The sequence below is a fragment of the Aplidium turbinatum genome, chromosome 5 (genome assembly GCF_918807975.1).
Source record: "Aplidium turbinatum chromosome 5, kaAplTurb1.1, whole genome shotgun sequence".
Lineage (NCBI taxonomy): Eukaryota > Metazoa > Chordata > Ascidiacea > Aplousobranchia > Polyclinidae > Aplidium > Aplidium turbinatum.
In genome coordinates this window covers 35,704,572-35,776,660 of record NC_137476.1, presented here as the reverse complement: position 1 = coordinate 35,776,660, position 72,089 = coordinate 35,704,572, and the positions used below count along the sequence as shown (strand labels likewise).

The window sequence follows — 72,089 nt, the reverse complement described above, 5'->3', positions numbered from 1 at the left end:
ATCTATAAATAAAGGTCCGCTGTCCTTTATATGTGATGCTCAGTAATGTGTAGCAAAGAGTAAATGTGGCACCTATGACTTGAGCGAGATCAATGGTTATAATTACAATATGTGTGTGTGTATTTGTTTGTTTTTGTAATGTTAGGTTCAGTCGTGTTCTCATTGCTTTAAGAATTGGCGCTCCAATTGTTTCTGGAATGAGGAGGCGACTGATTCTTAACTAATTCATCTAGTACTTGTTTTAAAGTGTCAGGTTTGGTGGCCGTCCTTAACTATATTTATCGATGCATATACCGCAATATTAGATCCTTTCATGCACGTCTTAAACCATTAAGGTTTTGCCACCTTTTCCTTTTGTTGGTTTTGTTACTGTATTTCTTTTTTACAATATCATTTCTTTTGCATTCTGTCAAAGAAAAATAATTTGAATTGAACTGAATTATACTTGCCATCCAGTGGGCATTTATACTTGTGATAGAATTGAGATTTTGTCTTTGTCCTTCTGTATTGTGATACATGCAGGGTTGCTAGCTGGCTTCAGCTGGCAAAAGATAATTTTTGTAGGAAAGAATAAAAAATGTTAACTTCCAAGCATTTTTAGTTCTGGAGCAGTGGGTGCATACATGCAGGGTGCTCCAAAAAAGATGTAGCTACGGTTATACTACATGTATACTGCAATATACTGTGTGTGTGCAAAGATTATGTACTTTGTAATGAGATCGTTTTTAACTGCAAAAAGTCGTTTGCTATGTATTTTCCAACTAATCACTTAAAGTTAAATTTAAATCCAATTTCACGGCTCAACGGAAGTCAAATCCAATTTGTAGATAGCGTCAGATACTTGGGTGTATTTCTTGACACGGCAATGTGTGATGACAAGGATATAAACCGACAAGTACGATCATTATACTGTTTTACCAATAAATTAAAATTTTACAAGAGCTCCAGTGAAGTTAAAAATGTTCTCTTCCGTTCATATTGTACCCCAATGTATGCATGTCACCATGGGAAAATTATCACCAACGTGAATTAATCGCTTGCGTGTTGCATTCAATAATGCATTTAGAATTATTCACCATTTGCCCAAACATTATAGCGTAGGCTACGTGAACATCAAGTCTTGTGTAACATTGTATGTCATATAACATTTGATGCATTACAACGGAAAAGGGCCTTTTTTTTGTTGGGTAATGTGAATCATCGTCAAACTCTATTGTTGATTCCCTGATAAGGTATGACTGCTATCGTAACTCAAACTACCTCCTTCATTATAATACCACTATGTAGGCTATGCCGTTACCTAGCCTTGATGGCTGCTATGGCACAGCAGTGATATCAACATTCTAAAGTTTAAATTTCTTTTTATAGTTGGGTGTTTGAACAGATTAAGTATGATATTTCATTTTGAATATTGATTTTTGTTTCGCATGTTTAATTTGTGTGATATGGATCGCATGATCTGAAATGGACGATTGATTAATAAATTTATTGCTTACTTCAGCGTCATTCCTGTGAATGTACTTCTGTTTGTCTTTTGTTTCTGTGTATTTTTTTTGTGTGGATCGTATGTGGACAATCGTGTCCGATGCCGGCGATCGACAATAAATATTTGCAGACAACAAACTGAGCGAACTATTGAGAAAACGACGAAGTGCATAGAACATAGTTTGATTTGTATTTAGCACTGATTTTGAATATAAAAATTTGAAATATTAGTATTTTTCAAGCTCTACAGCAGCATTTTTGACTGTTATTCCACTCCCAAATTTCTTTTGAAAATGCTCTCAAAATGCACCAAATTAAATGTAATTGTAAAAAATTTTCTGGGGGAGGCCCCCCAGACCCCCCGCCGTGGGTGTCGCCTTCGGCGACACGCCCGCAAGGTTCGCCTGATATCGCCCTCCAACAATTCTTGGATATGCTGCCTTGCAGCCCCCCCAATTCAGGAGGCCACCAGCCGCCACTGCCATAGAGAGAATAAAAGAGATGGTGTGTGTAGGCCTACTGTAGTTGAGACTAACCATCAATTCTACAACTTCAGGAAAGGAACCGTAGAAGCTGAATTTAGAAAAATCCAAACGCTGAAAGACAATTTTGTGAGGTTGATAATTTCGGTCCGGTATGCTACCCAAGGGACCTTAAAACACCTAAAAAATCCCATGAAAATCGTTTTGGAAACCTGGGTTTCCACAAACAGCAGGAACAGCTATGCTCGGGAACAAATCCGGATTTGCTGCTTTAATAAAAAACGAAGCTTCTCGCGTGGTTGTTACTCATCGCTTCTTGCACAGGTACGCTTTAGCAGCAAAAACTTTCTCTAAGAAATTCTGACGAATTGCGTGAAAGTTGTTAACTTCATCAAAAGCAGAGCTGTAAACTACCACACTTTTAAAGCGCTCTGTCAAGAAGTAGGGTCAGATTACGAAGTACTTTTGTATCACTCTGAGGTACGTGTTGGTTATCTAGAGGAGAAGAGGTGTCAACTCTTTTGAAAGCAAAAGGAAGTCCCCTCTCAAAATTGTTTGAGAGTAAAAGTTTTCTATACGGCATCATGGCCTTCTTAGCCGATATTTTCGGTCATATTAACAATGTTAATTGTGGCATTAAGGACCAGGTGTGACAATAATTGATGCAGCTGAAAAACTGATAGCGTTTTTAGCCAAGTTGCCGGTTTGAAAACGCAGATTGGAAGCAGGTAATTACGCTAACTTTCCAATGTTAGAAGATCTTATCTTGATGGATGAAACTCAAAGAGAATGTAGTATTTTGATCTCTATGAGAGAAAAATTTTGCGCACACTTGGAAACCCTGCAAATCTCATTTCAACGTTATTTTAATTTAAAACACCTGCCGCACGAAGTTGAAACATAGACTCGAAATCCTATTCTTTTTGACTTGAGCAACATTAGCGATGACGATCTCAGTAAAGATGACCTAATTGATTTGAGATCAAAAGAGTTATTACGCATTGAATTTCATTCAAAAACTGTGGAAGAATTTTGGTGCTCACAACTGCAAACCTACGGTACCCATTCTTGGCAAAGCATGCGATTATTGTTTTGTTACCATACATAACCACTTACCTTTGCGAGGCAGGATTCTCAGCTCTTGTTACAATAAAAACTAAACATCAAAATCGCCTAGACGTTGAAGATGACATGCGTGTTGCATTGTCAAAAACTCAAGCACAGTTCAGTCGTTTAGTTCAGGAAAGGCAACAACAGCCCTCTCATTGAATTTGCTTACGTTGAAAAAAGTTTCCGCATGGCACTTTAGGTCACCTTAATATTCAAATAGGGGAAGGTCGGGACCTGCGAGCCACTTTTTTCTTTTAGATGCATATCTTCTAGGTTTCTCAATATTTTTCTCTAAAAATTGGTTTTGCAATGCCTTGTATTGCTACCTACTCTACAGCAAAAGCACAAGTTATTATTTCCACGAATGTTTAATTTACGCTCAAAAACATAAACACGCGATAAGCCACAATTGCGATAAGCCAAAAAATGTAGTATTTTAGCAAAGAAATCACTTCGCCATATCAAAAATACAATTCTAAAACATAGTTGTATTATTTATGTGTGAAATCAATCTTCAAGCCAGCTTCCAAGCTTTAAATTTTGAAATAAACGATGGAGAATTTTCAAATGATTCCTTGGGATGAGTTGTCAGAATTTTCATGTGAAATAGCATAATTAATAGTTGCAAACGAAACAAAAGTAAGAATTGTGATATTTCCTAATGGAAAGGTGTGAAAACAAAAAAATGATGTCATATGACACTTTAATATCTACTATCACAGGCACTTGTCATGGCTTGTAGGTCCCAACACATGGTGACTCAAGGCTCCCTACCTGATCGTTCAAAAATGAAACAATAGCTGAAAAAAAACTAACATTGCTATCTAAAAAACTTTCAGCTTAATCTCATCATAAATACATCACCTACCACTATAAAAAAGTTCATGAACATTTCTTGCATAACAAATGAGTTATTTTAAAACACATTCAGCCAAAAAAAATTACTTTTTTAACCCAAAACCTATAAATCCTCTTTGCACCTTCATTTTTAGTACAATTTTGACCAAAGGATTGTGGGAAAGTTATACAAGCATAAAAAATATAATGACGTCAAAAAATGCAAAAAGAGCACTTTATATTAAAAAAAACGGGGGTGGATTATGGCTCCCACCATGATCATGGGTCCCGGCCTTCCCCTACTGCTGACATTTCTTGAACAATTCATTCATTTTCTTATTTGAGCAACTGTTTAACCTGATATTTGCCGCAGGAGTCATAGCGGCAATACAATATGACACAGTACAGTAGTTGAGTAGCATAATTATTACAATAGTCAATAGTATAAGTTATTTTGGCAGCCGATTGTAGCATCGAATAGACAGCGATAGACACAGCGATAGACAGCGATAGACAGCTACAATCGGCTGCCAAAATAACTTAAACGTTTAATTGGAGGTCTCAATGGCTGGCGTGGAAGCTACACCGTTCTGGTTAGCGAAGCGTCACTGCAGCTCGCTGTGCTAGTGAGTAATCAGCCTTGTGCTGATAGCCGGGAAGAACGCCTTTCTTCACAGTCAATAGTATGTTGAGTTTCAGGCAAAATTTAGGTAGGGGTCCGCAGAATTAATAACACTGGTCTACAAAAAAAGAATTTTTTTTTGCTCCATGAACTTTGAAGACTGATTTAGAGTAATTTTGGGGTGCTAAATCCGAATCTGACCTCAGATTTATCCTATCACGTCAGGTTTGTGAAATATGATAACAACAAATTGTTACTTTCGTCAAAAGTGGAAGATTTGGCGTTGCGTTTACCACCAACATATGCAGTGCTGTAACGAAAGGTTAGTGTTAGACAGGCCAAAACAGCCTAAATATGGTTACTGAACAAGCATTGCCATAGGCCTGCTTAAATCTTTGTGGTTTCATGCAAAACATTGACGGGGGAGGGGGTCAATTACACTCATAGCCTCCCTTTTAGCTTGTTATTACTGCCTTGTTAATAATGTTGCTTAGAAAACAAATTGGTATCAAAATTATAATTGGTAGGTGTATTTCAGCTACTTATGCACCACATGGCCTGGATTTCTGGATCTTGCACAATGTGTATGTGCAATAAACGCAATGTCAAATCTTCCACTTTTGACAAAAGTAACAATATGCTGTTATTATATCTCACAAACCTGACGTGATAGCATAAATCTGAGGTCAGATTCGGATTCAGCACCCCAAAATTACTCTAACTCAGTTTTCAAAGTTTATAGAGCAAAAATTGTGTAGACCAGTGTAATTTGTCTAAAGGGGTCCGTGACAACAAAAAGGTTGGGAACCACTGTCTTAGAGGATCAAAGCATGCGAAATAAATTCCCAAATCAAATACAATATTTTCAACATATCTTGATTGTCCATGCTATGAGACAATTTATATTTATCAAACTACTTTGAATGAAATTAACAATATTATTCATGCTATGCCAGCAAAAACTAGCAGTGGCATCGATAAAATACCATCCATAGTTGTAAAGTCAACCCCAAACAATATACTGCATGCTTTAACTCATATATTTAACTTATCTTTAACGAGTGGAAAATTCATAAATTCATTTAAGTTGGGAAAGGTGATACCTATCTTTAAAAAGGGTAGCTGCAAAGATTCAAACAACTACAGACCAGTCAGCCTACTACCTGTTTTTTCAAAGATATAAGAAAGAATCATGTACAACAGATATATATTTTTTTATTTAGACATAAATTTTTCTATAACAATCAATTTGGTTTCAGAAAAAATCATTCCACAAGCCATGCTGCTTCAATGCTAATAGAAAGTATCACCAGTATACTCAATGACAACCATCTTGCATTAGGAATCTTTCTTGATTTATCTAAAGCATTTGACACCATTAACCATAAAATATTGCTAGCTAAATTATATCATTTCGGCATAAGATGCGTGGCCTATGATTGGTTCATGAGTTACCTGGGTAATAGAAAACAAAGAGTGGTTTTCAATGGCACACTATCTTCTAATGTTAACAACATATCTTTGGGTGTCCCACAAGGGTCTATCTTAGGCCCTCTTCTATTCCTGATTTATGTAAATGACTTTCCTAACTGCCTTCAACACGGAACTGCAATTATGTTTGCAGATGACACCACCATTATATATAAAAATAAAACCGTTTCTGCTGTATATGATATGGCAAATCAAGAGCTTGTATGCATAGATCAATGGCTATCAACAAATCGATTGTCTCTAAATGTCACCAAAACCAAACATATATTATTTTCAAGTCAAGGAAGCAAGACACTATCATGCAACCCACCCTTAAATATTCGAAAAAACAACATAGAACAAGTTGTCTCAATAAAGTTTCTGGGAATAATTGTAAACGAGCATTTGTCATGGAAATCTCATATGGAAATTTTGCTTCAAAAAATAAGATCAACACTCTGCGTGACAAAAAAAAGTAAGCCTTTCCTAAACAAACAAGCACTTCTCTCCACTTACCATTTTCTAGTTGAGAGTCAGATATTATATTGTATCTCAACATGGTGTCATGGAAACAAAACTACATTGCAAAAGCTACAACGTAGCCTACATGCAATAACTTTCTTCGTACTGTATTTGACATTGACCGCAGAGAAAGCATAAAAGGTGTAATGGAACTCAACAATTTAAAATCAATTAACCACATGAAAACTACAGGGATTGCAACTTTCATGTTTAAATATTCAAAAAAGTTACTTTCCACAACATTCAATGATATAACTATGTGTAAACAATCAAGTAGCCTAACAACAAGAAGTAATTCTCCTTATATTCCGATATATTGCAGAATTAACACTTGCAAACAATCAATACGGTACATGGGGCCAACAGTTTGGAACAAGCTTCCCCCTACTATAAGAAATGAATGCAAAACTGTAAAAGGCTTTAAATCAAAAATGAACAAGCTAAATCTTCCTTGAAATAATCCTATCTAAGTATTACATGCACCAAACTTACTAATATATTTTTTTTTTACCCAGAAATGATAGGCCAATGTGTGTAGATTTATTAGCAAAATAGTAAGATTATAAGTAGGCTACTCCTACTGGCCTTCTGGTTCTTGTGTTTTTTGTCCACAGAAGTTCTACAGAGTCTGCAGAAGTTTTCCATCCTCTTCGACCAATCGCCATCTTTCGGTGAAGCGGTGGCCATGTGCTCCAACCAGTTGTTTTATATCAATATCTTGGACTGGATCGTCATGCTATTGTCTGATTGTTTATCTATTTTTCTAACATGCCGAATTGGATTTTTTTTCACTTTTGTTATGGTTTAACCCTTTCTGGTATTCGTGTCAAAGACACGCGAAAAGCACGAGACGGGACCATTTGGCCACGCCCTGATTAATGGGTTATAACTCAGCTGCTAAATATCGCACATTTGAGAAAATTGGCATGCACATAGTCAAATGCTTTTATTTTATATTGTAATTATTTGTTTTCGAAATAAATGCTTAGTTTGTGTATTCTGAAGACATATGTTGCAAAAAAGCTCTAAAAACGCGAATTTTGCTGGCATTTAGTCATTTTATGTCCGATTTTCTTCGTTCGAATTTTAATTTTGATGATTTTGTGACCATTCAAAAAAATACTTTGAAGCAAATTATTTTTTCCTACAATAAATACAGTATTTTTCATATTCATACTACATCAAGCGATTTTGAGTTTATTGTGATGAATTGCACTGATAGGTTCTCCACATGTGGTCATGGCTGCTTAGCATCGCAGTATCTCTCATGACAAATCAAGATGAATGAAAGCATAAAATAGTTGTCGCGTCCCAGCCAGCAAATCATTTTTTTACATTGATTCAACCTTCGCAGATTGATTTTCTGGTTGAAAGAACTCTAGGTGATCACATTCTTTCCCAGCCAGCAAAATTGGTCCTTTTTACATTTATTTAACGTCTGCAGACGTCGAATCATTGTTGAAAGTGGTTGATTTACTGGCTGGGCTAGAAGTATAGGTAACACGATTTCCAGTCAGCTGTTTTTTCAGGCGTTTCATTTCATAACATAGAGTGTAGCTTTCATTTCAACCTGCCAAAATGTTTTAGAATCAGAAAAAAAGCTTCTTTTTGATACTTTTCAATGTAGCTAAACGTTGAAACGATATAAAAGCCAACTTTTCTGCCTGGGCTGCTGCTTTTAGCTAAATTTCTCAGACAGCAAAACCCGTCATTTTTCAGACGTTGAATCAATGTAAAAATGACTGGTTTTTCTGTCTGGGTTGTTTAACTTGAGTCTGGCAATGTCGAGACAATGTAAGAATAGTTAATTTTACTTTTACATAATTAAAAATGAAATGTACCACAATTCTGGTTCAACACACAAATGATCGTGGAGTTATGAAAAATTCAGTTTACAAGCATTTAGAGAAACACAATGCTCGCTGTTCTGTTGTGAGTAGTCAGGTACTGCTTACGCCGGGAAGATCGCTCCTTTTCAACTGTAGCCTACATGTCATGAATGGCATGACATACATAGTTTCAATATGTGCTTTGTGCAAAAAGGCATATTGCATTTGGAGCGACGGTCAGAAACTTTGCCGAGATTATTTCTTTTTTTGGAATAACCCGTTCCTCTGATGTCGTCTACACATAATGGTACAACGCTTTGTGGATAACTGTGGTTGATGATTCGGTTGTGATTAGCCCTGTTTTTCTTTTCAGAAGTAGCAAAACGTAAATACTAAACTAAAGTAACGGATTATTCCTAGTAGCCAAAGTTTGTTTTTCATGTTTTGAACACGTCGAATCTTCGTAAAAACTGGTCAACTTCACTTGCGAGATTGTGCAATGACGCAACAAAACTGCCTGGGATTTAGATAAAACGATAAATTACACTATGAGTTCCATTGCGTTTAGTTCTAAGTTTAAATGTGTGATTGATGACTTGACTCGCGGTTGACTGCGGCCACTGTGTACACAATAGCAGAAGCGATGAGTCATTTCGAGGCCGATTGCCAAAATATAGGAATTTAGACAAAATTTCTGAACAACCTGTGACAAAATGCTTATTGTGAACCACATAATGTTCCAAAAATAACCAAATTAGGTTTAAACGATGCTCAAATGATAAAAAGTAAAAGTCAAGAAATATCAGCGCTTTAGGAGAATTCCTTCTATATAAAATTTCAAAACTAGTGAAGGGCGGGACCATCAGGTCCCGGCTGATAACAGGTCGAGTTAACGTGTAAAACATACGGCAACCTAAGTTTATCATATTACGGTGACATGCCACTACTACATCCCAGCTAGCGATGCCTGTCGTTTTTGCATTGATTCAACGTTTGCTAACGTTGGATCGGTGTGGAGGTGACGAGTTTAGCTGACTGGTGTCTAAAATTATCGCTTTATCAACGCAACTTTTATCAAAGCACGCTTGATATCTTCAAGACATAACTTCCCTGGGTATAATTGAATTTTCGCAAGATGATGATCTTGTTTTTGCTAGTTTGTTTTATTTGTTTTTGTCATTGTTTTCATGTCGTCAAGTTATAGCCTATCTATTTTGTGAGTCGTGCAAGGCCTATGGTGCGTTGCTCTTGAAATGGCTTTGCCCGTGGTAGGATTTCTTTGTGGGGTTTTCTTTGCCTGCCTTGTTCTTCTTTGCTATGAGCTAAACGCATCAAGACGTGTTCCCCTTACGATCATCAGCACTCTTGATAACGCACCATGGCCGATCTTCGTAGCAACTGTCCATACCATGGCCTAAATATATGTTGTTTATTTGTTTTTGTTTTGTAACATTTTCTTTTTTTTATTTTCCCTTTATATCTTAAATTTTTCTGAAGGTGTTGCGACCGTGCCAAATTTTTTTCAACTCAATAACTTACTTCGGTCTCAAGCACGTTTTAACGTTTGCGTTTTGTCGCTTCTACCCTTTACTCGACCTTTGCTATGTTGACATGTATTGTTTTGATATGATGGTCAGAAATAAAAACAACTGAACTGAACTATTTGTGGTTGGTCAACCAAGCAAATCTAGTTGTCAGAAAACCGAGTTGTGTTGAAAGTGAACTGTGCAGAATTTCACGTTGCGTAATACCACGTGATAACAAGGCATTGTTAGGCTGCGAAACTGAATAAAGTGGAAACCACGCGTGCCTTAGTTGGCAGTGGCATACCGTACGTAGGCTGCTGCAAGCTTTCGCAAACATATTGTGGCTACTTGTTCAGGCTGAAGACAGTCGCTGTAGCTTTAGCACAACTGGGAATATAGGCTACTCATTGAATTACATGTCGTTTTTAGCGCTAGTTGCAACGTTCATCTGATGAAATTGCAAGTAAAAAAGCAACAACAAACAGCATGGTTTATTGCTTCACCAACGTTTCGCCCACCATGACAATGCGCATCCTCATGACAATGTTATCATCCGTATACAATACAGAATGTGAAAATGCGCAACAAATCTTGGGCAATAAAAATTCAACAACAATTTCAAAACCGGTGGTAATAGCTGATAATAGCCGATAACTCAATTGGTTAGCGCGTCACTTCTGGAACGAAGAAGCTTCAAGATCAAGCGGCGCTGGTTCGACTCTCGGAGTGTGCGCTTGAGCAACGCACGTTAAGGACTGCTCTCCATTCAGCGGCATCTAATGGATGGAATAGTTCCCCGGCAACAAGACTTCAACAATCGGAAACTTCACTAGCTGTCAATCTCGGTGACCGGGCCTGCGTCAGTGATTCAAAGCCTCTACAAGTATGCGAAACTGCCAGGATTAAGCTCTGCAAGAAGCTTTCCCAGTCCGAGGATAAAGATTCAGTCAATCAATCAATCAATATCACAGTACACAAAATATATGGGTGGAGTGGACAGAGCCGATCACTACTGTAGAAGTTATGCGTTTTTGAGGAAATCAGCTAAGTGGTGGCGTAAGGTGTTTTTTTGGTTACTTGAAGTGGGTATTGTCAATGGCTTTTTATTGCACAACATCAACAGGGAACAGCAAGGTTTGAATGCTGCAAGACACAAGACTTTCCGTAAAAACCTTGTTACACAGCTGGTAGGAAATGTCCGAAACAAAAATTCAAGAAGACACGGAAAGCATTGTGACGAGCAGGAAGCTGAACAGCTTTCTGGGCGGCATTTTATTGCAAAGATTTCCAATGGAAGACCAAAGGATTGTGCACTGTGCAGTGATAGAAAGACGAAACGAATTCAGACCGTCTACCACTGCGAAACATGTTCGAGACAACCTAGGTTACATCCAGAAAAATGCTTCAAAAAATATCACACAGAAAAAAATACAAATGACTCTCTTTGAAACTAATAAATTGTATTTGAATAAGAAACCGAAGAAGCCGTTTTTATTGTGGTAAAAACTTGATCAACAAATTACACAAGTTTCCGAACCTGGCTCATATCATTTGCTTACAATTATTATGTACTTTTGTCCTTCAAATATGCAATAATCGAGTTTTTGCTAGTTATTTCGAAAACGACTAACAAACGCACATAGGGAAATTTGTAGACGACCGCAAAGGGTTTTAAGCGCGTCACTTCGTGAACAAAGAATCTTCAAGATCAAACGGCGCTGGCTCTATTCTAGTCTCTACGGGTGTGCGCTTGAGCAACGCATTCTAAAGGACTGCTCTCCATTCAGCGGCACCTATGAGTGGAATCATTCCCCAGCAACAACAATCGGAAACTTCACTCTGTCAATCTCGGTATCCGGCCCTGCGTCAAAAAGCCTCTACAACTATGCGAAACTACCAGGAATAACCTATCAAGGCTTTGTCAGATCTAAGATAAAGATTCAAAAACCAAAACTAAAAACCAATCAAACCAATCCTCATACGATACGGTAGCTCATACTGCAGCAAATTTGTCTTTTTTACATTGATTCAAAGTCTGCAGATGTTGAATCAATGTAAAAAAAAAACACGTATTTGCTGGCTGGGACAGGTGGGCTTCGGTCGTAAAGGGTATCTTAAAAAAAACTTTCTGACAACACTTAAACTTACAAATAAGTGTTCACGTTGTGTGAACAATTTCCAATGTTGTAGTTACCGTATGTTAGGCTACTTTACACTGTTTTTGTTTATCAGCGCTATCCTGTTGTGCTTCCAACGCCTCGTCCATACACAAAGCAAGGAAATTTTCCATATTTGTCGTTTACAATAGATTTGTAATTGTTTGACGCCAACTCTAATCTTTTACAACTGTTAGAACAGTGGGTGGATCTATAAGTTTTTCTTCTCCACCATTCCATTATCTTGAGCTTTCCACCACCAATACCCTCTAACCAAAGTAGACCAGCAAATGTGTTCAGATGGCATTTCCTCCATCAGGGTAGTAATCCCGCCTGAGCACTCATCATCCCGATGTCCAATTTCATGAGACATAGGTTATCCCGCTGATTGCTCGATGGCAAAGACAACTCTACAAATAGAAATCCTACCATGGGCAAAGCCATTTCAAAATGCATCAAGAAATTGCAAGACAGCCTATGCTGGCCTATAGACTACAATACAAAATGAAGCGATAGATAGATATTGCAGCCTACATGGTTGTTCCCGACAATTTTCACCAAATCAAACGTCATATAAAACCGTTATGGTCTACTTAACCTAGCTGGCATCTTACGTTATGGAAATTGCTAGAAAATGTCCGAATATTGCACCATCGGTCGTAAGACCTGATGAAATATTGCATTAGCCGCTTGAACACCTGTTTGAATGACTTCATAATTGTCTTTTATTATTGCGTCACAGTTACTGTCTACGTGCATTTGAGATATCGCAAATTATTCTAGTCATTCGTAAAATTGTTTGTTGGAAGTCAGTCGCAAGTTTAACTGTTTGCTTGGTGCTTGCTAGCTGGACAAATTTTCCGTCTTTTAACCAAGTAATCTGTTCTGTAGTGACAGTTTTAGAGGCGTACGGTGTTGCGTCCCATTTTCGATAGCCGCGGGCTAATTTTACAGGAATACACTTTTGAATAGACGTTTCAAAACAGTGTTTATTTTTCGGTCATTACATGCAGACGAACGGATTTGGGAATCTTATGTTACAATTTTCCCACGAAGAGATTATGGTTTACCGCTGTGACCATAAAAAATAAAAGACGTGGCTCTGTCTAGTGTTTGGTACTGAAGCAAAGAAATAATAAAAGAAGATCTTGTTGGTTGGTAGTCTACAGAAGCAAAAGAAAATTAAAGACATTTCTTCTCAGTTGGTACTGAAGAACTTCAACTTAAAAATTAAAGGCGTTTCTTTGTTGGTTCTGAAGAAAAAAACAACATTGACATTCATTTGAAGAAAAAAGATTAAAGACAATCGATCTGTGCTTGAAGATTCAAGTGAACGAATCCAAGCAAGTTTTGTGGAACTTTTGAACTTCATTCATATACCCTTACCTCTACGGTATCGTGCATTTAAATTCTTTTTGTATTTTACGATCTTTGCAGTTAAGTTTCTTATAACTTAATTTTGTGTGTTTGTGTAACTTAATTTTTTAATTGTTAAATTTAGCCCCAACATTTAATATGTCTACATTCGGTGGCGACAAGGACTCGACCGCTGTCGACTCGACTGAGTTTAAGCCTGATGATGTTCTTTGCGGTCGGGCAGGCCATTCTGGGGAGGGACCCAGTAACGATGAGGCTAAGTCAGTTCGAGACGCCCGGCATCTTAGAAGGGATATTTTGACTCAAATTGGGGAACTTTCTGTAGCCCTAGGTTCTTTGAGTGATAAGCAGGAACTGTTAATTTTTAGATCTAAGTTCTTTACTTTGGAAGAGGATTTACGGCATTTTCATGCTCTTTTGACTAAAATTTTTAACTCTGCAATCTTGGCAGAACTTCATGATAGGGTAGACCCCGAATTTAACTCGTTAAAAAATAACTTTGAACAAAAAGTAAGTGAGTTCTCAGATATGTTGGATGCTGACATACATCCTGAGGATAACGCCTCAAATGTAAGCACTAGGATGTCTGAGAGTTCGTCTCGGATAGTGGCACAAATTAACCTACAGCTAAGACGAGAGGAGCTCCAGATACAAGCTGAGGCCGAAGCAAGAGCTGCTGAGGCCATGGCGAGAGCTGAGGCCATAAGAGCTGAGGCTGCCGCGAGAGCTGAGGCCGAAGCGAGAGCTGCTGAGGCCGTACGAGCTGAGTCCGCCGCGAGAGCTGAGGCCGAAGCGAGAGCTGCTGAGGCCGCCGCGAGAGCCGAAGCTAGAGCTGCTGAGTTTGCACTCAAAGACGCTCAGTTGAGGGCTGAACAACGTAAAGAGGTAGTTTTAGCTGAATATCGTTCAGAGTTGGGCTCCCGGTGTAGTTCTAAGAAGGGTTCTTCTAGCCATTCCAGAAATGAACATCAATCGCAGTTTAATTTACATAACCTTTTCCAGACGCCTGTTCAATCTGTAAGTGGACCAGTGCAATCCACACGTTTTCCAGCTGTTTCAGGAGGTCTCGGGGCCGCGGCTAAGGTTCTTCCGAATGCTGTAGAGCCAAGGCCTGTGAATTATAGCCGAACTCTTCCCCCAGAGCGTACAGGTCACGGGGCCGCTATCAGAAGTAATGTTTTGCCCCCTTCACAGTTTTCTGCACCGCTAGTTTTTGATCGCCCAGCTACACGTAATTTGGGTGGTTGTGAGAGGCGTATCGCGTCTTCTGATTTTAACGTTTGTGAGGATCGTGATCGGGCTGTGCATGTGACTGAGCCCACTCAGCCCCTTAAGGGATATAGCTTGTCTTCTCCCGTTAAATCGAGTTCTCAACAACAGGATTGCTTTTTTGAATACCAAAATAGTAGGACGTTTTTCGATAAGGCGGCCTTGATTGGTTACGATGGTAATAATATGCCATTTATCTTCTTTAAAAATCGTGTTACGGCCTTAATGGCAGCTTCACCGTTTAAAGGAACTCGTTTGACTTTGTTACAAGCAGCTTGTGTTAGAACAGCTGCGCAAACGATTGCTAATTTGGTTTCCGACACTCCTGGCTTGTCAGAAGAAGACAGGATAGAAATGTCGTTAGCTCGCTTGTCCCAGCGTTTTGGGGTTCGTGGAGGTCTTTTCGCAGAACCGGAAATTAGAAAGTATCGCTATGGCAGCAAATTGACTTCGATCTTTTCCAGTGATTTGAAAGAGTTTAAAGATGAATTGTCGCAGTGTCTGCTTTACGCGCAAGCTTATGGTCAGCGTGACAAATTGGAAGGACGTTTTGTTTTGGATTTGGCTAAGCGACTCCCGTTTGACCCTAAGCAGCTGTTCACGAAATTATGGCCAAGTTATCTGTCTCCGTATTGTGACATGGATTGTCGCGCAATCGTGACGTCATCATTGCGATGCACTGTCACGCTTGAGCGACAATCTCTCGTCATTCTTTTTCTAATTTTCTAACTTGTGTTTTCCAAACGTGCTTCGTCTTCCTTTTACGATGTGTGAATCTAACGGACGGACGTAATTAAGAGTGTGAAGTGACTATTCCACATCACAATTGAACCAGTCTCTTTTGACAATATACCATCTTAACTCAACACATGTAGAAGTAGTGGAACTTGAGTAAAAGGTTAGAAAGAAGACAGGTTGGGTAACAGTTAATGCATAGCTGTTACCAGAAAGAAAGAACATCTTCAATTGTGTTAAACGGGATGTCACTTCAATCGTGAGTCTGTAGTTACCGTACCCATCTTCAATTGTGTGGTTCTGGTCACTTCAATCGTGAAGCTACAAGAATTGTTTTTTGCTGGTGCTGTAAAACGCATATTGCTGGCCAACCGAAGCGGCCAAAGAACAGCAATCGAAAAAGCGAAACCAGATCTCCAGCTAGAGAAGTCACTAATTCTACTGTGGGGCAGTATAAGCACGGTTACTTTATACTGCCTGAAGCGGCTGGGGAACGGTCACCAGACCAACAATCCGTCGACGATCGAACTGTCCGATGAGAGCAAGAAACTGTGTTATTCCACCGACCACAAGACGAAGCGCGCGACGCCATTTTGAAACTGGATCACGTGGACAAAGAGTGCGACGCTTCTTGTAAGGGCAGTGGTGCGAGGACTATTTCCTGCCTCTGGTCAGTGTGTTACTTATTTGATTGTGTATGTTATCGAGCTTTTATAGCAAATTTGTGTAGCCTACTGCAATTTAGTAGTAAAAGTTAATTTGTTGATTACCGTACATATTCCATTTAATAAGTTACTGAAATAACTATGAGTGCCGCTTCCCTTGAGGACTGTCTGTGGGTCTCGGGCGGGCTGGGGAGTGTACAGGAGCCGGTCCGCCGCTCTTTGGTGGGGCGAGGTGGATCTGTCGCGGAGAGTGGGGCCACCGTAGCGCGGCTTCCGGTGAGTGGACCAGTAGTACAATCACAACTGCCCTCAGAGGTCGGTAGAGAGGAGGTTCACCAGGAAGTGTTAGGGCTACAGAATGACAGGGAAGCCCGTCAACGAAGGCGTCAGCTACTTAGTGACATCAGTGCGGCCACGAGACAGCTTGGGGAACTAAGAAGCAGAGACGAAGTGATAGAATTTGAATCACAGCATGTCAAGGCTCTAGATTGGAGGGTTAGAGACTTTTGTGCCATTACGCAGAAAAAGGACTCCGAACCTCGAGTCGCCCCCGAGTTTGAAATGTTGGTGAGGAGATGTAAAGAACGATGGGAGGAGCTAACAGACTCGCCCCCAGTAAATTCAGCTTCCCTGCCAAACATAACCATTGGAGTCCCTCCCTCATCTGCAGGGAAAAGCAGAAGGTCTGCGCATATTCTAGCTCAGATTGATCTAGAAACTCAATTAGAACAGATTCAAATTGAGAACCGCTTAGATGAGGCGCGAGAGACAAGGAAATTGAAGGAGGCCCGAGAACAGGAAGCCCGAGAAGAGCGTAAGCTGGCCAGAGAGCTTAAGGAGGCCCGGGAACAGGAAGCCCGAGAAGAGCGTAAGCTGGCCAGAGAGCTTAGGGAGTTACAAGTACGTGCTAGCTTGCAGAAGCAGATGGCCATGTCGGAATGCTATACAGAGAAGACACATAGCTTGAGGAGTTATCGCACGCGGGATTCCAAGACGAGCGCCCAGGTGAAAGATGGTCCCCATCTCAAGGAAAGCGAGAAACCAAAAAAAGCCCCTCACTCAGTGTTGTCTAAATTCTGTGCCCATATGGAGGCTGCTAACAAAGCAGACGAGTTAATGGCCCCTAGCTTAAATGTACCTGTCTATGAGAGACCTATTAGACCTCCGCCAGGATTTACTGATACTACTAGGTATATCCCTAAGGGTAGTGCAGTCCATGATGGGTATCATGGCTTACCCCTGCATGAAAGTGACGTGATGGCAAGGAGAGAACAGAAACCGCCCCTAGCCTACGACGGAGCGTGCGAAAAGGCGTCAAGGAAGGACTATCTTGACATGGCCTCGCTCATAAAATATGACGGGTTTTCTATGCCCTTTATCGTTTTTAAAAACGAGATAAATGCTTTGTTAGAAAAATGCCCATATGAGGATATGAGACTGAGCTTGATTAGAGCAGCATGTATTAAAACTGCTGCTCAAGACATAAGCTTGGTGATCAGTAGCACCCCAGGTTACAACGAAGCAATGCGTGCTAATATGGCATTGGAGCGTTTGTCTTTAAGATTTTCTGTTCGCGGCGGTTTTAATTCTGAGGCTTGTGTTAAAAGTATCCGATTTGGGCCGCGTGTGTCGGGGGCTGACATTACTGGTTGGCGCAAGTTTCGGGCAGAATTACTAGATTGCCAAATATATGCGGCAGCATACAAGCGGTTGGACTACCTTGAAGGGAAATTTGTCTGTGATCTAGCTAAACGTTTGCCCGTTTATGCGCGTCAACGCTTCATTGATTTCTTAGGTGATAAATTTGGTTGTACGGCGGACCCTTCCTTTGATAGTTTGTTGCAGTTTGTTATTGCGGAAGAAAATGCGAAATCAACCGACTTTGGCGTTTGGTTAATGAGTGAGGACCATAAGTCGAGCAATAACCATTCTTTTGGTAAGTCGGAGAGTAAAAGGGACGCGGGTGCATTTCAAGTGAAACATACGGCGGCCAAGGTTGACGGCTATGGTAATATAAATTCCGCAACGTCAAAAACGAGTGTCTCGTTGTGTGAGTGTTGCCTTTCGTTTGGTGTGAATGTGGATCATGGTTTGGAGGTATGTCATCGTTTGCAGGGTATGACTGTGGCAAAGCGTGAAGAGTTTTTCTACAAACATTGGCTCTGTTATAATTGTGGAGGAAAGCATCGGGCTAGAGATTGTCGCTGTGCCATGAACTGTGATCAGTGTCAGGATGCTAACTATAAAACACCGAAGCATTTCGCTATGTTGCATGAATGGGTCGTTAATGATAGGCCAGCAAACAAACCAGTTCCAAAGAAGGTACGCGAGTCCGCTGTGGACAAAGTTGACAAGTCTGCGGTTAATAAAACTCGAGTTCAAGGTAGAGAAAAATCAGTCTCTTTGAGAAATGTGAAAGTGACACCATGTAAAGTTTTAAACCGAACAGTTGCTGTGAAGGTCATAAACCCGGCAACTGGCTTAGAAAAGTTGGTGTACTGTCAGCTTGATTATGGATCCCAGATAACGCTGGTATCAAAATCTTTGTGTGCAGAGTTGGGGTTACAGCCCTATGAAAACATTTCCTTTACCATGAAAACCTTGAACGGTGACGCGAAAGTTGATACTGGTTTGGTCAAATTTGTTGTAAAATCGTTGTCGACTGGTGAGAGTTTTAACATAGATAATGTTGTTTGTTCGACGCCATGGAGCGATGACATTGAAACCTTGCCCCATAAGCAAGAATTGAGTAGTTACAGACATTTTGATGACATTAGTGTGTTTGAATTAGAAAATCGTCAGACTGTGGACATTTTGATAGGCGATGATTGTCCATTCTTGTTAACTGTGCTTGAAGAGCGAGTTGGTAAAACGTTGTATGAGCCGCACGCGATCAATACACCGTTGGGATGGCTAGCCGGTGGAGGGCGGTCTCCTCTCTGTTCGGACAGTCGTGTCACAGTCAGGAAAGTGCAGGTTCGCGATGATCTTGAGAACGTGAACTGGTTAAAACGTAAAAATTTGACGCGCGACTGCATTGCGGATGAATTAAGGCAGGAGTTAAAAGAGGCCACGCTGGCAGATTCGCGGCGTAGCATGTCACTCGCTGATAAGTTTTGGGGTCACTGGACAGATTTCTACCTACCTAAGTTGCGGGGTCGAAGAAAATGGAGAGACATCTGTCGCAATTTAGAACCCGGAGACTTGGTCCTCGTATGGGATATGAACGACCGACCCAAACGAGGGGACTACCGAGTCGGCAGAGTGATTGAAATTTTACCGCAACATCGAAAGGGTAAAGAGTTTGTGAGAAGGGTGAGGGTGGCTGTGGTAACATGGGACACTAACACAAAGAAGTCGCACGTTGAAACCGTGCTTCGTGATATTTCTTGCGTTGCTCCGGTAGAGGGCGCGCGGGCACGCACTGCTGTGCTCGCTCCAGTTGGTTCGGGCCCCCCAGATGGACGTTAAGGGACGTCACTCATAGAAAATGTGTTCACTTTTTTTATTAATGTTTAATTGTTTATGACTTGTGTGATGTATGATGCTTATGTTGGCTGTTTACAAATTAAATAGATACAGTCTGGCTGGAACCGTATGTATTTATCAAGTACATATTGTCACTTTGGGTTACGCCAATATCGCTTACAGCAAATTTGCTTGTGATACCTGTGACTAAGCTGAGCATCTTATTCATTCTTTCACATTTAATTTAGTATTTTCATATGACAACTTTGTTTTGTATAACTTTAGGTGTATGGTGTGTTAGTACTGTAATGTCGTGTGAGCATGGTCCGTTTTAAATACCTTCAGACAGCAGTATGGGACTACAGGTTCATCTACATGACTATGTATGTTATTTATACGACAATATTATGCGGTATTGCTATTATGTTTAATGCGTGTTAGGTATGGCCAATGATGAGTAATTTCGTTTAGGCAAAAATAATCTTCTGGAAGATGGATATTGTAATATTCATCTTGGAGGCTGCTATGTTCACGAAATTATGGCCAAGTTATCTGTCTCCGTATTGTGACATGGATTGTCGCGCAATCGTGACGTCATCATTGCGATGCACTGTCACGCTTGAGCGACAATCTCTCGTCATTCTTTTTCTAATTTTCTAACTTGTGTTTTCCAAACGTGCTTCGTCTTCCTTTTACGATGTGTGAATCTAACGGACGGACGTAATTAAGAGTGTGAAGTGACTATTCCACATCACAATTGAACCAGTCTCTTTTGACAATATACCATCTTAACTCAACACATGTAGAAGTAGTGGAACTTGAGTAAAAGGTTAGAAAGAAGACAGGTTGGGTAACAGTTAATGCATAGCTGTTACCAGAAAGAAAGAACAGCAGCGTTAACTTGACTTTTTAGGTGATCAGTATGGTGGTACTGATGAGCCTAGTTTTCAGAGTTTGTTTGAATTTGTAGTACGGGAGGAAACTCGCAAGTCGACTGATTTTAGCATTATGCTAATGGGCGATTCTGGTGAGTCGCAGCATTTTAAAAAGTTAGGCAAAGGAAAATTGCCTTCATGTCCGGTTAGGCAGACGTCGGTAAAACCCCATGATAATGTGATTTCAGGGAGTTCGCAGTACTCGACTGCTGTTGGCGCACCGCGCGGTGGTGTGGCCAGACGTAGTGACATACCGGCATGTTTTTATTGTTCGTCACGTGGTCAAGTTAAATATCATTTTTTGTCTAATTGTAAAGAATTTTTGCGCTTGACACCTAAAGGTCGGAGAGATGTCATTGTGAAAGCTGGCAAATGCTTGAATTGTTTGCGCCAGCATATGGTTAGGGATTGCGTTCATGCAAACAACTGTCGTAAGTGTGTCCCTAACAACGATAGGAAACACTATTTTCTTCTGCATGATTTTTATGTGACGTCACGTGATTCTCTGGATTCGATCGGCAAAGATGATGCTGGTGCCAGAGTTCCTGTGCGTAATGTTAAGATTGGAAATGTTAAAGCAGCTTTTAACCGCATTACTGCTGCTCGTGTTTTGAATCCAATGACTGGCAAATCGAAGTTGGTGTATTGTCAGCATGATCCTGGTTCGCAGTTGACGTTTGTTTCGAGTGATTTGGTGTGCGACCTTGGTCTTAAACCATACGATAAAGCGTCGTTTAAAATGGATACCCTGGCTGGTCAGAAACCTGTCTGTGCTGACCTTGTCAAACTCAACATCCAGTCGTTAGAGACAGATGAACTGTTTTGTGATATGACTTCGGTGGTTAACCCAGCTTGGGTTGATGATGTTAAAACTTTACCGCACAAGCAGGATTTAAGTGGTTTCCGTCATTTTCATGACGTGATTATGTTTCATTTGAATGATTGTAGTACTGTAGATGTACTGATTGGAAACGACAACGCTTATTTGATGTGTGCTAAAAAGGAGCGTGTTGGTGAAAATTGTAGTGAACCGCATGCTTTGCTCACTCCTCTCGGTTGGTTGGCTTGTGGTGGTAAGTCACCCTTAGATGAAAGCGTTGCTAATGTGTGCAGAGTGCAGACGTCTTCAGAGTCGGATGTCATCTCTGGCTTTCAGCGTAAAATTGAGTCTCGTGATATGGAAATAGCAGACCTGAATAAAGTCATTCAGGATTTGACTTTGCAAAATGAAACCTGTGAATTGTCTCGCAATGACATTTTGGCTAGAGAACTTGTTGAACCGAATATTGAGTTGAAAGATGGTCGATTTGAGATACCTGTACCGTTGAAGGAAGATATTGATTTACCTAACAATTTTGTGTTGGCGTCAGATAGAGCTGCTGCTTTAAGGAAGAAGGCTTTAAAACAACCTGAACTTTGTGATTTCCTTACTGACACCATGAAGGATCTTAAATCTAATGGCTATATTGAGCGTGCTGGTGAAGCAGAAAATGTAAAGGGATTTGAATGGTATTTACCATACTTTGTGACGTCACAATAAAAAAAGCGTATTGTTTACGATGGCAAGTCTGAATTTCGAGGAACTTGTGTTGATGATGTAATGTTTTCGTGTCCTGACTTCTTAAACTCTCTGGCAGATCTCTTGGCTAGATTTCGGCTTGAAAGGTTTGGTTTCATGGCCGATGTGATTAAATACTTTTTTCACATTTTGGACTCTTCAGTACGTAAGCCCAATTTTATTGAACTGCTTACGTACACAGGCAGTGGCGTTCGGATCGTGAACGAACGCCCTTTGGTACCTTTGAGTGACGACCCTAGGGATTTTACTGTCATCACCCCTGCCTCACTTTTGACCCCATACTTAGACCCATACTGTGCTGTTGGGCAACCACATGATCGTGACCAACTAAGAAGGGATTATCGGTTCAATTTGTCACTTTCTCAGCAGTTTTGGAGTAAATGGATTGATTTTTACTTGCTAGGGCTTCAGGGCCGGAAAAAATGGCTAAAAATGGCCGAGAATTTGGAGCCTGGTCAACTTGTAGTGGTAGGTTCTCTCCAAGACATTGGTAAACGTGGGAAGTATCAACTTGGGAGGGTGCATGAGGTAGTTCCACAAATTAGGAAAGGGAAGCCTGTGGTTCGTAGAGCTAAAGTTGCCGTCTGCAACTATGATGAGAGTACGGGGAAAGTGAAAGTAGACTACGTGTTGAGGGATATTTCGTGCCTCGCCCCCGTAAAGAACACCTAAGTGTTAGGGTTTGAGCCTGGTTTTGTCTGCGGTGGCCGACACTTGTCTGAGCCCAGAACAGTCGGTTATTATCGCAACCATTGTATATAGCGTCATTTTAGCATGTACCTATGGTACCAATTTCATGTATCGTCGTGTTTATTCTTATTGTTGTTCATTCTTTGCATGCCCTTTGTATTTGCGTATTAACTTAAACGTGAGTGATTCAAACAATTTGTGTATCGTGTGTTTTTATTCATTGGCTCACAATTGTCATCAATTCTTTTTTAGTTATGCCATGTCAGACTGTCATAACTAGGGGCAGCTATGTTCCCGACAATTTTCACCAAATCAAACGTCATATAAAACCGTTATGGCCTACTTAACCTAGCTGGCATCTTACGTCATGGAAATTGCTAGAAAATGTCCAAATATTGCACCATCGGTCGTAAGACCTGATGAAATATTGCATTAGCCGCTTGAACACCTGTTTGAATGACTTCATAATTGTCTTTCATTATTGCGTCACAGTTACTGTCTACTTGCATTTGAGATATCGTAAATTATTCTAGTCATTCGTAAAATTGTTTGTTGGAAGTCAGTCGCAAGTTTAACTGTTTGCTTAGTGCTTGCTAGCTGGACAAATTTTCCGTCTTTTAACCAAGTAATCTGTTCTGTAGTGACAGTTTTAGAGGCGTACGGTGTTGCGTCCCATTTTCGATAGCCGCGGGCTAATTTTACAGGAATACACTTTTGAATAGACGTTTCAAAAGAGTGTTTATTTTTCGGTCATTACATGCAGACGAACGGATTTGGGAATCTTATGTTACAATTTTCCCACGAAGAGATTATGGTTTACCGCTGTGACCAATGGTAAAAATGGATGTTATAGCATCATTTTAATCAACGTTTTAAAATAGGAAATCCCAAGCTTTGTATTTTTGTTTTTCCAAATTACCCTTTCAACAGCCTTATTGATATGTTAGGCATATGGTGGATAGGCCTAAATAGCCCACCACTACCAGATGCTTTCATACAATTTCGAAAAAAGAGTTTGCTTTTTATTCCCAAGGCAAACAAGTAAAAAAAACAGTAACAGGTTGGGCATAGTTTTATAAATGATCGAAAGTTTTTATTTCAAAGCCTGCAAGACACTCACCAGAAATCTCATTTGACTTATTTTCTTACAGTAGGCTAGTAGGCCTATTCAGCTAACTGGTAGCAGGGATATCTAGAGAAGGGGATATGAAGGCTCGCAGCCATTGCCTTATTCTCGTGACACTACCAGGGCGGTAGTTTGTAACACGTTAAACATGTGGTTCTTTTTAAAATCGCAGAAAGTTTTGTAGTGCAGCTGGTACAATGAGCTACAGAAGACAGTTAGCAAATGTTACGTAGAGCATATTCAAAGAATACTTGTCTACAAAGACAGTTGAAAAGTTGCCAGTAAGCTGTTTTTTTAACAAAGCCAATTTGCAGTAGGCTAGATGTAAAGCAAGTAGTGAGTAGTTGAATTAACAAGCAACCATGAGCATGCAGTGAGTATCCAAGCCTGATGCTAATAGCGCAATGCAAGTTGTCATAACAAGATTTATTGAACTACTATCGGTACCAATTGTTATTTCACGATAAACACAGATTATTTACGATAAACAAAAGCCCTTCTATTGTCAGACGTAATAAAAGCCTTCGTATCCCCTTCTTTAGATATCCCTGACTGGTAGCCTAGTGGTAGGCTAAGCTAACCGAATAAATAGCAAGAAATGCGCTAATTGCATAGGATAGAAATAATTTAAGCAACATCAGTTCAGTTTGTTTTTATTTCTAACCATCACAAAAAACAATGTATGACAAACATAGCAGAGGTCTAGAAAAAAGTAGAAGCGACATCAGAGGGAAGTGAGCACATAAGCACATTTTTTTCTGTAACCGCTTAAACATGCTAATTCCCACTTCCCAGCAAGCTTTTGATCTCAATTGCAACAAGTGGCCTATAGCCTACACCGCTAACCAATCAGACGCTCCGCTGTTCGTGACGTCATCAATGTTGCGTTTCCAGAAAGAACAAAGAAAATCGCAAACATTGAGTAGGCTGTATTGGTTGCTTTCGAATCTTCATCCTCGGACTGACCAAGCCTTGATAGGTTATTCCTGGTAGTTTTGCATAGCCTACCGGTAGCCTAGCGGCTCTAGCCTACTTGTAGAATGCAGAGGCTCTTGACGCAGGGCCAGTTAGCCTACCTACATTGACAGAGTGAAGTTTCCGATTGTTGAAGTGTTGTTGCCGGGGAATTATTGCACCATTAGGTGCCACTGGATGGAGAGCAGTCCTTATAATGCGTTGCTCAAGTCGAGCGCACACCCCGAAAGTCGAACCAGCGCAGCGTGATCTTGAGCCGTGCACGTAACCACTGAGCTATATTAAATCAACGTTTTTCCTTCGCTTGAGAGGCCTAGTAGGTTATGGCGGTAGTAGTCGTTTCGATGACTTGAGTTCGATTATTACCCCTGCCATTACTTTTTTTTCCAACTCTCTGGCTGAGTAGGCTACTAGAAGGATTACAATTGGACGGTATAGGCTACGGTAGCTATTTAAGCATATTCTGATTGGTTAGCGATGTCGTTGCTCCAATTGGGATCTTACTGGGGATTAACATGTTAGAGTGGCTTTCAGATAAATTCAAGTTTAGGTGTATAGCCTACAATTACGTGAAAATAAGATTGAATAAAGTTTAAATGTTGATCAGGATTAGGCCTTTTTTTGCTGATAAGGAAAGTCATCATAACATTATTTGTTTAAACGTGGATTATGATAATTAATCATAAACGTTTTCTGATATTTTTTTCTGTGAAAGTCAGCAGAGAAATTAATCATCGGATAATGCAATAAATTATTGTAGGCTAGGTAGCAGAGTGGCTGCTCCAAAGCACATATTTGTGTCTCGGCAAAACACTGGCATGCCAATATAATAGGAATAGCTGAATCGATGACTATATGTTCCGTTTGTCTGTTGAGTTGCACCTGCAATCGCATTCGCAGTGTCTTGGGCTTTTTCGCAATAAACACAAAATAAAACATGATTGCTATTATTATTATAATCCCTTCCACTTTTGGTATTCATTCTAAATTTTCGAAACGGAAACGTAACTTTTAATTTGAATATTTCGCGATTCTGAATTCTGAATTATGTTTTGCACTTTCTCAGATCAAGTACCGTACCGTACTGTAGTTTAATTCGGATTGTTAATTACTGAATACTCAGCTTAGTTTTTCAAAACGAAAATACGCTAAAACACTTTTCATTGAAATTTGCAGCCTTGAGTGGTTTTTATGTGTGCTGTAGATATTATACATACTCAAAGCACGGTACCCTTACAATATAGGAACGGTACCGTACGGTATCAAGCCAGTAGCAGATTTTAATTTTGGTTAAGATGGCCTTGAGTTTCTTAGTCAAGCCATATCAGACAGTAAAAATAGTAGACTACAAACTGTGTTTTTCTTCAAGTCTGAAGGTAAGTAAGGTTAATAGTATGGTTATAGCTTCAGTGCTTATTTTAATGATTTAAATACTGTAATATCCATCAACATACCGTAATAGGTGCCGTACTTGCCACAAGATAAAATCCCAATATTTTTTACCCAGAACTAGTAATAACTCTGAGCAAAAAATGCTACAGTACTTGGGACCTCAAGCATGGGGTAAGGTTCCTTCAGAAATTAAATGTTTGTCTCCCTTTTGATTCAAAAAGCAATATCAAACGTACTTGGTCGGTTGTTACTCTTGCTAAATGCAACTCCATTGTGCAGTTTTTGGTGGATTTGATCTGACATGTCTGACAGATTTTCGGATCTAATTTGTGTTTTTTTTTTGATTTCTGTGTTTTTGTTATGTTTATGTACAATTTTCTCATGTTTTGGCTTGTATATATACAATACATATATGTACTAACCACCACATTGTGATGTCCGCGGGAAGTACCATCTAGATCGGTCATATTTGTCCGCCGAGAATTAACACGGGAACTAGCGATACAAATTGTCATTGCATAGTACTAACAATTGTTGCGAGAATATAATTTCCTGCGCATTCTAGCGCGCATCTAGAAAATGTGAATACTGTATCTCTCACCCAGACAACAAAATTTATCATTCTTATATTAATTCAATGTAGACGCGCAGACGTTGAATCAATGTAAAAAGGATAAATTTTGGTGACTGGGTAGCTTCCATTCAAGCAGGAAAAACTTTCGATTTATACGTTGCTTCAACGATTGATGACATTGAATCATCGTAACAAAGGTGAATTCTTTGCTAACAATCGATGGGAGTACCGGTACTTCCACACTAAGCAGCGCAACTTTGTTCAAGTTTTACGTCACAATGCCTGGCTTTGATCTCCGAGTAATATTGATAAGGCAAGGTTGGATACAAAATTAGATTATACAAGTTCGGTAGGCAATTACAGCAAAATTTGTTAAGTTTTAGTATTACAATAAGAAAAGACCCAGGGAAAATTCACTTTCGCTCACATGACACGCAAAAATAAACTTATAAAAAAGCCTGTGAAACGTTGCACAGCAGAAAACAGTAGCGTTAGTGTAGAAGTTTTTCTGACTCGTGCCCAGAGCATTGTGACGCAAGAAGCCACACGACCTTGTTCAGTAGAAGTTAATCAGTTATGCGGCGTTTCGAGCAGGTACACGGCGCTTTGACTCTTCAAGCGCACGTCTTTCAGAGTGACTTCGCTGAAATTTTAAAATGCATTCTAAACCGTAGCTATAGTTCTCAAATGGCAAAGAATTTTCAAGATAAAGTGATTAGGCATGACGATCGACGCAAAAACTGGTGTGTTCGCCGTGAGACTTAATTTGTCCGCCAAGATAGCTGCTCAGACCGGACACGTTTGTCCGCCGTCAACAAAAACGAATTTCGAGGCCTGATACAATGGCAATAACAGTAGGCAGTGGCTATTTGACCGGCTCCGGTCTTTGAATCTGAAACACTATTTGACCGGTCATGACGTCACTACATAAGCGCTTTTTTTTTCTCTTTCAAAGCAACAGACGAAAAGCGCCGATATAAGTTCTAACTTCAACACGTTTTCTTCAACTCAGTCCGTGGCGTGTGCGATACGTCTCCGGCTGCCAATTTAGAGGGGATGAGTTCGATACCATCCGGAAGCATTCTTTTTTTTTCATTTTTTTTAATCTAAATTTTGACCCGAAGCGCAATTTTGTGGTCAATTTTTAATTTGAGTAGCCTACAGCCCATTTTTTATGTCTTCAAATGTGAGTAATACTGTTAGAGTTTTTTTAATTTGCTGGAATTTGAGAATTTCTCTTGGTAATTTTCCGATCGTCATAAGTGAACGTGTGTTGCCGTACGACCCTACATTTTTCACTCAAGTTAGTTATATACAATATTTCTTTAAAAAATGGTTTTACCATTATCATTTCTTTTAAAAGAAGTATTGTATATAACTAACTTGAGAACTATACTTGAGAACTATTAACTAACTTGGACTGTAGGCTACTTAAATTAAAAATTGACCACATAAATGCGCTTCGGGTCAATCAAAATTTAGATAAAAAAAAAATGAAAAAAAGAATGCTTCCGGATGGTATCGAACTCATCCCCTCTAGATTGGCAGCTGGAAACGTATCGCACGCGCCACAGACTGCGTTGAAGAATACGTGTTGAAGTTAGAACTTATATCTGCGCTTCACGTCTGTTGCTTTGAAAGAGAAAAAGAAAAAAGCGCTTATGCAGTGACGTCATGACCGGTCAAATAGTGTTTCAGATTCAAAGACCGGAGCCGGTCAAATAGCCACTGCCACAACAGTAACAGCAGTTTATCTAGGCAAGACATTCAATCTACGTTGAGTCTTCAATCTACTTGGGGCTCTTCTTCAATTTCTAAATCCGATGATGGGTCATAATCGAAATCTGATGACGAGACGATCACGGGGTCATAATCGGAATCCAGTGTGTGCTTGTCTGGCCTTGTAAACACATAGCCAGTATCAGGCCTTCTTGACCTCACAGATGAATCGTTTGCCAGCCATAGATGTATGGCAGGTTTGGGGTCAAAATCTTTTATTTCTGTTGACTGTAGCTGGATGGTCAGAAGATCTGTTACGTGGTCAGCCCGGAGCCTTGACCTCAGCTTCGTCTTGACAATTTTGTACGTGTTGTTGCAATTACCCTTTTTCTTACGATTTAACACCGTCACGTGATGTTGCGATTGCTTTTTTCTTACAATTTAACATGTGATGTTGCGATTGCCTTTTTCTTATGGTTTAACACGCATGGATCACATGTTTTGTTGTTTGAAGAGCAGCGCAAACAAGAATCACGCACTCCAAACGATCAAACGACATAATACGATGATATTTTCGCACTGGACAGTCGGACCAGTGCGAAACGATTTGTACTGGTCCGCGGGGAACTCGCACTAGACATTGGCCAGAGGACCAGTGCTAAGATCGAACCCTGCTATATCATAAATTGTTGAGAATTACCATAGTCCATGTAGGATACTAATCTGCAACTATTTTTTTACGGAACTATGAAAATCATATTTGAGGCATTCCATTATAATTCAACAAATTTTAAGAAATTTGTAACCACTAGGTTTCAAAAAGTGTTGCTTTTGATATATTTTGTTGTTTACAAAATTTGATATTCAGCAAAAAAAAAATTTGAAAATTGGACAAGCAGTTTTCGTGATATTGCGTTTTGAAATTTTGTGGCTGTCACTAGGTGACGCTGTTGATGTTCCCAATGTTTTTGATTTTAGGGTTATGTTTGAGGTAGAAAGTCGGTTGAAGTGTCTAATGTCTATTCCACCATTTTTCATGATGCAGAATTCAAAAATGGTGTAAATTTTTTTGTCTACGTCTTTTAGGCGCAGACAGTTAGGCGCCGGTCAAATAGGCGTGCACACTGTGGCATCAAGATGTTTAGGTGCGGAGCACTGTGACGCCGTTCATTTAGGTGCTATTCCTAGTAGTAAAGTCTGCAGATTATATCAGCTCAGCTTTGGCAAAACCTAGTCGAAGTTTTGACGGAAAACTAAATTAGGCTACTCTTCACTCAAGCCTACCACCCGCTTGCATATAGGCTAAGGTATATATATTTTTTACTGATGTTTAGTGTAGTTATTACTTGACTTAACTAAAAGTCAACTCAGTCATGTTCGAAAACTTGAATAATTTATTGATAAAGTTTTTGCCGACGCAGACCTGGACTAACTACAAATAAATGCCGAACACTAAACTAACATTAAAAAAACAATATATTTTCTGTTCAATATAACATTTTGTGTGAAAAGAATTGCCTGTTTAAGCAGTTTCACTCACGGAAGCCATGACATATTTTTCTTTTCAATACAACATTTTGTGTGAAAAACATTGCCGGATAAAGCAGCTTCACTCACTGAAGCCATGACTAACAACAAATAAATGCACAGTACACGCATTAACAAAACAATATATTTTTCTCTTCAATATAACATTTAGTGTGAAAAGCATTGCCCTACCTGCCAAGCTGATACAATCTGCATACTTTACTAGGAATAGCACCTAAATGAATGGGCGCCACAGTGCTTCGCACCTCAATATCCTGACGCCACAGTGTGCGCGCCTGTTTGACCAGCGCCTAACTGTCTGCGCCTAAAAGATTTGCTCCCTCAATTTTAGTCTGCAAGAATCAGCTAAGGAGTTATGGGGCATTTAAAAAAAATGGGGGACTAAATGCCAACCCTCAAATTGTCATGTGGGTAACAAGATATCCCAAAAATTTTTTTTGTTCTTGAAAGTTACTTGCATATACTTCATGATAATGTAATCTTTTCTTATGAGACTTTTGTCCTTTTTGCACAATGCAACCTTTCATCAAAGACATGCATGAGAAGTTAGATGATCTATTAATGCGATATTTGAATGATGTTTGCTTATGATGTCACAATAATAAATTACAGATTTCCCCAAAAAACATTTTTTTTCATTGTGACATCATCATGATTCCAACCTACATTCAGATTAATGCAATGTTTGAATGATGCTTGCTTATGATGTCTTGTCACAATAACAAATTACAGATTTTCCCAAAAATATTTTTTTTTATTATGACATCATTATGATTCCAACCTACTCATGTTTTATAAAAGTAGTGGCAGTTTAAGGTTGTTCAATTGTTTAAGAAGTTTAGATAGCTTCTCAAACAAATGCCCTTCTGACAATTCTCTGACAATCATACCTGGTTATTTTAACACAGGACATTATTTTGGCGTTGCAACTTGCAAGTCTTCAATCAAAATTGGGTTTTATAATGCTTGACTCAGTAGGTTATTATCGTACTGTACTTAATAGGTATCATACAGTCATGGTATCGCAGATATACACCACGACTAACTTTTTTAATTAAATAAAAAATACAAAAGTCTCATAAAAAAAAGATTAACTTATATTATCATGAAGTATAGGCAAGAAACTTTCAAGAACAAAAAAAAATTTGGGATATCTTGTTACGCACATGGAAATTTGAGAGTTGGCATTTGGTCCCCCAATTTTTTAAAAATGCTTCACAACTCCTTAGCTAATGCTTGCAGACTAAAATTAATCGGAATGGCCTGTTTCGGTGAGTCCGATTAGGTGAGTTCAATCCCTTAACGGGGGATTTTTTCAATTTTTTTTTTAAATTATCGGGTACCGTAGCCTAATTATCATTACCGTTTTAGGGTTAGGGGTTAGAGGATAGAAACTCACCGAATAGTAGCAGACCCAAAATTAATACCATTTTTGAATTCTGCATCATGAAAAATGGTGGAATAGACACTTCAACCGGCTTTCTATCTCAAATATAATCCTAAAATCAAAAAACATTGGGAACATCAACAGCGCCACCTAGTGACAGCTACAAAATTTCAAAACACGATATCTCAAAAACCGCTTGTCTGATTTTCAAAATTTTTTTTTTTGCCGAGATGCATTTTTCACATACTATAACATATGCTTTAGTCATCAAAATTGAAGACTTAGTGGTTATTTGGATTTGTTGAATTATAATGGAATGCCTCATTTATTAACTTAAAACAGCTATATATTATACTCTTTTTTATTGGCGGACAAATGCGGCCGGACAGAAGAGCGAGACCCGGGAGACAAAATGTCAGTTTTTGTAGGTTAATTGCTGTCATGGTCGCCTTCAGTTTCGAGGCCTGCAGCGCCGCTTGATCTTGAGTTGGGTACGTAACCAGTAACCACTGAGCTAACGGTCAGCTATCTTTGGGTAGATGGTCAGCTATCTTTGAAATTCGTTGTTCATGCGCACACCGTGAGAGTCGACCTAGCTTTGCTTGATCTTATGGTTTCTTTGTGTATATATATATATAATCTATGTACATATTTGTGACCATTTGTTTCAAAAACCTTTGAAAATCGTATTACTTGTTAACTTGAACAGTTACTCTTAGTTACCGTACTCGACTACATATTGCCAAAACTTGTAACAGATATTCCAGACAAGGTCGTGCCAATGATAAACAGACGAAATAAAATTACCAAAGGACGATCCAAGTCGCCACTTTTGCTGCAAGATATTTGTTCCACCTTTCAAAATTAGCATATTTTACTGCGGCAAAATCATCGGCGTTGTGAAATTACGGATTGTGAAATAGCGTCAACAATTGCCGAGTTGAAAATTTTGAACACGTTTATTTGCCGTAATTAAAACTGCATTTTCAATTTTGATCATTTCTTATCGATTCAAAAACTTTATGCGCTTGTTAAGCAATATGCAAAGTTCACGAGAAAAAAATAAATGCTTTTTGGAAAATAATATTCACTTCACAACTCAGCATTTATTTCTTTGCAACACCTTAATATTAAGCTCCAAGAAGGATAGCTTCTAATTCTATATTGCGACTCGATCGGCAATTGAAACTCAATCTCTTGAGTCAAGTCAATTTATTTTGTTTCAATAGCTCCACAATCCACATACAGTATACATACGGTATATAAACAAAAAAGCAAAGTAAATGAAAAGTAAAAACAATGCATTGTTAAGTTGCAGCTGTTGGTTACATTATGGGGCAATCAAGATGGTAGCAAAGACCATAAGCGGTCATCTAGTCAGCCACCAACCCCAATAAGAACAAATTTAACTAGCGATGTACCGATATCTGTTATATCGGCCATTTTTAGAATATTGGCAGGCCTCGAAATTCGTTTTTGTTGACGGCGGACAAACGTGTCCGGTCTGAGCAGCTATCTCGGCGGACAAATCAAGTCTCACGGCGGACAGACCAGTTTTAGCGTCGATCGTCATGCTTAATCACTGTATCTTGATAATTCTTCACCATTTGAGAACTATTAGAAGGCTTTTTAAAATTTCAGCAAAGTCACTCTGGAAAGGCTTTTATCAGATCAACGACGTGCGCTTGAAGAGTCAAAGCGCCGTGTAGCTGCTATACGCCGCATAACTGATTAACTTCCACCGAACGAGGTCGTGTGGCTTCTTGCGTCACAATGCTCTAGGCACGAGTCGGAAAACTTTTACACTAACGCTACTATTTTCTGCTGTGCAAAGTGTCGCTAGGCTATTTTCTTTAGATTTATTTTTCGTGTTGTATTTTTGCGTGTTTTCCCTGGGCCTTTTCTTTTTCAACTGTAATACCAAAACTTAACAAATTTTATAACCAACCTTGGCTTATGATATTACTCGGAGATCATTGCCAGACACTGTGACGTAAGACTTGAACTACGTTGCGCGTGATTAGTGTAAAAGTATCGGTACTCCCATCGATTCTTGGCGAAGAATTCACCTTTGTTACGCTGTTTCAATGTCATCAATCGTTAAAGCAACGTAAAAATCGAAAGTTTTCCTGCTTGAATGGAAGCTAAGGGATGCAGTATTTACATTTTCTAGATGCGCGGGAAATTATATTCTCGCAACAACTGTTCGTGCTATGCAGTGACGATCTGTATCGCTAGTTCCTGTGTTATTTCTCGGCGGACAAATATGACCGATTTAGAGGGTACTTCCCGCGGACATCACATGCTGTGACGGCGGACATGTCCGCGGTGTCCGCCGTGAATTTCGAGGCCTGTATTGGTATTGGCTAAATTTGGGCGATATTGTGGCCGATACTAAAAATGTAAAATGAAACGCATTTACTGCAAATTTTTAGCAGTCAACAAAAATATTGTTTTTTTTTGAAGTAGTAGCTAATGTACAAACTTACAATGCTGTAAAAAATGACAACCTGTTTAAATTTTTGATAGGACACTTCCATGGCATTGTTTCCAAAAATTTAGACACCATCATAAAATTTAGTTGTGATGAAGAACTGAGCATGTAAAAATCAAAAATTTTGTAATAGTGTAGTTTAATGTTTAATAGTTGTGAAGTTCCAACCATGATGACAGCATAATTATTTGTGTACCGATTGTGACGCCTTCTGTGGAATCCGTTGATTTAGGATGATTGTGGTTGCATAATCTAGTCCAGCGTTGCCTGTGGAGCTGGAATTACAAAAGGAGCGTAGCTAGATACTTTCATTGTACGTTTTAAACGTCATTAGACATAGACAAGTAGACGTTGACAAGATTTCAAGACATTGCAGTTATTATGGGAGAATGGTGAAAAGATAACTTGACAGCAATGTTTTGGTAAAAAGCGCAGGGCTAGGCAAGGAAACTATATAATGCCATTATTGCAAGCAATGTGTTACTGACTGTACTACATTTTAACGCGAATTTAGAAATTGGCGTTGCCATTTAGAAATGTAAAATATTTTTTAACACTAACTCTATCCTCTAGCCTAAACTCTAATCTAAACCTATTGTATCCAATCATAACTAACTGTAATGCCGATTAACTTTGTCTCAACAATTTAAGTTGACTATTTCTTTCATTTCTATTTTGTTTGTGAAATGTTTTAACTGCCTTGCTGTGAGTGTGAAGTAACCTAAGTTGTGCTGACATGCAATCAGTATCTCATCCTCACTTGTTTGCATTTTCTTGATTTACTGTGGCTTAGGTTTTTCGTACTTAATTGTATTTCGATTCTGGCTGATTATTTGAATTTTATGGCACGTTTTCATCCGATTGAAAATCTCTGAAAATTTTATTAAACATCTTATCAGAAATTTTATCATTATCATCCTATCATTTTCCAATTCAGAGTTGTGGAGAGGCTGCTCTATACTATGAATGGCCGCTATAGTTTTCCAGCTTTGGGTTACATTAACGATATATAGCCCCTATTAGTGTTAAAATATAGTTCTGTAGCTATTTGTAACTAGATATTCTACTGTTCTAGTAGAAGTACTGGTTGTTCCCAATCTGTTGTTGCATTGATTTGATTTTTAAAGACAAGTGCAGCTTGCTCTGAACAACTTGTTAATCCAAAACATTTACTATGACATTATAATGCCTATGCTGTGTGATCATGTATTACACTTCAAGTTTATTAATTGAAAAGATTGTGAGCAATAGCACAGCAATGAAACATTCATGCCAATTGCAACAAAACAAAAGTTTGCAACAAAACATATTTATCATACCTTTGCTCATGAAGCAGGTAACCTTTCTTGACAGTTTAGCATCAGCTGGGGGAAAAATCTTTTTGCAGATTTGAGATATAGGGCATTAGAATGGAGTACCCCAAAACTTTTGTTCAACAAAGTAAAGTGTTTTCCTTTGCTTTTTTGAAAATGTTATAACATACCGGTATTTGATTTCCTTGCCCCAAAAACTATAAGAATATATACATATTTTTATTGAATCTGTATCTTAAAAATAAGAATTTTAAGCTACATTTGTTTTTGTTGTATGAAAACAGCAGCCCTAGTGGCAAAAATGTAATTGCTGATATTTTGAAAACTGCTTGATGGATTTTGACGGCGTAAAAGCCATCTCTTCTTTTCCTAATTGGTCTAACATATTCGAAAATGAACAACTTCTGAGAAGGCAGGTTACCCAGTGTCACTGTATTATAATAGAATGACCCATTTGACACTCTATGTTTTGGTTGTGAGTTTAAAAAATGAAGGCTTTGGTTTGTTTCACTACCTAAAACATTAAAAAATTTCTAAAAACTACCTAAAAAAACTAAAAACTACCTAAAAACCTAAAAAAAAAAAACTAAAAAACTAAAACTAAAAAACTTAAAAACTAAAAACTACCTAAATTAGAGGTAGGGGATACAACACATTTTTTTGGGGGTAGTGTCAAAAACATCAGTGTCCAACCTTTTTGGAAACAGTTTGGTTGTACGACCTCAAAACTTCAAAAAATAATAAAATCCGTCAAATACACATCAGTAGACATCATTCGTAAGATTATCTTCATCAAATTCGCGAAACGAAAAATCACGCTAAATTTCAATGATATACAGTATACAATTAACTCACACCAACAACTCAAAATATATAGCAGCCTCAATTTTCAAAGAAATCGGGTACGCCGGTCTAGTTTCCAAGCTTCGGTTCTCGGATGTATGACCATGACCATTTTTTTCCTGGAATTGAAGCTAGAAAATGGAAGTTCGGTAACAAAACTTTCGAGGGGGGGCAAATGTGAAAACGGCGGTTGCATGCCCGATTCCTTTCCCCAAAGTGTGAAAACACACCCTGCACATCCTGCATAACAGTTTTCGGGTACCATAGTTACAGTTTCACAGTTTGGTAGCAGACTCCTTGTACGGAAATGTGAGTTTCACACTTCGGTAGCAGGAATCTGGGTACCGTAGCATGAAACTCACACTTGCATGCACGGAGCCTGGAAAAAAGTCACTTTTAGAATATACACATTAAATTCAAGTGCATTTTTATCTTTTTTATTTTAAGTTCAAAGATAAAAATGCGTTTTTAATTTTTGATACGACATATGCATTGATCGCTTCTCTCTGAAGCTTCGTTTCTTTATCTTTTTTTGGAGATCCACCAGGTGCATAAGATAATATTGCAATAACGGTTTCCGATAAAAATGGCAACTTATCACCTAACACAAAAACTAGATTCAGTTTTTCAGTCATCATCAATAAGTAAAGGTGATTGCTTTGTTAACTAGGCTAACTCAGGGGTCCACAAATACTTTTTGGCGCAACCCAAAAAACAATCGTTCGAAGCCTTCGCGACCCAAACGTTTTAGAAGCATAAAATTTTGAAGAAAATATTTTGCAATTTAATATCAAATTCAATACGGTCGTCTGCTTATTAAGCCCACATCGGAACTGGACGATTTCGGGCTTATTAAGCGGGAGACAATTTTCTACCACTCCTATACCTTCAGTAATTCCGGAATGGACCAAATTGGGCTAAATAAGCCGGTGGACCTACTAACCGTCATCGTGTGAGCTTCTGGGGCCGAGGGTCTATCCTTTTACCACCCCAGATTCACGATGTTCCCAGACTACACTGGAAGGCTACTAGAGAGCAGCCAGTCTTTGGTTTCATCATCCATGACGCGCAGACCTTGCACTCCGTTTGATGGCTTGAAGATGGTACAGTCATTGATGATGTGGTCTGTGGTGTGTTCCTCGGCAACACATTCACAGGAGGAGGAATAGGCCATTCCCCATTGTTGCATGGTTGAGCGGAAAAGCCCGACGCCCGTATGAAGACAGTTGAAGCCCACCCATGTCTGTTTTTGTAGTGTCAGGCCGATGTGGCATATGTTGGCTTCGGAGATAAACGGATGAAGTGTGGTGGTAGGCTATTTGACTTCCATTCAGAATTCCATTTATGGTCTGTCCATTACCCAAATAGTTGCATAGATGTCTTGTTCACCAGCTTCGTTGATCAGTAGTTGAGCGGCTGCCACGAATGGATGTCAGGATTTCATTCGACAAGGGTGCTCGTTTGGGGGAGCAGAAATCGTCTGGTTGTGGTGGAGAAGATGTTAGGCTCCAGTGTCTGTCGGCCGAGAGACAAAGTGGCTTCTTCGCGACGAAGCTCGGCAAGTTGGATGCCAGCGAGAATGGGGAGATTGTCCAAGGGTGTGAGACGCAGAGATCTAGTCACTGTGCGCAGGGCGCTTTTTTTGGCAGTGAGCACTGCGGCACCAAACAGCTGCACAGTGCTCTGCTGAAAAGTAGACAAGAGCTAAGGCTACTGTACGCAAAGTGTCAGCCCTCGCCCCCAGATGGAGCCTTCCAGGCGCTTGAGTAGCGCAGCGCCGGATGTCAGTTTCTTGCGCAGTGACACCAAATGGTGGTGGTATGTGAGTGATCTGTCCAGTATCCCTCTCAAGATATTTTCGTTCGGGACAGAAAGACAGAGGTTTTCCATTGTTTTGAACATGTAGCTCACGATCAACTTCCCGATTGTGTAGGTGGAAAGCTTCTGCCACAGTTTTGGTTTTGCTGTGTTTCAGTCGCCAGTTCTGGGGATAAGCTGAGAGAGTTTTCATGTCCTGGCTCAAAGTGTCTTTTAGACTTTATAACCGTAGGCTTAATAAGCGAGGGCTACTGTAGGCTACTACAATCGAAAGTACATATACATTTTTTTTCTACGAAACTCAGCACATCAAAGAGTGTATGATTGTATTTATTTTTGTTATACAAGTTATATTGATAGTAAATTCAAACTGTTTTGTGACCCACCGTGGATGGTCTCGTGACCCAAATTTAGGTCGCGACCCACTATTTGCGGACCCCTGGGCTAACTCAACTTTATAACTAGTTCTTCATAAATGTAGGAATTTTCACTATTTTAAAGGTCACGAAACGAAAGGTCATGCCTCTGCTCTAGGGGTCAACTAAGGTCAAAGTAAAATTAGGGATGTGCGGAAGAATAAAGTGGTTCAAGTGGAACGTAACATAATAATGTGCATGTAGCTATGTAGACTTAAGAGGACCTACACTCCTAATTATGAATTCATCAAAACACGCAGAAAGCCGAAATTTACGTTTTTTCTCACAAATATGGTCAAAATTTTAAAAATTGTGTCTACTGATGAAAAATAAATATTTTTCAAAAATTTTTGCATATTGTTGATAGTTATCACAAATACTTTCCAAAAAATGTGGACAGAGCAAAATCTGAGAAGGTCACACTTTATCCCCTACCTCTACCTAAATACTACCTAAAAACATTAAAAAATTTCCAACAAAGTGTCAAATTTCTGCATTATAATATGTATTATTATACTAGATGAGGATCATAGCTTATATATACATATAGTTTTTAAAAAATTCACAAGATAAAAGTGTTTTCAGTTTTGCCCCACTCGATTTTGTTTCAAAAGTTTAGTTCAAGCATCATCGCTGTCAAACTCATTTTGTTGAAATTGTAGATTTTAGACTTTTCCATCTGATGAGTTTTAAGTGATTTACCAAATTTGGTGCAATGGAGGGAAATCCCCGAAATAAAAAATGGATGAAACACATGTACAATCCTGATTATGGAAAGTAAGTTCAACTAGAAATACAACTGTAACTCTTTTTTTAGATTAATGGGGATCTTCTTAAACATTTTTCAACACTGACACTTAAAATAATTTTTTGGCTGGTGCTCTAAACTTTGTATAATTTTTTGCAATAAAATTACATTGAAAATGAATTATCTGATGTGAAGGTTTGTTTGTATGTACAGAGTAAAATTCTTCAAAATAATCAGTTTTTAGACATGATGTGTATGACCTAATTTTGTTTTAGGCGCACTGGAAAACTAATTCGATGCACAACAGATCTAGAGGCTTTATTTCCTTCTTCACCATCAGGTATTTTCATTACTTGTTTCAAAATGACAAAATTTGTCTAGCAGAACATAACAGCACCTAAGAAGGGCGTGTCATGTAATTCTGACGTTTTTTATCAGTTGTTTGGATGATTTTTCTGTTACTTTCATGCTTTTATTATGTAAATAGAAGTGACAGTATATTGATAATACCATACAAATAATTCTCTCATTTGCTGTTATTGTTTTCCAGAATATTCAGATGCTTCGTCAGATTCATCTGTGGTGTTACGGTCTGCCAAAAAGGTAAGTTTTAATTTTAATCTTATTTGGTTTAAAAAAGATTATTTTCGAGAAATTTGTTTCAAAGCTTAATTTCAGTTCACACACCTTTTAGAGATAGCTGCTGTTGTAGGTGTGAACACAGATGTTGACAGATTATAGTTCTTTTTTGTTGAAGTGTTGTTGTGTCATTCTGTGGATGTAAAGAAATTAGTGATAAGTAGTCTCATTTTTAAGTGGAAAACCTTGCACTTTATTTTTGCTACCTCTTGTTTGAAAATTAGAACATGAAGATCTGATATTCTTTTCTTCCTATGGCCTCCAATTTCAGTCTTCGAAATTAGCATATTTTTACCGGTCCACGACAACTGGGCGAGACAAAGTGGGCGATACCCACTTGGGCGAGACCAGGTGGGCGACGAGTCAAGTGGGCGACGAGTCAAGTGGGCGACGAGCCAAGTGGGCGACGGAATCGAAAGTTTAGCCGTTCGGAAAAAAATATGACGTTTAATTTTTACTTTAAAATACAATAGTTGATTTGTAGAAGGGAAGCAATGAGAGTTCTCACGCTGAGTTTCACGAAGCATTAGAAGCAACATTTTCATTATTTTTTGTGTAATAGCGCTTTGCATTGTGACATCATCTTGTCACATTATTTTGCAATTTGCGGCGTCAGGGTTTATCGTGAAGCTTAAGAGAAACCTCTCAGAAAAGAGACAAACGAATGGCCAAAGAGTGGTTGAAGTCAGTTATGAACGTTCCCTAACCGTTATCAAAGCTTGTCAGTATAAAATATGACTTTTAATTTTTACTTTAAAATACAATGGTTGATTTGTGGAAGGGAGGCAATAAGAGTTCTCACGCTGAGTTTCACGAAGCATTGGAAGCAACATTTTCATTATTTTTTGTAGTCTAGTAATAGCGCTTGCTGTTTGATGTTAATTTGCATTGTGACATCATCTTGACACATTATTTTGCAACACACAATCCAGTCTCTGAATATTATCAACACTTGCGGTAGGTCACTAGGTGGGCGACGAGTCAAGTGGGCGACGGACCAGGTGGGCGACGAGTCAAGTGGGCGACGAGCCAAGTGGGCGACGGACCAAGTGGGCGACGGAATCGAAAGTTTAGCCGTTCGGAAAAAATATGACGTTTATTTTACTTTAAAATACAATAGTTGATTTGTAGAAGGGAAGCAATGAGAGTTCTCACGTTAAGTTTCACGAAGCATTAGAAGCAACATTTTCATTATTTTTTGTGTAATAGCGCTTTGCATTGTGACATCATCTTGTCACATTATTTTGCAATTTGCGGCGTCAGGGTTTATCGTGAAGCTTAAGAGAAACCTCTCAGAAAAGAGACAAACGAATGGCCAAAGAGTGGTTGAAGTCAGTTATGAACGTTCCCTAACCGTTATCAAAGCTTGTCAGTATAAAATATGACTTTTAATTTTTACATTAAAATACAATGATTGATTTGTGGAAGGGAGGCAATGAGAGTTCTCACGCTGAGTTTCACGAAGCATTGGAAGCAACATTTTCATTATTTTTTGTAGTCTAGTAATAGCGCTTGCTGTTTGATGTTAATTTGCATTGTGACATCATCTTGACACATTATTTTGCAACACACAATCCAGTCTCTGAATATTATAAACACTTGCGGTAGGTCACTAGGTCAGCCAGTGGTGAGATCTTAACTACTAAGTAGCTGGTTTGGTAGGTACATGCATTAGACATTTGAATGTTTGTAGTGATTTTCAAGCGAAACAGAAGTTTTTGTTACTTGTTCGAGTGTGTTATTGTTTAAAATACATGTAAAAACTTACATACGAATCATTAACTACGGAGATTAGCATAAATTTGATGCTCTAAAAATAATCCATTAAAATAAAAATTTTGACAGAATATCTAAAAATAAAGTCATATTTTCAATTTTTAGGTCATAAACAAAATGGCCCTAGTAATGACTGTCAGTCACAATGTGTTCTGTAAACTGCTGATGCAGCTACGCAGCGTCTAGACTAGAGCATTCGGATTAAAGTTTTATTGGTACTTTCACATACAACATTGTAAATGATAAAGCTTTGGTAGAGAGTTTGCTTTGTTGAACCATAGAGAAATAAAACATAGTAACTTTAGCGGGTTTAGCATACTTTATTTCACACAAAATATAACATAATTAAATAAAACAAACTCAAACGTTTTCGACACGTACGTGTGTCCTCATCAGGAATTAAATCTGCAATACATAAAATGAAAAATCGTAAGATAAATTTGACTATGCACTGTAATGATTGTCGTTACAGTTACAGTGCATAGTCAAATTTATCTTACGATTTTTCATTTTATGTATTGCAGATTTAATTCCTGATGAGGACACACGTACGTGTCGAAAACGTTTGAGTTTGTTTTATTTAATTATGTTATATTTTGTGTGAAATAAAGTATGCTAAACTCGCTAAAGTTACTATGTTTTATTTCTCTATGGTTCAACATTGTAAATGTAAGTTAATGGCAAGTCTCTATGAGACATTGGATTTTCCGCGCACATACGATTTATAGCGTCAAGAACACTAATTGTGCGCTGTTTTTTTTTTTCGGTCATAGACCAATTTTTTAGAAAAAATGTCCGAAAAATATATAGCCAATTCGGTCAAAATGTGCAAACAAATATATAGTCAATTCGGCCAAGTGTTGCAAGGTTGAGTTTCGCTGATGAACGTTGAAGAAACGTTTGTCTGTTCCAACTTTTCTCAGGTAAAACAAGACAACATTTCTCAGCGAAACTTAATGTTGTAGCGAGTCAGAAAGTGCAAATTTTGGTTTGTATCAGCTACTTGAAAGGAAATATTTTCATCAGAAAAAATGACCGAAATAAATAAAAAATGACCGAATTTTTACAAGTCATTTCGGACAAATGACCGAAAAGTCTCAGCGAAAAAAAAAAAACAAACAGATTGCGCGTGCTATGTTGGTGGCTGCAGCGTTTTTATTAGCATCCATGGTGACCGGAAGTTTTTGCAACATACTCCATCGATAATGATGTTTGAAATTCTTGATGATACCTTGGTCTGAAAGATGGACAGAAGAAGCTGTGTTTGCTGGAAATAAAACACAACTTCTACTTGCTTAAGGTGAGTTTTGTCGATGTTGTTGTTACGATGGTTGTTCAAGAGCTTTTCCCGTGCCTTCCATATCCGTGAAATTTTCGCCTGTGCCACATCAAATTTTGCTGCAACAACTCTCTGCGGCGTTTTCCTTTCTAACTCTTTGATTACAATTAGGCTACTCTTACTACCACTCTTTGACCTTTCGTTTGTCTCTTTTCTGAGGGGTTTCTCTTAAGCTTCACGATAAACCGTGACGCCGCAAATTGCAAAATAATGTGTCAAGATGATGTCACAATGCAAATTAACATCAAACAGCAAGCGCTATTACTAGACTACAAAAAATAATGAAAATGTTGCTTCCAATGCTTCGTGAAACTCAGCGTGAGAACTCTCATTGCCTCCCTTCTACAAATCAATCATTGTATTTTAAAGTAAAAATTAAAAGTCATATTTTTTCCGAACGGCTAAACTTTTGCTTCCTTCGCCCACTTGGCTCGTCGCCCACTTGGTCCGTCGCCCACTTGGCTCGTCGCCCACTTGACTCGTCGCCCACTTGACTCGTCGCCCACCTGGTCTCGCCCAAGTGGGTATCGCCCACTTTGTCTCGCCCAGTTGTCGTGTACCGTATTTTTACTTCGGCAAAAACGCTGCCGAGGCCAAACGGCAAAAGTTGAAATTGCCTCGGCAATTGCTGTGAACGTTTATTACGAAAAAAATTGTAGGCTACCACAACATGTAAAACGAGAAGCGAAAAATATAATAGAGTAGTTTATCAAGACCGCATTGTTTGATTTGTTGCGATGTAATAATACCAAAAGTAACGATAAAGCGAGCAACGCGATACGCACGCTGTTACGATAATTCATGTTAAATAACTCACGGGGGGGGGGGGGGGGGGAGTATGTTAATTTTGGGTTGATTCAACGTTCGAGTCAGCACAATTCGATTTAATTTTCCTGACCGGTTGTATTGCGTAACAACAATGCCCAATAATAAATTTACATTTGTATTACATTAATTCGACATCTAGCGACGTTGAATTATCATAAAATAGCGGTAATTGCTCAACCAGGTACCGGTAACAAATTAATAGGTCCCTGCGAGAAGATTGCCTCGATTTACGTTTACACTAACATAATTTCGGCACAATTGGAATACTGCGAGCAACACAAATACTGTTTGATAAAGAACTATCAGAATCGGAATCATCAGATGCTGCATCGGAGGATGAGGTTGTCTCGTCATCACTGGAATCAGACACATCAAGAGGCTCAACGCTTGGCTGTAAATCTACACTGTCTTCGTCGTTCGCAATGAAGCGTCCATGTTTTGCGGCTTTCGTGCTTTGATACCCATCAACATGCCTCTTTCTCTTTCGCAGAACTCCATTAGGGTGTTGACTAAGGAACAAATCTATGGCTGTAGCATATCGACTGCAGACCTCGAAATTCGTTTTTGTCGACGGCGGACAAACGTGTGCGGTCTGAGCAGCTATCTCGGCGGACAAATTAAGTCTCTCGGCGGACACACGAGTTTTAACGTCAATCGTCATGCTTAATCACTTTATCTTGATAATTCTTCGCCATTTGAGAACTATAGCTACGGTTTAGAAGGCTTTTTAAAATTTCAGCGAAGTCACTCTGAAAGGCTGTCGTCAAACCAACGACGTGGGCTTGAAGAGTCAAAGCGCCCTCTAGCCACTTAGACGCTTAATACACCGCATAACTGATTAACTTCCACCTAACGAGGTCGTGTGGCTTCTTGCGTTCCAGTGCTCTGGGCACGAGTCGGATATAATACAGTATTCACATTTTGTAGATGCGCGCTAGAATGCGCGGGAAATAATAGTTTTGCAACAATTGTTTGTGCTATGCAACGACGATGTGTATCGCTAATTCCTGTGTTATTTCTTGGCGGACAAATATGACCAATCTAGATGGTACTTCCCACGGACATCACATGCTGTGACGGCGGACATGACCGCTGTGAATTTCGAGGCCTGCGACTGGGAGGAATGTCTCTTCCTGCACATCGCACTCGCATTAGTGCTCTTCGGCTATGATTGTTGAGACGCATTCTAGAGAAAAGAATAACACAGTTTCAACAACACAGCCTAACTATTTTTTATACATTTATCCTTGATTTAGTACAGTGTAAACCAAAAAGTACGCAATAAATTACATTTCATTGGTAAATCTTTATACATTTAGATTATCAGTTTATCATACGTAATTTTATTATTCCATATACCTGTCTTTGCTGAGCATTCTTGCTAATGAAGAAAACACACGCTCAACTTCCGCATTGGAAAGAGGCAAAGCGACGCATATCTCAATTAATTGCAGAACGTTGTGGAGTCGCAGCTTGTCTCCTAGCATAAACAGTTGCTTCCATACTTTCATTGGCTCGTAAATGCCTTTTGTAGTGAACTTATCTGCCAATCTTTTTTGTCGATTCAACATCGTCAGACGTGGAATCTACAAAAGTGTGGTATTTCGATCAGGAACAACCATTTTATTTCGCTACAATCTTGCCAGAGACGACCCACAGGCAAAATCCCCACACAGGCAAAAATTGGTTATTTTTACGTTGATTCAACGTCTCACTACGTTGAATCAAAGTAAAAATGTCATAAAAGTAACCAGCTACTTAAAAAAAAATTACCAATTTGTTAAAAGAACAAATAAAACGCCAACCGAATGTTCATCTTTTTATCTCTAGTAAACCAATACTGATGAAAATAGCACTCACCTATGCGGCTTTGGTTAAAGTTATTTTGCTCAAGCACAGATGAAAATTGTTCCATGATTCGGTTTGCAGCATTTCGGATATTCTCAATCTCTTTACTGACGTAAGACTTGGTGTCCAGGAGGGTAGCCGCTGCAGTAAAAAACGAGTCTTCCGGGATTTGCTTCATCCGTTTTTGCAACGAAACTTGCAATGTATCCAGCACGTCCATCATTTCAATGCGAACCCGAGCTTCCCCTTCGTCAAGATTACCATTGGGCATGAACAGAAAGTTACAGAACCCTGGCTCTGAGTGGTAGATTGGCGTGAGCGCGCAGCTTGTTCGGCTGGGGCGGGATTCGAACTAGTGGCGATACAGGGAATAAGCACAGTGTTAAAAGTAGGAAACAACTCTTTCGAATACATCGCATCGACCCCACTTTCAATCTGCGATAGCATGGATTGAATACTTCCCAAACAGGTATCGATAGCTGTGATAGCTTCAGGAAGCAATAACTCGTTTTTCTGCAAAATGAAAGAAAGTGGTTTTATGCAAGCAACTACATCAAACTTGACGCATTGGAAGATGATAGTTTGAAGACTACAAATTTCCTGCCGAATTCCTTCTAATTTGCTTGCATCCTTCTTCATGGTGGTATTGAAAGGTTGGGCAATTTGATGGTTTAAAAAAACGATCAACGTTTCCAAATTTTTTAAGTAGACGTCAATAGCGTTGTGTTGGTGCTCTAACCACCGCGTGCCGAGGGAACGTTTGTATCGATATCCCGTTTTGTTTGCTGCAGTGGCGTGTCGCCTAAACAATCGTCATGTCAGGTTAGCCCGTTTGAACAGATAATATACAGTTTCCAGCAATGTTTCAGCTTTTTTATTAATTTCGGAATGCTTAAAGCTATCTTTAACGGCTAACTCAATCTTATGTGACGAGCATAACATTAAAAGCAAATGATCGCCTACTTCTGCCTTTTGCAAGTTGAACGCGGCCTTGTTCACGCTGGCTCCATCGGACCCAATGCCTATCAGTCGACTGTTTTTCGGAAATTCGAAGTTCCCCTTCGAATACGCTTCGTCGAATGCATCCTTCAAACCTTTCGCATTACAGTCCTCTGGTTCCTCGACAGATAGCACGTGAATAGTTTTGGCACTTGACGACCCATCGTACAAAATACTGAAATATTGCTTGCTTTTACTGTTTAAAGGCACAGTAACCTCGTCTTGTATTAATGCGTTGGATAAAAAATGAATCATTTCTCTACAAGCCTTATCAGTAGAGTATCCAATTCCCAAGTCAGCATTAAAAACGTTTTTTTCAAATTTATATAGTTCTTCGTAAAATTTGAAAGATTTATTGTTCAAAGCCAAGAAATGGGCCATTTGAAACTTTTTCATGAGTTGGTCCCGTTGCTGCAAATTTAGCGCCTGAATATGGTGAAGAATGCTACTTTGGGTACTCGGAACAGCGCACGCTGCAGTCTCCCCAGGAGTCAAACATTCGTTGCTAGTGCTAGTTTCTTGAAGACGCAAAACTGCCCGTTCATGAACGCGCGATGTCATATGATCGGAACTTCGGAAGCATTACTTTTCTTTACTGCCGAAGTACCATTTATCCAATTTTGTACTACTTTTTTAACTGGGCCCTGTAGCTTTTCTAATTCCGATTTGTTTCCGTCATAAAATTCTTTACAAATTTTGCAAAATACTACACTAACTTTTCCTTCTGTCCCATCTGTTTCATAACCTATAGCAGGTAAATTCCACTTTTTAACTGTACATATCTTCCTTAACCATGATTTATATTGGCAATGACACTGGTAAAGAACAAGCATTCGATGAAAGAATAACTTTTGCGTAACAATTAAGCCAGTATTTATAAGGTTGCAAACTTTTTTTTACAGTTCACATGAGCATTGTCAGCGCATAAAATTGCACCTGTTGTTGTTACGCAACCAGACATCTATCACAAACCGCAATTAACAAAGCTCTCTCTAAAGGTTAACGCGTTAACCTATTACTTACATGTATTCGACGTCTGTTGATGTTGTGTGGTTCGTTGTGAAAGCGGCGCGATCGTTTCTGATACAGCTGGACGAGATAACGGAAGGCGAAGCGCGATAAGGAGTAAATGCTTACAATAATTTGACGTCTACTGGCGTTGAATCAATGCAAATAGGGTGATATTTCTATAAAAGATTCAATTCTCCCAGCTGGGCACGTGTCTAAGCGCCGGCGAAGTAGAAAGTAACCCAAATAAAAACATCAAGCAATAGTAAGATTGAATCAACCTCCTAGTCTGGTGTGGTCTGAGAAAATTAGGGTTATTTTGTAATCTTGTGGTCCTTACAAGCGCTCGTGTGGCCTCGGCATTTTTATTGCCGAGGCTAATGTGCCATTCATGCATCTGCCTCGGCAGTTGCCGAGGCTAATTTCGAAGACTGAATTTGCAATGCAAGTACGGTTTGTTTACATTTTATCATATGTCTGATGGGTTGTTCTAATTTTTATGTATTGTTTTCAGCGAAGTCAACCGAGCACACCAAAACCTCCGCCATCCTTCTTACAATCAGCGAGTGAGAATTCTCCAAGTCCAGGTTAATTTTGGGTATTCATTTGTTATTGGTTAGAACATCTTCAAGATATCAATTACTGGTAATTTGAAGCACTGGTTCCAACTGAATTTGGTCATCGTCATCTAAACTAGAGAAATTAAAGTAAAATTTAAAAAAATTGTCATCTGCATATTTTTTTACCCAACCAATGGGAACATTTGCAGTTTTTTAACAACGTAGTAATATGTCCTTCTTTAAAGAAAATTATGCATAGTCAAATTTTGCATCTGTTTATTATACTGTACCACTACATGCTTTTTGTGCTGCCTCCAAATAAAATTACTTGTTTCAGTAGTTTGTATTAGAAACTCAGAATAACTGAAGAAGCATACAGGACAAACTGTTCTTATATCATGCTATTGGAAGATTAACTTTTGGCAATTCAGGATATTCTGAACAAAACGTTTCCAAAAAAATTGCAATTTTATTTGGCCAGACTCACTTTTGTTATTTTCATGAATAACTCCTAATCATGGCCTATGTATTGCTGGTATGACGTTCGCAGCAAAAGCAAAGATGATAATACTTTCTGATTTGGAAAGGATTTGCAATAAAAGAAATAAAAACTTAAAAAGATGGGCAACGTAAATATTTGGGTCATTGGTAAATATTTAAAGTAAATATTTGGGTCATTAAGCTGAATCGCAAGCATTTTTACAAACTGCTTAAATGGTTAAGCCTTTAAACGGGTCTATGCACACTTTTTGAGGCTGACTGCCAGTTAACGTTTATATTTGTAACCTCAATTGAAACACTATTTCCAAGAACTAATGTCCTTTTGCATTTTCACCAGACTTTTTGATTTTTAAAATTTAAATGCACTTGACATGATTCAACTGAGTTCAACTCATTAGGCCTATCACTTTGTCTGTGTATTGCTTTGTTAACAATGCTGGACATCTCTCTATGAGCTACTGTGAATTGCGGTGTAGTCAGTTCATGCGGTTTATATTTCCTCAGCACTTGCAAATGTAATTCCAATCGCGAAAAATTTCAAACTTGTAATGAATGGAACGAAGAATGGAAGTTTCACTGAGGTCCCGGTCAACCACACCCCTCTATTCTCACGCACCACCAACAGTGAAAATTTTAGACTGCCTGACGTGGATAGAAGGTGACTGGTATCTTTGTCTTATTTCCTCCCAGGCCTCTTTAATTTTGCGTTACGCTTGTTTGCTCCTGTTCAAAGTAATTACTAAGTAATGCACCTCAATAATTGTCAAACTATTTTTTGTTACAAATTCCTAACTGCTTTTTGGCAAATCTGTTTCTGGTGAAGATTAACGTGACTCCTGAATTGTTCAAAAAATTTTCTGACTTCAAAAGTCATAGGCGCCGACCTTTCAAAAAACCTTGGGGGGGCGAGAAATGTGAAGACGTCATAATCATAACACTATTTTAGTCAATTAAAGTAGTCTTTGATTAAGCTTACTGTATTGTTTATATTGACACCTAGGTCGCAAACCGAATTTATTAGAACCGCTGCTTGAAACGATTGGTTTTACGCATACAGTACGCCTAGTCGTAAAAAATTTTGATATTGTTAGCTCATAATTGGAACAGTTGGAAAACAAGCCTATTCATTTCCTTTTCGTGACAGTGAATAACAACGATCAAGACAAGACAGACAAGATCAAAATAAAACGCAAAAAATCGTGATCTCAAGCAGAGTGGACCCCGCTATCAGTTTTATTGACCTCGTTTCGCTCGTTTTCCTAATTACTTACCTTCAAAGCGTTAACAACGTCGAAGTGTTTTTTCTTCTGTTTTTTATCGAAAGTCTTTATAGTCTTTTATCGAATACCGTGTAGGCCTATACTCGAGTATAGGTCGAGATGTTCGCAAGTGATTTTCACCTCAAAAAGACAGGTTCAATTTATACACGGGACAAGCTATTGTTTCCAGCTCGGCAGTTTTCAAAATGAACGCATTTTTACTGCGGCAAAATGATTGCCGACGTAGATTAAGGAGTTTGAAATGGCGTCGGCAGAAGTAAAAGTTTTGAATACGTTTATTTGCAGTGATTCAAACTTAATTTTCAAATTTAATGATTTCTTGTTAATTCTCAACTTTATGCACTTGTTGAGCAATATGCGAAGCTCACGAGACAAAACAGCAGAAAGAGCAATTTTTTAATTTTTGCGTCTAGGATATAATCGTTCTTATTATGCAACATTGCATGATCGTTGAAGTCGATGTCAAACCTTAGCGGCCGCATAAAACAATGATGTCAGGTTAGCTAGGTGACAATAGTGGTAAGAGACGTCGTTAATGCAAGCAATATATTCGACCAAGACCATTAAACACCTTTTCTTTTATCGGTTTTCGATTTAATTACACATTGCGAACTAAACAATGCGATCTGTTGAATCATAATTGATCTCACTGCGGGAAGACCTCGTTGAAAATAGCGCGTCTAATTTAGAAAGAGCTAGTTAGTTTATATTGCAGTAAATAGTTACATGACTATTCCAGCAGCGTAAGTTACTCTACGCTCTACCTTGAAATTTCCATACCGTATGAGAAAGTCATGCGATCAGCTGCTGTTTTGCGGGCAAGGGCAACGTAGGCTATTTTTCGCTTTCGGTATTCTTTAAGTCCGTTTAAATGATCTAAGTCTCTTTCGCGAAGTGTTTTATCTTTGAAACACCACTTGTAATAACCATTTTTGTTGCCCCTCAACCATAATTTTACGGGTGGCGCCGCCCCCAGGCCCCCCCCCCCCCCCCCGGAAGTCGGCGCGTATGTCAAAAGTGCCCACAGTGGTCAAGCACTTTTTAAAAAAGATTGCGAGATCACAACAACTGGATCAAAAAATAATTCATTCAGACACCCAGTTTGTTCCACGATTTTTTGCTGCTTGTGCTTGACATCTGTGATTTATTCCTTACCGAGTTGCGCTATTGGGTTGTTCCGTTGTTTTATTTGTTATGTTATATACATTGTTATGACATGATATACGAAGAATTCTATCATTGTTATTTTCACTAAAATCTTATATACCATGTAACATTCTGGTTTTAGCGAATGCCAATCGCTCTGTTGAGATAAAACTAAACCTTTTAGTGTTGAAATTGTTAACCGCCTCCCATCACAAATAGACCTGTGATATCTCATGTCAGGCCGAAATTCCATAGCCTTAATGGTTAACATCGAACTTGAATAAATTAAATCGACAACAATGTCCTTTCTAGATTGAGGTTTTCTGGAACAAACCTTGTCCAGCCCTCCCCCCAGTGTTGCCTTCCAACCCCTGATGTAAGTTCCCTAATATTGTGGCAGTTCAGTTATTTGTGGGGCGACCACCTACTGTTAGAGCTTGGCTTGTGTTGTGCAATGTGAGCAGTTTCGATCCTAGTTGACTTGATATCAACTTTATATAATGCTCAATTATCAACTGGGGATATTCTTATACCACCTTTCATCCATCAACTGCGTTAAGAAGATATATACAATGTCAGTAATTTATTTGTTTTTGTACAATTTTATTGCCCCTCTTGTAGAAACGCTAGATTTGAACCTGATCAGCTTTAAAAGTACCTTTTTAAAGAACCTCTCCATTCGTAAAGTTTGTTGATCGTTAAACCTAGAGCATCAGACGCGAGCTATGCTCACGCCATGATTGACCAAAGTCGTGTTTTTATTTGTGCTGTACTGGTCACTTCTAAACCATCTGTGTTTCCCTTATGTCAACAACACCTATAACTTTTAGCTTATCATGTTCCCTCCATAAACTGATCATGTTTCTATGTGGATTTGCTTTCCCCAGCAAACAAAGTGTTTTGACATCTAATATTTCGCCTGCCATCAACTTTAATTTCAGAATTCCAAACTCACGCATGGATTGTCTGAAGGAGACGGTTACCACACGGCTATGACCACACCACACCGGTCCTTGAGCAAGTGAGCGCTTTTATGACGTCGAAAAAAAGTTCAACTTCATTGATTCGACGTTTTTATGATACCAACTGCTTTCATCATGTTAACTCAAGTTTCCACTACATCCACTCGCTTGTCTCCAATTTTCCTTCAAATTAGCCTTCAATTTTTTTGTCATCTTTCAAAAAAAGCCTTAGTTCCTTGAGCTAAAACGGCTTGAAATTATCTTTGCACCAGTCCTGGAACAATAAACATGTTGATGTTGGTTGATTTTGCCACCAGCTTCGATGAAAATCGAAGTAGTTTTCAGACCTGTGGACGTAACCCCTACCCTGTCCATATCATTACCGAAGCTGGTTTTTGCCTCCTGAATGAAGTTCGACGTACAACAGGCTTGAATCTTTATATTTAATCCAAATCGCATCATTTTGTCCGTTGTGTATGGCTTGAACGGTGAATAATTTCTCATCTGTACACAGAACTTGTACCTTTATGCCATCAATGAGCTTATTCAGAGGAATCTTTGATCTTTAAAGTCTTCGCCATGTGTGTAACTTTAATTTTCTGGAAAATTTATAGAATATTAATAATCTAGGATGATTATAGATAATACTATAAATTTATATAAAAAAAATACAAATAATTTAGTGATCGAGAAATTTGTTTAAATTTAATATGAAATTTAGTTCATTTCTTGGCTGGGCCACCCTGTATAATGGATTAATGCCTGGTGAACACTGAACAGTCCCATTCTGTATCTAAAAGATAATAATTATGTTTGATGATTTTAGTCACTAATACAAATCTTGTTGAGAAGAAGCGATCTTCCTGGCGTCAGCACTACCTGACTACTCACGACACTCGACTGCCGAGAAACACGATACAAATCTTGCCGCTTTGACATTTTCAACATTTGCTTTTATTTTTGTGAATCGTGACTAAAACGTCACACAATGAAAAAATGATGAAGATTGGATATTGCCGTTGGTGGTGGCTGACGGCTGTATCTCTTCACACTTTTTAACTATAGTTAGATTATTGCTTGTATTTTTATTTTATTATTTTTTGCATGATCAGTTACCCGTATCAACGACGTCTATTACCGCTACTATTACCTAGCCAACTTTACATTGTTTTATGCGGCCGCTGAGGTTGGAGATCGACTGCAACGATCATGAAATGTTACGTAACAAGAACGATTAATTATTTAGAGCGTTATTCTTTGGCTCGCAGGCGCCGCCCTTGTCACCTTAATCCCGTGCAAGCGTACAAAATGGAGAATATCATTGAATTTGAAAACGCTGTTTAATTAGAGAATTATAAGGATTATTGTGCAGGAGAGTGATATACATTCTAACGAATTATTTGCAAGTATTAGACTAGTTGGAAAGAAACAACAGTTTCAAGTATCTGTGATGTGTCGCATTTTGTACCTGTAGTGTAGAAATTAGTGTTTTGCAACATAGTTAAGGCAAACAAAACAAGTAGCAAACAAAACAAGGTACAGATGGCGCTGATAATACAAATCAACGCTAAGTAAGGTGGAGAGTTAAACATAAAAAGCATCTCCCTAAACTATCCCTATAATCTTTTTAAATTAACAGAAGCTGGAATTTTTAGGATTGTCTACACCGAATCGGTTGTCACCAGCCATTTCCGAATTGGCGGCACCGAATTGTCACAGACCACTCCAGTTGTTATCAGTGTATTGCCTCATAGCGCTGGTCACTTTCGGTTGACGTTTTGTTGAGTTTTGTCACAAGGATCTTTGTATTATTTGAGTTATAAGTTCACATTTGTTAATTTCAGTATTTTTTCGAAGAAAATTCCAACAAGTTTGTCCAAGCCTCGTCCAAGTGAACTGGTGAGTGGTAGTCGATGTCTATGAACATATCCATTAGTTTGCTTCAACGTCTTAATTATCATAACAGCCTACAAAGGTAATGCAACATTGATTGAATTTTTATCCTCGGACTGGGAAAGCTTCTTGCAGAGCTTAATCCTGGCAGTTTCGCATACTTGTAGAGGCTTTCGAGATTGACAGACTGAAGTTTCCGATTTGTGAAGTCTTGTTGCCGGGGAACTATTCCATCCATTAGATGCCGCTGAATGGAGAGCAGTCCTTAACGTGCGTTGCTCAAGCGCACACCCCGAGAGACAAACCAGCGCCGCTCGATCTTGAAGCTTCTTCGTTCCAGAAGTGACGCGCTAACCAATTGAGCTAACATGCTGGTTGGATCAAGGACATGTGCAAGTTAAACTAAGAATTAGGTGCGGATCGTTCATTCTGTGTATATTAGTCGAAGTATCACTTGATACTTTTAGTTTAGTTCTTATCACAATCTCAAAGGTTGCAAATGTCTGCAAAAAGCAAAAGTGCATTTCCATGATATGCACTTTATGCAGCCCATCTGTTGAATTATAACCAGCGCTCCGAAAGTTATGCGCTGCACAATGTGCGTGTAGGATATAAGAATTGAGCGCTGTTTCTTAGTTTTCGTCACCACATACCTATGATATAGTTTAAAAGTTACCCCAGAATCGTTGTCTGTGCAGTCTAGCCCTGCGCACACAAGCAACGCTTCTCCAAGCAAGAAAAAGAGCAGCAGCAAAGACGACAATGATAATGATGAAAGCAGTCTTGACCTATCCCTTGTAGACCAATTTGAAGTGGAACCTTGCATCTCTGACCAATCACGAAGGTCAGTTGTCTTTTCGATTGGTAGAACATCTTGTGTTGCTCTGCACTTTGTCAACATGTGTTGTGTTTTCATCAGATCAACGCGTACTTCGAAACGAAATATACCTGTGGTTTCTACTCGCATCCGCAATGACTCCCCACAAGATGCAACCACATCACTGAGTCATCTTAGGGTCAGGTCACGTGGGAAGAAGACTTCCTCGCAACGCAAGAAAAGGGAAAGTTCCAGTGATGAATATCTCCCTACTCCTGCAAGTCGACCGAAAAAGAAAAGCAAAAGTGCGTCAAAAGGTCATAATCAAACCACCACAACACTGCCAACAAGCACTGATGAAGCACTCGGCCTGAAGGAGTGGCTCAATTCAAAGGTCAGTTTTTGTGTTGTAAGTAAAGGTATCTTCACATGACCATTCTGGGACTTTCTTTTCAAATTTTTACTGGGTTGAGAGTTTTTAGTGCACGCTTCTCTTTTGACATTCAGCAATATAACTTATTATTTATCTTATCTTTAAATAAGCAGCACAATAGGATTTAAAATTAAATGATCAACAATATATGATCACAATAGGATCAACATATGCTCCGACCACACCTCATATAATACTCGCTGACATTTTATACCATTGTTTGTTCGTTCTTTGCAGCGATCTAAGTCGGATGTCAACCAGGTGGAAACAGTGCAGACGGCTACAAAAAGAAAATATGCTTCAAAGAGGAAACTCAAAGGTTTTTATAAATGTCCTGCTGTTTTAATGAGTTAAAACATCCCCAAAGTGCTGGCTGCTTGTGGCGCGCGGGTACACCGTCTGTGGCCACCGTCTTGGCACTAGAATATGCAATCTTAATGCTTAGGCCGAGTTTCAAGGAAAAAATGAGTGAAAATTGTAATGCGGCCCGCCAAGACTCGCGAAATGCGGCTAAAAGGGTAAGTAGCTAAAAAGCTTTGGGCACACCTGGTCTAGCGGCTTTTCTTATAGTCGACTTACTTACCGCATCATCCCCATGCAATAGGTGGTCAGACCACACAGCATGTGACAACTCATCAACTGCATTTCCAGCTACTGTCCAAGTCAGCAAAAGAGATTTTCACCTAGCATCGGACTTTCTCGGTCATCGCAAATTGCTAAACTGAATATGCTGCCTTTTAGGACATGCCATTCCAAGCTTCGGCTTGCTCGATTTCATCATGGGCCACCTTCAGCCACTTGCTGAAGTGTTCTTAGCTCAGTTGTCACTTGCTCAACTTCTATTTGCTCAATTCAACTGCTGACTTGCAAGAAACTCCATGCAATATTGTTCCTATCTTTCGTGTACACGTCCAGTTGATCATGCGATGTGGTATTGACACATATCTAAGCTACACCCAGGCAACTGCGCCTTCAATCGCTTTTAACCTCTTGATGCCATCCAGATACTCAGTTGTAATTGAAGGTGTAGTGACTATTGATGAAAAATCGATTTTTTTTTCAAGAAATTTTAATACATGCTCTGATTAATCTTGCTACGTCATCAGGAGGCGACGATGACGTCACAGAAGCAGATCCTCAAGAAAGAACTTACCGAAAAGCGAGCAACATCTCCTTCCCGGTAGTCGACCGATCCTCCATCATGAATTTGCACGACAGGCAAGTAATGACAGGATGACAATGACGGTTTAGTGATGAGCTGAGCTCTCTTCATATACTGCTCAACATTTTGTTTGTTTCTCAACAGATCAAAGCACATTTTGAAACAAAGCACCACTGTGTCCTCTCCCCTTCTCCAAAAAGACCTTTCAAGTGATGCCATTACATCACTAAACCGTCTTCAGGTTAGGTCGCCTCGGAAGAAGACTTTATCTGAAAGCAAAGAGAAAGGTGCCAGTGATGAATATTTTCCGGTCTCCAGAAGAGGTCGACCAAAAAAGAATAGCAAAAGTACGTCAAGAGTAGATCATCTGATAACCACGCTCCTAACCAGCAGGAGAAAAGCACCCATTCTGAAGGAACGGAACACTACACAGGTAATGTATTGCTTCAACTGGAGGTCTTTGTTTTAATTTATGTTACAGTAGTTGGGGTACTGTCTGTATGTATATTCGCTTCTAGTCAAAGCCAATCGACCAATTAGTTGGAATCTTTCTTAGTTTCCATCACTACATACATGTAGTTTAAAAGCTCACCAATAATCGTTGTCTATCCAGCCCGGCCCTGCGCACACAAGTAACGCTTTTCCAAGCAAGAACAAAAGCAGCAGCAAAAACAACGATGATGACGAAAGCAGTCTTAACCGATCCCTTGCAGACCAATTTGAAGTGGAGCCTTGCATCTCTGACCAATCACGAAGGTCAGTTATATTTTCGATTGGCAGAATCATTTTGTCGTATCCAATATCCAGGCTTTCACCCGGTGAAGGTTTCGATTAAGTGGATGGGAAAGCAAGGAAGCCACGTTTTGTGTCCACCTTCAGGCATGCCTAATGTGTTTTGCCAAAGACACAGCATCTTGCTTTTGAGCGGTGTCGAACCATGGACTTTCCGAGTGTCGTACCACGGCTCTCACCACTCGGCTATGCTTGTGTTGCTCTTCACTGTGTCAACATTTGTTGTGTTTTCATCAGATCAACGCGTACTTCGAAACGAAATATACCTGTGGTTTCTACTCGCATCCGCAATGACTCCCCACAAGATGCAACCACATCACTGAGTCATCTTAGGGTCAGGTCACGTGGGAAGAAGGCTTCCTCTCAACGCAAGAAAGGGGAAAGTTCCAGTGATGAATATCTCCTTGCTCCTGCAAGTCGACCGAAAAAGAAAAGCAAAAGTGCGTCAAAAGGTCATAATCAAACCACCACAACACTGCCAACAAGCACTGATAAAGCACCCGGCCCGAAGGGACGTAACAATACAAAGGTAATACAGATTGCTTCTATTGTGATCCACTTTTACATTGTAGAGGTCTTTGTTTGGATTCTTACTAGTTCCGGCATAATCGGCATATTCTCTTTTGTTATCAACAATGAAACTAATCCGATGAGCCTTTATTTTTCTGATCCTGCCAGTATTCTCCGCAATTGCACATCTTTCTTGAATGTCCTTAATATTTTATCCTATACTTAGTTCTGGTTATCTTGCACAGCCACAGGCGTTTTCTGTGCAACTTCACATTCCACGTTTGTTCTTTACAGGATGTCAACCAGGTGGAAATAGTGCGGACGACTACAAAAAGAAAATATGCTTCGAAGAGGAAACTCAAAGGTTACTCACTTTTTATAAATATTTTTCTGTTTCGTTGTTCAATCGTGGTTTGGTTTCCACTTGTGTGGGTGGCTGATTCTCTCTTCAATGTTTTAAACCTCTTTTCTCCATCTTTTCTGTTCATCGTATCCCCCTTCTTTAGCCCACCGTACCAGGGCTCTCACCACTCGGCTATGCAGCCGACATGAGGTCATGAGTACGGATCGTACCTGTTCGTGAAAACAAACGTCTTTGGACATATTTGCAACGTCACTGAACGTTATGAAAAGGGAAAACTCAAAAATGCTAAGAAATTACGAACACCAATGCTACTTTTATTCTTGCTGCGTCATCAGGAGGTGATCATGACGTCACAGAAGCAATTCATCCAGAAAGAACTTACCAAGAAGCGAGCAATATTCCCTTCCCAATGGTCGACCAATCCTCCATCATGAACCTGCACGACAGGCAAGTAGTGACAAGATGGGTCGTTGTATCTGAGAGCTGTTGCATATTTTGCAAAGCGACGCTTAAGACTTTAAAGTAAATTTGCGTTCTTCTGTTGACTATAGGCTACCAGGGTTACCTCCTGGTGTTAAAGATGATGCCTAGCTTTTATTACCGACGTTTCGTCAGTCAGCACGACTGACTTTATCAAGGGGGCTAAAACAGGTAAACACAACCTGTTCAGCAACAAATGGCACAACACAAAACCATACTGACGAAATGAATAAAGGAGCAAGAATCAGAGTTAAAAAAACACAACAAGATAACCGCTTGTTTAACCGAATGCAGTTTTTGCCTAAGACTTTATTAATGTTTGAGGTAAGAAAAACATACCCGTTGTCATGGGATTTACCAACACGACAATAAACGGGAAACCGAATAATTGTAATTTTAAACAACCTAGCGAAACTATATCGACACACGGCATTCATTAATATATATGTACAAAATGATAACAAAAAATGGAAACGTTTTCGGCTATACATCTAGCCTTTGTCAAAGTAGTAGTAGTAGTAGTGTGGTAATCCAGTTTTAATCCGGTGATATCCCCGTCACCGAAGGTGGCCGGATTCACCTCCAAGTGCCGCAATCGCCTTCACACCCTGCCTCCACATCGATCTGTTTCATTTGCCTTGCAGCTATCCCAACAAAATTGCACGAACCGGTCCCCCTGCCTCTACCCCGCGTAAAGTCAAAACTACCAAAGACAGCGCCGGAGCATCAATTGCGACCGATGCTGTTGATAGAAGCGCCGGTGAGTCAATGTGTTTTTGAGTTGGAAAATAGTCTGTTTGAAAATTGTGAAATAAAGTTTGGCAAATCTTTTCATTTGGCCGAAAGCCAGCTTATACCCTGCAAAAAGGGTTCAGTTTGATGCATCAAATTAATATTGTTGTTTTAGATATAACGATCCCTACTGACAGTGAGAGAAGTTCACTTGGGGGGTATGGAGAGACGTCTCCCGCGTATGTAGCGACTCCTTCCGACGCAGAAAAGTAGGTTGTTTTTTGCATTTGTAATTTGTGATGATGATTTGACCAATGTGATCTTTGGAGTTGCATCCGAACTAGATTTGGAGATCTCAAATCCGAATCGCTCAACTGTGAACTTTTATGGGTGTACAAAAGATTTGTTTCTTGTGCTCTCCCTTGGTATTCTGTATAAGCCTCCTTTGGAGGACATTATTGCTTACCGCATTAAACACTGTCTGCTTCTGCGGGCCCTCCTAAATCAATTGCATTGTGACCTTCAGTCAAAGTTGCCTGGCGTAGTTTTGCTAATGTTCGTTGTCATGTTTCTACTGTAGGAGTGTATCCAGGAATGCCACTTTGATTGAAGAGATTCCACTTCCCAATGTGGATAAAGATCAAACCTCTTCAGCTACCGGTGGTGCTATTCCATTAATTACTGTTGATAAAGTTGCTGTTCCTTCGGTTAATAACAAAGATAGGAATCATGCTATTAAACGGAAGCCTTCAAAAAGGTCCCAGAAGAATATCTCTTATCACGAAGACACAGATTACAGCGGCTCAGATGAAGAATGGAGCTTAGTAAAGAAGACTCAAAAACGTAGAAAAAAAACAAAACCTAAAAAAAAGTAAGCATCGTGTTTGTATATAATCATCATCAGTCGTCATCTCCGCGTGTAGCAGATTGCGCATCAACATGGGTTATTTGCTTCCAAGAGTGGCGATTTTGAGCCAACTCGCCTAGTGTCGCCAAGTTGAGTCCGGTCCATGATTGGATGTTGTCTTGCCATCGTTTTGGTTGTCTGCCACGTTTTCTTTTTCCTTCTACTTTGCCTTCTGTGTAAACTTTGCTGATTCCGAATTGTGATCTTTTAGTGTGGCCGAACAGTTTTAAAACTTTTGATTTTATTATTGCTGCAATTGGATGTAGTTTTGTCATAGTTAAAAGATCTTCTGTTTTCGTGTGGTCAAGTAGCCTTTTGTTAGTCATGCTTCTCATGATGTGATTTTGGAAGGTAGTCAGTTTTTTCATTGTTGATGATGTCCAATTTCCACATTCTGGACTGTACAGCACGACTGGTAAAACGTAGGTGTTGAAAATTTTTGATTTCAGTTCGATTGAGAGTCTATTGGATGTTAGAATCTTTTTGTTCTTTTCAACAAAAGACTTTGTATGTAAGGCTTGTATGCGATAAACTTTTTATATCTTTTCAATAATAATGGTAGTTGCCATCTCCCCAGCATTCAAAAGTTAACTTATTTTTTAACAATGCTTAAATATTGCGTCCACTTGATTGATTTGAAAGTAAGCTCAAGGTTGTGCGAAATCACCAATACAAACAAGAAGCAAAGAAGTTTTCCTTCGGTTTCTTAGTGATTGAAACTTCGTAAAATAGACGTAACTTTGTCAAAAATTATTCATTTCCTTTAATTCATGATCTACATAACATGTTCCGTGTTGTGCTTTTGTAACCCTGTCTCTGACGTCATGAAAGTACGCTGCTGCGTGGGTAATGTATTAGCATCCTGACACACAGAAAATAGCTTTCATAGTTCGAAGTAAACTTTCACCCATTAACTCGATTCTAGTCCCCAATATCTTGATTCTGTCTCAACTCGTGCACCCATTAAACGCAATTCTGTCCCGACTAACTTGATGTTGTACAGTACGCATTAACTCGGTGTTGTTCCCCCATTAATCCAATGTTGTCCCCCATTAATCAAATGTTATGCCCCGTTAATTCGATGTCCCCCATCAACTCGATGTTGTACCCATCAACTCGATGTTGTACCCATCAACCGGATGTTGTACCCTAATAGCTCGATATTGTCCACCATTAACCCAATGTAGTCCCCATCAAGCCGATGTTGTCTCCACTAACTCTATGTTTTCCCCATCAACTCTATGTTTTCCCCATCAGCTCTATGTTTTCCCCATCAACTCTATGTTTTCCCCATGAACTCTATGTTTTCCCCATCAACTCTATGTTTTCCCCATCAACCCTATGTTTTCCCCATGAACTCTATGTTTTCCCCCATCAACTCTATGTTTTCCCCCATCAACCCGATGTTGTCTCCATTAACTCGATATTATCCACCACTAACCCGATCTTTTGATACCACAGATGCTCATTGTACGAGGCTCTGTATACGACTTCGCGACTTCCGCCAAGACTTCGTGAGTGCTGTCATGGATGTTTCATATTGTGTGGCTTTTATATTTTGATCACATCACAATGAGGGTATCTCCAGACCCTCACGTCATGTGTCTACAGTCTACACAACAAATATAAGAACTATCTGTTTTGATACCACTTTATTGTCAATCATTTTCAATTGTTTGTAGTTTCGTTTTACGAGAAACATTTCTCATCAGAGGTATGATTCTGAAAAATTCAAGATATTTCATACAGGGTGATCCGAAAGTAACTCCCCATTCTAAAATAACTGCAATTTATTCTTGAAGTGTAATTTCTCCAATTAATGAATATGAGAAGAAAATATATTGCATGGAATTTTATTTAAAATTCAATATGGCCACCATCATTTGCCGCAAGCTTCTCAAGTCGACCATGAACAGCATCAACTGATTTCACAAGAAACTCTTGTGGGATGGAACTCATAACTTCACGTGTTCTCGCTTCAAGTTCTTCCAAATTTTTTGGTTTGGTTGAGTAGACTTGTTCTTTTAACCAACCCCAAAGAAAAAAGTTACAGGGTGTTAAATCAGGACTTCTGGCTGGCCATTCGTGTGAACCACGACGACCCATCCATTTTTCAGGAAATTGGGCATTCAGCCATTCTCGAACAACAATAGCAAAGTGTGGAGGAGCTCCATCTTGCATGAAAATTAAATCTTCAATATTATCCCAAGCCCTGATAATTGGCCAAACTTCATTTTTCAGCATGATGAGGTACTTTTCGGCATTCATGGTATTATGAAGGATGAACGGACCCACATTCCTATCCGAAGTCATTCCACACCATACCGTTACCTTGGGTCGATTCTGCATTTTTTCACTGGTAACACGAGGATCTTCTCCAGCCCAGCAGTGACAGTTATGACGGTTCACAAACCCACTTATGTGGAATGCTGCTTCATCACTCCAGAATATATTTTTTAAGAAATCTAGCCGGTCTCCAAATCAAGCCAACATCATCTCTCCAAACTCCATACGAATGTCGCAGTCTTCGGCAGAGAGTGCTTGGCAGTAGTGTGGCTTCTAAGCACGCCATTTAAGTTCATTTTTGAGCACATTACGTACACAACGAAAGGAAAGTCCACTTTCTCTTGCTGCTTGTCGAATTGACTTTTTCGGGCTACGGCTAAACATTTGTTGAACAAGCTGCACTACCTCAAGCTCTTTGAATTTGGAAGGGCGACAGGCTTCTTTGAGTATCACTCACAGATCCTATAGTCATGTGTTTTGCATGACAATTTTTGATCATTTTTGGGTCAATTTGAGCATGTCTTCCCTTAATGGTTCTCCACCATCTTTGTACTTTAACAATGGATCTCCAAACTTCGTAACGTGCAGCTATCTGGGCACGTTCCTGCACAGTGAGACGTCCAGCCATTTTTGTAGGGCTTTAAAATTTCAAACAAATTAACAAAGTTAAAAAAACAATTCACATAAACATATCTGAAAAGAAAACAAGATCATAGATTTAATTGCCAAACATTAAGTATCTTACAAACAAAAATTAAGAAATAATATTGCAGGATTTGAATAACTTCTGAGTATTTTCAAATAGGGAGTTACTTACGGACCACTCTATTTTGTTCCATTTTTCTTATATGACCTCCCTTCAGAAGCAAACAATCTGGGCCTAAGAATATCTTGTTTGCATAATGTTCAATAGCTTCAACTAATGGAGTGGACAGTTAGTCATCCATCATGTTGGCCAGCTTCTCATAAAATTCTTACCTCAAACATTATCCACTCAGTGGTTCGTCCTCCATCCCCACACGCCATCCAACTCGGCCTTCGCCGCAGCACTCGCGCCCGAGTGCGGCCACTGGATATGTGCTTCGGCGAAAGACTTGAATATGAGTAAGCGTCCATCTAACTTTTTTCACAGATTATATTGTTATTGGATATATTTACAAGCGGATCCGTTGCTTCAGGTTTTGTTTGCGCAGGCTATTTAAAAACTGATACCGGTCCAAATCAGGAATAATAAAAATCAAAATAGTTTTCATAATTGCTTTCAGATAACTGGTAGTTACTAACAAAGTTTATAGAGTAAAAGTCAATTGGATTTATTAATCTAAGTTTTATTACGCCGTAATGTTTCCTCTACTTGTCACAGCTAGACAAGTGAGATTATGTTGAATAAAATGTTATAAAAAAACTTTCTCGTGACCCACGTGACCTTGAGGTTATCCAGCGTCGTTTGTGACGTCATAACTCGTCAATATCGTGTAACTGCTATTCAGTCAAGACTTATACTGTAAATGCAACATAGTGACAAAAGTGGGTTTTGAACCCATGTCACTGACACAATGATCTAACATTGAACACTTTTATCGCAGTGACAACAACGAGCTGGTAGGGGTCATGACGTCATGCAACACCATTGACCCAGGTCAGTCATTGGATGTGGTTGTTTACGCACGGAATGTAATGTTTTTTGTTTGTCGTATCCAGGCTTACACCCGGTAGTTGAAGATTTAGATTAAGTGGACCGGAAGGCAAGGAAGCCAATCTTCGTGTCCACCTTCAGGCATGCCTTTAAGTGTCTTGCCAAAGACACAGCCGCATGCTCTTAAGCGGTGTCGAACCGGCGCCCTATCGAACGTCGTTCTAGGACTCTCACCACCCGACAATGTAATGTTGATTGTGCAGCAAAGATGCCTCTGCAGCGAGTCTGCTATTGGTCCAATGCAGTTGTTCACATCCGATACGAATCACATGATTGGCGGTCATGAACCCAGACAGCAAAGCACCCGTTTTTGTACATTGATTCAACGTCTACAGTCGTTGGATCAACGTAAAATAGCGGTTACTTTGCTGTTTGGGAACTGATTTTATTTTTTTTCTAATCCAGTTCATTACTCCGGTGACTCCACCACATTCAGCCCCGTTCAGCAGAGGACAAAGAAGAAGAAGACCTCCAACCGCTCCCGTGGTACGTTGATAACGTTGCAACAACTCGCATGGTGATCTGGCTGTCATAAGGTCAAAGGTCATTGCTTGCTTCAAGATTTGTCGCAAGGCGATGATACCATTTTGTTGTCAATTAAGAACAAACAATCCATTATGTACTTGTACTAGCGCACTGTATGTTAGAGTGTAGTTGCACTGTATGTACTTGTTGTTAGAGGACTTTTACAGTTGTGACAATTCAAATTTCACTAAATGAACAACAAACATTATAACATAGTTTTACATTGTGCAGCTCAACCCATCGACGATGCTTCAAGTAAGCGAATTAAAAAGATCAGGAAAAACCAAAAACCCGCCAAGGAACCCTCCCCACCACCGCCGGGAGGTATGTGGGAAGCTAGGCTAACGAATATGCATCGTAACCCATACAAGTTGCTGTTCTGGCAGGTGGCCTGCAATATAACCAAGTAGGGGGGTGTTGTTCCCTGTACGCCGAAGGGCTGATATTGTTACAAACTCTTTGAAAGCATCAAGGGCGCACTGGTTGCCATTTCTAACCCACCACACTCTTTCTTTAAATATTTTTTTTCCATTACTCTATCCATACTTGCGCTACTTAATAATAATGCTTGTTTTTAAATAGCGCTGTATCCATCGCAGAATGCGTTGCTCCTCAGCGCTTTACAAAGCAGACAGTGTCAATGCAGCCGTATAGAGGCGCAACTGAGTACATTATTACCCGAATCCATCCATTGCTCAGTGCCAAGCAGGAATTAGATTCAGTACCATTTTTAAAAAGCCACCGAACCGGTTTAAAGAAGCAATAAGTGCTTTGGCATTGTGTTATAATGTTGAACCTTGTACGGTGGAATTTACTCTCCAAAACTAACGGCAGTTGGTATACTGTGTTAGTCAGTTTAAGCCACTATTGCATGGTTGTATTGTATAATCTTGTAGAACTGGTCCTATGTTGGGAAACATCACCCTTCAGCATTTTGCTTGGCTGTGTCTCCGTTTGTTTGTAACATACAAGTGTGTTCCTCACATGGTTTACGTTTTAGAAGACTCATGGACCAACCAAGAAGAAGACAGAGCATCCTCCGTCAATGCCGCCCCTTTTGACTTGACGAATCGCGAACACTCACGCTCGCCTGGTGAGTGGCTGAGGGGCGAGGGCTGCCAGTTTTGGTCTGTGTCTTTGCAACTCTCATATAAGCTTAGAGGAAATTGTAACCATCACTTTCATCATCCAAGTTCGGTTTTGTCCTTACTAGTGGGGGTGGCCGATTTTTTCCTTGCAGCGATTGCCTTCACTCCTATTCTCCGCCTTGTTCTGTCCATCGCATCGTCTTTCTTTAGTCCGATTTTTTCTGCCTTGTTTTTCACCTGTTCCTTCCATGTTTTATTTTTGGGCGTTCCTGTTTTCTCTTCCTATCTACCTTCAAAGTCAATGCCTTTCAAAGAAAACTTCCTTAGTACATGTCCAATTGTCCATTGTCCATACCATCTTACTCCATTTGTTTTATTTATTGCATGCTCGTTGAATAACAAATAACATGGTTTTTCATTGTGCAGTTCAACCCACCGATGATGTTTCCAAAAAACGAAACAATAAGATCAGGAAGAAGCAAAAACCCGCTATAAAACTCTTCCCACTACAACCGGGAGGTATGTGGGAAGCTAGCGTGCATGTTTTTTGATGATTTATAATTTTATATGACGGTGCGAACGTATGCGTTGTCAGAGGATGGTTCGAAACTGTTCATCTAATCTTGGAATTGGTTCATATCAAGCGATCTTGATGATTTTCACCATGGGTTGTAACAGAATGCGTGCCTTTTGAAAAGGGGGCACGTCACGTGAGCAACAAACGTTGTTGGACAAACAATTTCCCCCTAGCATTGTGTCCAATGCTTTATTTAATAGTTGAGCTTTTCAGACGATCTTCCCGCTGCCCCTGGAGAAAACGTGGAATCCTCTGTTGGCAACGCTACCTTTAACTTGACCACCAGTGAGCAATTAACCAGCGCTAATATTTCCATCTTTGACAGGACCGGACGCCCATGCACAGTTGGTGAGTAGCTTGTTGTGTGATATCTAGAACAGCAGGAAATGTTCCTTCAGACGTGTAGCGGCAATTTTGCTGAAGAAAAAATAGCCTCGTGAAAGTGTCTGCAGAAGGAAGAATTATGAATTCTTCAACACAACTTGTGTAAACTGTTTAGTAATGAGACTATTTCCGTTCCAGTACACGGATACAGCCAACTTTGCTTAAGCAGACCATATTAACACCAAGCCAAGTTGGTCTCATTAGGCAGATTCACCTGGTGTTTGATTGGGTTATCAACAACATCTTTTGTGGAACTAGTTAATGTCTGCACACAAATATTGTTATGAACCAGCAAAGATTGTGATTTAACCCAATTCCTACTTTCCTGGTACAATTTACACCCATAAGATTAAAGCTACAATGAGTAGATAAACGTTCGTCTGGGATAGTATCTAACCATGTCTTCGTTTTCTCTTCTCACCAGAGGCACGGACCCTGATCGCCACCCGAGAGAACGAGATCCCATTTGGCAGCAGCGGGGAGCCATGGCAACCTGAAGATCCCCTAAGATTCGTCAAGAACCTCTCCAACGACCGGTTCGCCATGGGGACTGTCACCATCAACCCGCTCCATGAGAAGCCGATGTCCTATATGAAGAAAGATGAACTGGTATGTATTGTGACCATCTTTTGAATGCTTCGCTCTCAGCTTTGGCTCTATAGTACGTAGTAGTCAGTGGGAAACCCCCTGTTTCGACACCACCTGTTACTCCCGAACTTATCTGCGTAATAAAAGTTACAAATGCAAATTCATAAAATGACCTACATGCTTCATCTGATTTTGTGAACATGCATTAAATGCAGGCTACCAATTTTTTTCTGAATCCGTAGCAAAACCTTTCCAAGTTCTCTATTTAATTTTTATGTGGTCTGCACATTTTTCAAGTTGTGCTTCCTGAATATTAAACCTTTACACTTGCTGGCTATTATGTTCACAAATTAAATTTAATCTGAAAATCGTCTCTAGTACTACATACAGTATATCGGATATATCCAATTATCCATGGTCTGATTAAGCCGGAATGGCCCGTTTCGGTGAGTCCGATTCGGTGAGTCCGATCCTTTAACGGGGGATTTTTTCAATTTTTTTTTTAAATTATCGGGTACCGTAGCCTAATTATCATTGTCGTTTTAGGGTTAGGGGTTAGAGGTTAGGAACTCACCGAATCGGACTCACCGAATAGTAGCAGACCCGATTAAGCAGGGTCAGTTTTTTATTGTCGATATCAATTTTTGATTTCTGCCCATCTGGCAGCTCTTTAACCTGCATCATTTTCCAGGCGTTCTACGTCACTCGTGGCACAGTGGAGATCTGCATCAGCTCAGGGGAGGCCACCATCTCTGAAGGTTCTTCCTTCATCATTCCTCCTGGCAACCATTATAAGGTGAAGAACTTATCTTCAGATAAAGCGGCGTCTCTTGTCTTCTTCCAGCTAAAGAGTTGAACATGAAGAAATCATCCTCTCAGATGGGAAGATTTATGAAGAAGCAAAGCCGGATGTTGTGCGTCCTCCGGATCCAGCTATTATGGTTGTTTTTATCATCTTGAAATTAAACAATGTTCAATCCCTGGCTGGGACTGCAAATATGAGAGCACCATGGAGCAGGTTGCGGTGGCATCTGGTTGCATCATCCTGGTGCTTCACCAGTCACCACCTCCTTTCAACTGAAGTCTGATGATGAGCTTTGTCGTAGCTTCTAGGAGAGTTAGATACCGAAGTCAGGCGCGGATCTAGAAGTTTTTTTTTTTCGGGGGGAACCAGAAAATTTGAAAATCAATTATAAAGAAAGAAAAAGATAAAACAGATATGAACAATGATACTACGACATATACGATATGCTATAAAATATACATTAAAACAGCCATTTTCATCAATTGTGAATGTTTAAAAAATAAATTTTGCTTGAATAAAAATTGCTAAGCATGCAAAGTAAACTTGAAATCTGGTTTAAAACCCTGTATGCAGTGTTCATGACCAATTGGATATTTGCAGGTATATACGGTAATTGATTGAAATTATAATGAAGATTAAAAACTATAAAACAGCCATTTAAGGTTTCAGATTGTTTCAACAGAGGTCATTTGGTTCAGCGTTGGTTTCAGCTGAGTCAGCTCCAACAAACGTTGCTATTGAAATGTATTTGAAGTTGTATGAAAGAAAATAACGGATTCTGATCGATGGATAATTTCAACCAAGATAATAACAAAAACTACCTCCCCCAGGATGAGTTAAGTCCATACAGTCCATACAAAGTTCGCCGTGGGACTAATATCTGCTGTTTACATATCAAACCTCAGTATCTGAGTATGGGACCTTTACATATCAAACCATATGATGCGGGAACATACAATTTCAACAATTCCTCACAAAAGTTTTGGGGGCGCCCCTCATAAATCCGCTCCTGACCGAAATGCTTTGTATGATAAAGAGTATTTAACCTGTTTCGATGTAAAGAGCTTTTCAGAAAGAAACGAAAAAACGCATCACCGAATACTTATGTATTTGATGATTGTGAGTTGATTATGAACCTGCTGTGAGGATCTTGATCCGGTTTCATCTGGCTGGTACCGGTTTCTATAGCGTAATAATGGACAGCTGAAGTCACATGATTTGTGTACCTTAGTTTCTTAGGGAATATTGTTCAAGTTTCAATTCAGTGCTCCCAAGATTGCTAGCGTGTTCTTTCGAATATGATTTTGTCTTTCTTTCATTTGTCACTGCCTACTACAGTTTCTATAGGCATGTTTTATGCCAAGATGTGTTTAAAATTCACAAATTTGTTTTAGTCGCTCTTTGTTAAATACAGAAGAAAAGTTGTTGTAGAAACCCTGTCTACTTAAACAATTTAAGTTAGCTCTAGCAAACTTGTATTAAAATGCAGTTTATGGGTAAGCAGCAAACTTGAATAGGCGTAAGAGATCCAAAACTTGTTTTCATCATTCCATGAGAAGCTGGCACTACTTACGCTGGCACACTTATGGTGTGGGCCATTATCATGTTCTCGTTATAGTTTAGGCCTAGAAGATCTAAAACAAGGTAATAGAAGACCAACATCTGGGCATAAGAGATCCAAAACTTTGGCATAGGGAATCTTGTTTTGATTATACTAAGTTGTGGTCATTCTGGCTTGTGAACGGTGTGTTTCAACAACCAGTTGAAGCCGAGAGTCGAACCAGGATTGCATAATTGGAAAGCGAGCGCCTTATCCGCTGCGCCATTCCACCGCTTGGGCAAAACTTGTGCATAGAAAGTTAAATCAATTTGTGCTGACTCCAACGTTGAAACAACCCAAAATTAATTTAGGCTACTCCCCCCCCCCCCCCCCCCCGTATTTAACGTAAATTACCGTAACAGTGCGCGTATCGCGTTGCTCGCTTTATCGCTAATTTTGGCATTATTACATCTCATCACCCCTGAAAACCCATTCAACCCAGTCCCAAGCAAACCTGTGAAGAAGTGAAATTTTCGCAAGGCAAACTGGACCAAGTTCACACTCCTGGTTGAAAAGAAAACCCGGCACCTCCCAGAACCGACTTCTGACGGGCTGGAGAAGTCTTATAAAGCCTTCTGCAAAACCTTACTCGTGGCAGCAAAGAAGTTCATCCCCCGTGGATTCCGTCGTCAATTCATACCTTCCTGGGACGAAGAATGCAACAAACGCTATGATGCGTTCCTGGCCTCAAAAACCAGTGAAGAGAAATCCATGACTGCCACTGATCTGTTGGAACACCTCAACGTAAACAGCGTCGGGAAGATACAGTACAAGGCATTGACTTCACCCACTCAACAAAACTTTCGATCGCCTTACAGGCCGCACCTCCAATCCTAAACGATGCCCTGTGACCGCTAACGCCATAGCACAATAGCTAGCCAATGGCGAATGTAAAGTGGCAAATAAGAAGCACGCCCGTGCAGTGAAGCAGAAATGCAGCAGGCTCTGGAATGCCCCAAGCGCAGATGGCCATTTGTCAGCCCCCTTCAGCACCAGAGAATTTGCGTCTTCCTTCAAACAAGTTAAAAGCGGAAAAGCACAAGAGCCCGATAACATCCCTCAAGAATTCTTAAGGCACTGTGGCCCCAAATGTCTGGCATTGTTGAAAAGGTTCTATTCTGCTTGCTGACCCTCCAGGCCATACCTAAAATCTGGCGAAAAGCAACTGTAGTGGCATTACCTAAACCAAATAAGCCAGCTGATGATCTCATGAGCTATCGCCCAATATCACTACTCTGCGTCCCATACAGCATCCTGGAACGGCTCCTGCTAACTAGACTCGAGCCAGTTGTTGACCCCCAGCTACCTAAAGAACAAGCTGGATTTCGGCACGGACGCTGTACGACTCATCAATCAGTCAAGCTGACCGAGGATATTGAGGAAAGTTTCGAACAAAGCAGGAGTAATCTTGGTGGACCTCACTGCTGCTTATGACACTGTGTGGCACCAAGGGCTAACCCTAAAGCTCCTCCGCATGATCCCAGACAAAAAGGTAGTGCGATTTCTCGCAAACATTCTGGCAAATCGGACCTTTTTGCTGAAGACAAGTGACGGGCAGTGCAGCCGGCCCCGCCGCTTAAAAAACGGTGTTCCGCAAGGATCATGCTTATCACCCTTACTATTTAACATCTACATTAGTGACATGCCAGAGACTACGTCACGCCAGTACGGCTATGCTGATGATCTGGCACTACTCCATTCTTAGAAGTCCTGTCATGTGGTAGAGGAAGCACTTACAGATGACGTGGCCCAAATCGCAGACTACCTGAAGCTGTGGATGCTGAAACTGAGCCTGGCAAAGACCACTGTCACACCTTTGCAACATGGAATCTACGCGCCAATTGTCAGTCTCAACGGAAGCCCACTCCCACACAACCCGTGTCCCACCTACCTAGGAGTGAAGCTCGACCGACAATTAACCTACAAACATCATGCTGAAGCCCTATATGCTATGCTATCAGCACCCAACAACTTGCTGAGATGGCTAGTTAGAACATCCTGGGGTGCTAGTACATCCACACTCCGTACAAGTGCTCTTGCACTTGTTTAAGACTGTCATTGATTTGGGAATCGCTAAAAATCCACACAGAAAACATCCCGACTGGAAAATAGCCCCTCCTGAAAAAGAAGATTTTTTCTGTATGAATTTTAACTTACATTCCATGCAGGGGCAGAACTAGCAAGTAGCCTTTGTTAATTTTATGATTGCCTTGAATATCATGCCAAGTATCAGCAGACCAAGCAATTCTTGTTGTTTCAAGAAAACTTCTGAAACGTCAATCGTGTCTTTGTGTTGATAGATTATTACGTTACTTTTACAGACATAAAGCTTGCGTTTACTTGAATCCATATATCTCCACGGAGTTGGTGGTCCATCGAATTGTACAAAAACAATTACATTTTTAGCAATTCTTCATTCTTTCCGAAAAACAAGTTTAAATAATTGCTGTCAGT

General features: G+C 39.6%; 1 protein-coding gene across 1 annotated transcript; it reads left to right on the top strand.

The window, feature by feature from the left end:
• The first annotated feature begins 26,114 nt into the window (after window positions 1–26,114).
• LOC145771219 (uncharacterized) lies at window positions 26,115–68,540 on the top strand. The gene is made up of 31 exons (XM_082582953.1): window positions 26,115–26,234; window positions 39,025–39,139; window positions 39,386–39,450; window positions 39,661–39,713; window positions 48,062–48,134; window positions 49,113–49,266; window positions 51,347–51,410; window positions 51,976–52,055; window positions 53,841–53,895; window positions 54,588–54,733; window positions 54,809–55,100; window positions 55,377–55,458; window positions 56,246–56,357; window positions 56,446–56,734; window positions 56,915–57,057; window positions 57,331–57,622; window positions 57,898–57,967; window positions 58,303–58,414; window positions 59,092–59,207; window positions 59,355–59,448; window positions 59,760–60,050; window positions 61,548–61,600; window positions 63,371–63,476; window positions 63,959–64,011; window positions 64,474–64,554; window positions 64,825–64,917; window positions 65,594–65,686; window positions 66,108–66,200; window positions 66,472–66,606; window positions 67,067–67,251; window positions 67,922–68,540. The coding sequence occupies exons 2-31, from the start codon at window positions 39,078–39,080 to the stop codon at window positions 68,084–68,086; spliced, it is 3,702 nt and encodes a 1,233-aa protein (XP_082439079.1). The 5' UTR covers window positions 26,115–26,234; window positions 39,025–39,077; the 3' UTR covers window positions 68,087–68,540.
• The last annotated feature ends 3,549 nt before the right edge of the window (window positions 68,541–72,089 follow it).

Bases quoted from the DNA above. Each gene is read 5' to 3' on its own strand.
- LOC145771219 (XM_082582953.1), top strand. From the start codon at position 39,078: ATGGAGGGAAATCCCCGAAATAAAAAATGGATGAAACACATGTACAAT. The intron at 54,734-54,808 runs GTCAGTTGTCTT...TGTTTTCATCAG, and splicing joins ATCTCTGACCAATCACGAAG to ATCAACGCGTACTTCGAAAC. The intron at 64,012-64,473 runs GTCAGTCATTGG...TTTCTAATCCAG, and splicing joins ATGCAACACCATTGACCCAG to TTCATTACTCCGGTGACTCC.